Source organism: Alligator mississippiensis, chromosome 6 (genome assembly GCF_030867095.1).
Source record: "Alligator mississippiensis isolate rAllMis1 chromosome 6, rAllMis1, whole genome shotgun sequence".
Classification (NCBI taxonomy): Eukaryota; Metazoa; Chordata; order Crocodylia; family Alligatoridae; genus Alligator; species Alligator mississippiensis.
Genome location: NC_081829.1, coordinates 4218878 through 4289289, shown reverse-complemented (window position 1 = coordinate 4289289; position 70412 = coordinate 4218878). Strand labels below are relative to the sequence as shown.

At 51.9% G+C, this 70412-nt stretch overlaps 1 protein-coding gene across 1 annotated transcript; it reads left to right on the top strand.

Moving 5' to 3' along the window:
- The first annotated feature begins 36375 nt into the window (after positions 1-36375).
- On the top strand, positions 36376-69999 carry GRHL3 (grainyhead like transcription factor 3). Its single transcript, XM_006267980.4, has 16 exons — positions 36376-36614; positions 46334-46520; positions 47223-47284; positions 49250-49589; positions 50509-50588; positions 51480-51633; positions 52703-52814; positions 53736-53830; positions 55898-56056; positions 57503-57581; positions 58652-58785; positions 60043-60080; positions 60775-60860; positions 61022-61107; positions 62310-62374; positions 69064-69999. The coding sequence occupies exons 1-16, from the start codon at positions 36403-36405 to the stop codon at positions 69176-69178; spliced, it is 2004 nt and encodes a 667-aa protein (XP_006268042.4). The 5' UTR covers positions 36376-36402; the 3' UTR covers positions 69179-69999.
- The last annotated feature ends 413 nt before the right edge of the window (positions 70000-70412 follow it).

Sequence of the window (70412 nt, the reverse complement as noted above, 5' to 3'; positions counted from 1 at the left end):
TTTGTGGATGGAAAACACGTGACCCTGCGTAGAGGAGACAAGGTCTGTGCCTCTTGTCAGGCTTGAGCCAAGCATGCTAGACACACTTCCAGGCCCGCCGGGTGTGGTGTGGCGGGTAGCCCTCTTTGCTGACAGATGTGACATATTGATGGAGGGAACTCTGAAAAACCAGAGGCTGCCAGGCTGCAGGGCTGCTGCTGCAGCACACTCTCCTGCTCAGGATAGTCTAAAACAGATCTAACAGCAGTGAGACACGGTTCACATCAGCCAACCCTGGGCCCCCCCTAGCTAAGGGACTACTTTCTCCCTATGCCCCTTCTCCATCCCTAAGGTCAGCTGAGAGCTACCTTCTGCAAATAGCATCTGTGCACCAAGCCATTTGGCCAATACATGTGGGAGACCGCTCCCCATCATTGCTCCTCAACTCTCGACCTCCCTCCCCGTTGTGGCCTGCTACAGCCTGAACCTGGACATTTCCCAAGCTTTCTATTTGGGCAGGCCAAGTTTTGGCTCATTAGTTGGGGAGTCTGTCCTATTACAACTTATTTTATTGTAATATTTTTATCTGTTTTTATAATGCATCTTTCCTTTACTCTTAGCTGCCCTGAGCCTCTTGTGAGGACAGCAGCATATATATCTGTTAAAGAAATGAGTGGTTTTCATCCTTTTTTAGACTCAAGGTGCCCCTAGCTAAACTCAAGAACCCCCCGCCACCCCATTAGATTCAAGGCACCCGTCTGAAAATGTCAGCTCTTAGTTTCCCCTTGTTTCTTGACTCTGGAAAAAACCTAGAATGATTCTCCTCTTGCAAAGAACTCGGATCACAATGGTCTCCAAAATGTTTCTGAAACTCTGGATTCCTATTTGAAAGTCCTAAATTTATCTCTTGGATCGTGTGTAGGTGTTTGCACAGGGCTAACAGGGCAACACCCTTAAAAGGATCTCACAGCACCCTAGGGTATCACAGCACCCGGACTGAGAATCACTGAAATGAGCACATGCTGTCAGCGGTGTGGGCAGACGTATGGCCATTCACTTTAGTGGCTTCACCCTTGCACACGCCAAGGGTAGATCAGGTGGATAAGCAATCGGTGGGTGAAGACAAGAGTACAAGTGCTGAAGGGAAACTGTCTTCTCGGAGATGGCCAACAACCACCTGCAGCAGCTCTGTGGATTCTCGGGGGCTGGGTATCTCGGAAGGGCTCAGCTCCCAGCCAAGCGTCAGACTACAGGGCTGAGCATCCAACATTGTGTGCCTTGAACTGGGCATATCTGCAAATCCAGCACTGATCATGGGTGCTGAGGGCTTGAAAACACACCCCATCACCAGCCCTTCTGTGGAAGAAGAGGGGAGTCGGGAACCGCTGGTGAAGCACTACCTGTCTCCAGAACTCGCCAGCTGCCTTGGTCCAAGAGCGCCTGCGTGTTGAGGCTGGGGATGATGCAAGTCGTACACATTCCCCTGGGGCTTTGGAAAGGCTGGGTAGGGAGCGGGAAGTGTTATTAGCCTCTGGTTCGGTGATGTTATCACTTGGAGGCAGTGACACAGATTTACATCAGCTGAGGATCTGGCTCTTAGCCCTTACTCGGGGTGGAATGTGCTTCCCACCGCCACTACCACCACGCCTGTTCCTCGGATGACAAGAATTTAATTTAGAGGCCCAATCGCTTGCCTGAACAGCTCCCTCCCTCCCCCCTGATGGGAGAAATATCTCCAAGGAGGAGTCCAGGCAAGTGGGAAAGCTTTGGAGAGAATTGTCTCTTGCCCTGTAGCCATCCAGAGAGGAAGAGCTCAGCTAAATGATCTGAGGATTGGTTTGAAAGAAACATGGGAAAGCTAGAAAAAGAAGCCTCCAGTGATGTATATTCATAGGGGGAAAACCTCCCGCAGACATGCAGAAGCTTTGATGAACCCCTCCCAGCAGTGCTGAGCCTTTGAAGTGATACAGCGAATGAGCGCTTATTATTACCCAAAGAGATAGAAGCAGATAAGCCCCAATCGGCAAGAACCAGGGCATTCAGCACAGGCTTTAATACCTGATTTTTATGGCTGCTTCTAAATTTCACCTGAGTCATTCGCCTGCAGCTCCCTCCACCTTCTCCTTCCCTCACCATGAACTCCTACCAGACTCAGGCTGCCCTGGGACAAAGGCAGCTCCCTGCCCTATTACAGATGTGAGCAAGTCACAGCCAGAGCCCTGGTGCTAGCGAACTTTGAATGCAAAGGGCACAGGAATCACCATGGGGGCAGTGATGTTTGTCCTGGGGCCTTCATGGGTAGCTGACTCCAAGCAAAGTGTGGGAACATGCTGCCAGAGTGGCAGGCACAGAATATATCAGCTTAACCATTTTCAAATTCAACAGAAAGTTAACAAATTCACATGTGCAGCATCAACACATCCACTACTTGCAGTGGTCTCAAGAGTTTGATGCTCCAAAGGTGGCAGCCTAGGCAGGAGTGGGCACTGCATGTCCCAGAAGGAAGGGCAGGGCAGTCAGAGAGAGTTTCCTGGGGAGCCTGTGAAGTCCCTGCCTCCCCAGTGCAGTGTTTTGCAGCTGTACCTGGAGCGTCCCTTCTCCTCCAGCCACGGGAGCCACAATCCAGCTCTCACGCCCACGCAGAACGTGAAGGCCCCACGCTCCGGCTGTACGCAGGGAGGTTTGGAGGTGAATGCAAGTCATTTTGGCCGAGCCACAGACTTCATATTCACGGCCTGATTTCCTCAGGTGCTGAGCTGAAGCCAGAGGAAGTTAGGGAGCTGAGCTCCCTGCCGTACCAGCATCCCATGTGTGTGCACGCACGGTGCTGTGTGCTGGCGATGCTCTTCAGCTTTGCCTAGGTTAACAAACATTACAGTCATAACATAACCCACCAGTGGGAGAGCTCCACTCATGAAAATGCAGAGCAGCCAGGGCTCGGGCTCTTCTACCCTCCTCTCACCCCATGCCATGTTCAGCTCAAACATCCATTTGGGGGCTATACAGATCCAGGGGCTTGGCATTCGTACCTCGAGTTCACACGAGCATCCAGCCCAGGCAGGTTGCTTTGAAGCACCCCTGTCACTAGCTGAGATGTCCCCATTCAACAGCCCCAGTTAAAGCACAGACCATACAAGATGTTTTGGATGAAAAGCATTTTCACGGTGTGCGATGTAAACTCGATCTGTCCCTCACCTACATGAGAAAGCCCTGTGTTTGCATAAAATGTGCTAGAGAAACAGCAAGTATTAGTATCCTGAAACCCAGCTCATTTCTGCCTTGTACTTTCCCTTCTCAGCAGGGGCGTCTCCACAGCAGGTGCACAGGATGGAACAGACAGATGCAACCGGGCACATCGCATCTATTTTAATACGCTTCGCTTGAGTCGGCAATTCCAGCTGATCAAAGCCCCATTATGGCAGCCTGTGTGATGCAGCAGCACAGACACGGCGTTTTCTTTCAGCTCTATCAGATAAACGGAGAGAGAGAAGGGGAGGGAAGGGGAGTCTTGATAGTGGAAGAAGACAGTTTGGACTGACCAGTGACTTCAGGTAGCCAAGCACTGCCAGGGCACGGGCCAAGCGCACCCCTGCTTCCTTCCCTAGGAGCTGAGCTCTGACTGCTGGCTTCGCTTTCTCACCTGTTTGATGGCGTCCCTGCATGTGCACCTAACCTAAAGATTTAAAGTAATCCTGATTTGAAATGGGAGGATGTAATCCTTGGAAATCTCATCAACATCTGTTCAGAAAACTCAGGCTGTAATGAACCCCCAGCCAGGCAAAAGGGCAGAAACTTCCCAAGCTCTTGTTAAAGCTAACAAGATCTGTGCCCAGGCTTCCAGAGGAAAGGAGCTGTCCAAAGCAGGAACCTTTGCGCTGCTAGGGAAAGCTGTACAGCCCCCTTTACCTGGAAATGAGCTTGCCCCTGCTAGAGGGGAGCAGCGGAGTAGTTAAGGTGTCCAGCTATGGCTTCTGAGGGGTGAGTTCAAGCCTTTCCCTTAGGCTTGCCCTGAAGGTTGTCTCTACTTGACCTAGCTGTACCTGGTCATTCAGACTGGGATGGCAGAGGTGATGCTTGCCATCTTGCTCACCTGAGTGCTGTTAGCTAATACATTGCTGGGCCTTAAAGATGCTAGCCTGATGGGCCTGAGCTCAGGGAAATGATTCCTCCAGTAAAGGCACTGGGCTCCTGGAAGCCCAGAGTTAGAAAGGACCTCAGCTCGTGTTCATTGATCCATTTCCACTAGCCAGGCAGGGAGAGGGAGGCTGGCCCTAGGGCCCCAGCTCTGCCACTGACCTGCTGTGTGAGTTCAGGGCAAATTGCTTCTTCTTTCTGCGCCTCCGTCTCCTCTCCTGGCTCATCTATTAAGATTGCAAGCCATTAGGGAAAGGCTGTTATGATTCTTGTACTATGCCCAGTGCAGTGAGACCCTGGTCTCCATCCTCTCCTGTAATGCAAACCGATGTAATGCTAAATCTACCATGCAGCCAAAACCTGCAGAGCCCTATCTCTGAGGGTTCAAACTGCTCTTTGCCCTACCCCTTTCCTGAGGACCACAAATCCCCAGCATCTAGCTGGTTTACACTGCTGCAGACACCTTTCCCAGCATGCTCTCCTGGTAGCCGGCCCTTTCAATCGAGGGAGAGAATGCCCTGCAGCCCTACAGGGATCATTTTGGCTCTGATTCCTGCAGGCTCCCCTGCAGCACCTAGTGTGTAGCTCCCTTCTCTAAGGGCAGCCTGCAATCCCATGCCTCGTCTGACCTGTGGCACTGCGAGTTATTTGTGTGACAAATCCAGCTGGGCTCAGCTCCATGTCAGTGCCTAGCTTGACACCACAGTTGAGGGTTTGGCATTGTGTGGGTGAATGGTGCACCCCTTCTCTGCTAAGTATATGCCCTCATGGGGGCCAGAAGGGGGTCTGCAGCACAGAGAGGAATATCTGCACTGGTGTTAACCTCACTAGCAAAGCACACTGGCAGGCAAGACACAGTGGCATAAACTTCAGCACAGGGTAGGTAGGAAGCGCTGAGTGCTGCCCTCTGCCCTCACTGGGCTTGCACAGCCAGTGCGTGGATATGCATGTGTACAAACATCGTCTTGCTGTTTGTGGCGGGGCACAGACTAGGCTGAAATATGAGCTGTAGCTTTGGAATTTGCCTCCAGGTACGAAACAGGGCTGGAACGACAGCAACTGAGGATGCAGCGAGGCTGGGCTGCTTCTGGGAGTGCTCCTTGCACACACGTGGGAGTAGTTTAAAGAGCAGGAGCAGAGTATGGTGCCTGGACACAACACTGCAAGTCAGCGCTGGGCTCTTGCTCTGCTACTGCCTCCTTGAGCAGCCTTGGGCAAGTCACTCCCTCCCATTGGGCTTCAGTTTCCCCTTTAGCAAATGTAGATGAGCATTATTGACTACTAGTCATTCATAATGTGAAAACACCCCTGGAAGACCTGACAAACTCAGTTAGTGTATGGATTAGGCCTAGGAAGGTCTCTATCAGCAACACAAGGTATATGTTACCAGTCCTTCATTTGTTGTGGTACTACAACGATTGAAACGGAGCAAGCTCCTTCCATAGCGTCACAAGCCCATAATTGTACCTAATTGTACCTGACTTGGGTACACGTAGCTCTGTAGCATTCAGCTAACCCTGTCTGCCTCTCAAAACCCGAAGTACAGAAATACCAAAGTACCAGACACACAAATCATTATTACGAGTATCTGTCTGGCAGTCTTCAGAAATATAAAAGTGCAAAATGCAGAAATCCTCTATGGCTGAAACAAAAAGGAAACCCCTTACTAAAGCAGTTTTAGAAATGTGTTACCGAGCTAAAGGTTATGGAAAGTTTAGCTAATCTTGTGAACAGGAGTGTTTTGCATATCATGGGAGTGTGATGCACAGCATACCTTCACAGAAGGGGCCCTCATCCTTATAAACATATGACTTAAAATAGATGCCGAAATGCCTACAGCACTGATTAACACAGAACAATTATAAACATTCCTAGAATTAGCCAAGTCCTAATTGATGCACTAAACGAACTGTGTTGGGTTAGTCTGCTGGGTCTTTCTTTCCATCAGAAACATTACTAGTCACTCTAATAAGTCCCACCTCTCTCTTAGCAGTGTTGTGGAGCTGTGGGAAGTCGTATTTGCAGAGCCAGGGTGGATGCTTGTAAAGGAAGGTGAAGCACCATTTTCCCACAAGGCATGCTCCTGTTGGCAATGGTGGAAGCTCTTTGCGGGGATGGAGAGCAATGGAAACTCCTCAGCGTGCATGAGAGAGGAGAAATCAGTCCTCGGTGTTTTGCAATCAGGTGATGGAGGGAGCAGACCCCAGCGCAGGCAGGGAAGGAAGGAGCAGCCCCTGATTTCAGCGCAGCTTCATTGGACTAGTCTGAGGCTTGGGAAGCTACAGGTGCCAGCACAGGGCTCAGCTGCAGTGAAACACTCCAAAAAATTAATCTGAATTAGCTAATGGCATGAATTTAAAGTAGTTTAGTTAAACTGCATTAAAGCTCTGTGTGGACACATTTCTTCAGCATTAAAGGGGCCTTAATGCAATTTAGCTTAATTTATTTGAAAGTGATTTAAGATAAATCACTTAAGGCTCCTTTAATCCTGAATGAGCATATCCACGCAGATGTTCAATGCAGTTGAACTAATCCATTTTAAATTAAATTAACAGAGTTAGTTAAATCAGATTGATCATTCGGAGTGTTCCCATGTAGATAGATCTTTTCTGGGGCATAAACCTGCAGTATCTTCACTGAGGCCGTCAGGGTCATTGGGACCCATATGGGATCTGGCACATATTCTTTAAACACAAAAAGCAAGCCCTAGGGAAGAGCAAAGAGGAGAAGAAGAAGAAGCCCCGCCGGTGCCAGAGCTGTAGCGTGCCTCTCATTTGTGAACAACGAAGCATTTGCTTTTCATGAATGGAAGGAACTGGTTTCTCTGTTTCGTGTTTTATGGCTGGGAGTAATATCCAGTTCCCCAGGAAAGGCAGCTGTTAATGAGTTCAGTAGTTCAGTAATGTCCTCAGCTGACTGGAGCATCCTGTTCAGCATCTGAAACAGCAAAGCCAGGCCTTGGTACTGGTGCCAGTGCCCTGAGCTGATCCCCAAGTGGCATCATCTCTAATTAAACCATGTGCACCTCCCTGGCACTGCAAAGTGTGGAATGAAGGTGGTGAGTGATGCCAGCTGCTAAAGGGAAAAAGGAAAGGAGAAGGACTTGTTAAACAGTTACCGCTGTCTCCCAAATGGCTCCTGATCCTCGCACCCAGCAACTCTACAATGGCTCCAAGGTGACAGAAGATTGCTACCCCCTCCTGCATTGCCTTGCAAAGGGGCCCCTAGTGAATCACCAAAGCCCTTGCTTTTTCAGCAAGGATTGGTATCACTTTGCAACGGCATTTAATTTATAGAAAGCCCCAGCTTGTGCAGCATGTGCTCTCAGAGCAAGGGACCACACTGTCATTATTACAGACCCTCCCAGAAGGAGAGTTTGACACAGGGATTTTTTTTTTTAACCCTATAAACCAGTTTCCATGAACGGAGGTGGGCCACGGGCTAGTGAGACTAGTTCCATGATTGTCAAACTACCAGCATTAGTTACTATTACTTCAAGGGTCCCCCGTGTTGTGATCAGTGTAATTGTGCTAAGCGCCATACATGTATGCTGTCTGAAAGTCTTTGCTGTCCAAATACACAAGGTAGGTAGAAAAGGGGAGAAAGGAGGTACAGTATTCTAATTTTCGCCATGAGGAAATGGGACCCAGAGTGTCGAGATCATTGTGGAAGTCTGTGGCAGAATCAAGCACCGAACCCAGCTCTCCTGGGTGATAGTCCAGGGCTTTTTCCATGAGACCAACCTTCCTCCATAGAGCTGCCCTGAGTAGGGTGAAGGCAGCCTCTGCTCTGCAGTGTGTTCATGCATGCAAAGGTATCTAGACAGACATGTGACAGTTTCGCTTTACGTAAGGCAACAAAAATGTCATGTTTCTGCTGAATGAAATTAAATCTAGTGCATCAGCCGTTTACCTGGGTAGATAAACACTATCCTGAAAGCATCTTCCGCTGCGACCCGATTTTGCAAGGGGCTGATGAAGTTGTAGCCTTACCCAAGACAAGAATTCATACATCAGGTTTTTTTTGCAATGGCTTGAACAAACAAAAAACCAAAATTGGAACTCAGCCCTGAGTCCCGTTTGGATCAAATCCATAAATGTGGCAACTTAAACCCTCCAGCATTTGTTCATACTCTCCAGACTGTAAGTGATGTGACGTGGGTAAAATGACTGCTACAATCCAAGAGGTCCAGCCTGGGAGAGAAGCACTGCTTCAATCCAGGGGTGAGCTACAAGAGCTGTGTCCTTTGCTGACAGGTGCTGGGCGCATCTACACGAGACACTAAAGGTGCAGTAGACTAATTTTACTGCACACTAGCATGGCCGGCAAAAACTCTGCTAACATGCTAATGCACAGCAGATTAGCATCACGAAAAAATGTGCACCAGTGCTATTGCACAGTAACACCAATTACAGCGCATTCAGTATCTGTAATTACAAGTACTAAACTTTATGGCGGATTAATGAACATGTAGACGTGCCCACTCTCAAAGAAAAAGCTCTGGGGACTCGAATCCATACAAAATTGTGACTCAGGCCTAAGCAGGTTTCCATGAAGTGCGCAAAAGCTGCGGGGCCCAGTGCTCTGTCCCTTTGAACCAGTGCTGCACGAGTGCTCATCACTAGCACTGCTTACTGAGTGCGATACCCTCAGTACTATACAGTCAGTACTTGCCTTGGTGTATATTACTGGAAAAATGCAGCAGTGGAGATGCAGGCCCATCGTTGCCAGTGATAGCGAGCAACATGAGCACGTGTGAGGGAGGCACTTTTGGGTTTCAGACCTCCATGTTCTTCATCTCCCAAATGAACAGCAGGGTGACACCTTTATAGATTAAATTGTGAAGAGAGGCCGGAGTCATCTTAGGCTATAGCTTGCTTTGTGAGATGCTGTGAATGGACTTGCAGAGAATCCTTTAAAAAAAAATTAAAAATGGAGGGTTAATGCCTATTCTCTCCTAAGGATGATGGTGCCAGTAGTATGCTTGGTGCTATACAGTCCACACCAAGAGATCATCCCTTCGGAGGAGGCTGTCTAAGGCTTTGAACTTGGGAAAGCCTTGTTGTTTTTACTTGCTTCCAGCAGTCACTGCAAAACACAGCGAGGCACAGGCATTACACAATGACTAGCTAATCAACAAACAGCCACCAGCAATGTTTGACAAGGCAGTCCTTAGGAGCCCATTGCCACCTCCTAATTAATTCCCTCTTCATCACCCCCCCAGTTGCATGTCATGGAAGCGTGGGTGTAATTAATGGTAAAATTGCCACACTTTAATTGGGGATCCTGCTGCTGTTTGTTTGTTGCAATGGCCGGGACAGCAAACCAGCCCTGCCCACGGCCCACGCCTGCGTTCTGGGAGGAATGCATGCTAGGGAGAAAGCTCTTCCCTTTGTGTTTCCTTACAAAGGTTGGAATTTGCTTCACTTCCATAAACCCACTTATTCAGGCTTTTCATGGTCTGGGGGGGTGAGATCAGCTCCCAACCTGGGGCAAGGGAGCAGAGGTCATTTGCAGAGGGTGGCTGCTGCTACAGCCCGCGGTCCCCAATAGGGTCTGCAACCTTTTGGTACCAGAGAAACAGGAGGTCCGGATCAGCGCATCGGCATCCTGCATGGTGAAGGATCCCATTGCTCTACCTCGGCCCATACTGGATATTGCTCTGTGGATTCTTGTACCGCACCAGAAAGAGTCCGTAGGAAGAAGATGCACCTGCTAGTGTTTCTGCTGCCCTATTTGATGCTAGTGTGAAGCCGGCGGGAGTTTGACCCATTTAGTAGGGAGTGCAGGCTCACTGGATCACGGCTCTTGAGCGATGTTGATACCCACCAGTTGCAGGTTTTCAACATTTCAGCAAAAGACTGTGAATTAGGTAAAAGAACCAAGTGGCTCTTTGTGCTGCAGCTTCCTGCTCCAGGAAAGGAGGGCACCAAGGCAGCACCTTCTCATGCCAGTGACCTGCTCCACAGGACCATCAGAACCAGGTGTGATGATCTGGTTGACACAAATTGGTGCATCCTACTCTGTAGCCTTTGTGGCCCTGCAGTCTTCCCAGCAAAGACAGTAGGAGCCAGAGTCTTCCTTCTTGTGCACCATCAGCAGACCTGTATACTAGGTGCAAAGATATTGGCAGCTGCAGAGATATCACTCGGTACCACTGGAAGATGGCAGGGTGATAGAGGGAACGAAGCACAGAGCCTTTATGACAATGTTGATGCGGAAGATGGAGATCCAGATGTATGTCTGCAGGGCTGGCAGCTCAAACAGTCATCTTTATTCACTTGTCAGTGCAGCACATTTCATACAGAAATAGCTGAATTGATAATTATGTAGCTTAATGTGAATTGTTTGCTAGGCATGGCACTACTTGGGCATTTCTCAGAGAAGAGCCTCACTTGAATTCATGCCCATAACAGTGTTCTGCTGTGCAAGGGATCCAGACCAGAGCAAAGGCAGCAAGCTGGATGTCAGCAGTTGTTGGCTTGTACTGGGCTCTTTCCTTTCAGAGAGGCTTTTTAGCATGTAAACCTTTAGTTAAGAAATGGAATCTGCCTTAGACCCATAACCAAAAAGGTTTCATAAGAAGCAGTTACTATAATTACTGCTAATGATATTTAGTAGCTCAGTCCTTTAACTGTGCCTTATTTCCAAACTTCTTCAGCCTCTGGGCAAACAGTAAATAATTACTAACTAGTGAACAACTAATAAACAGAATAAATAATAACTAATCATCATTGCATGGATTTAAATACCAGTATCTTGCTTTCTGGCATACTTTTTCGTACAGTATGTAGCCCAACAGGATGCTGGGCTCCTGAGTGCTAGAGGCATACAAATACATAATAATAATTGTGGGTGAATTGCCTGAGATAAACAGAGAGGTTCCATGCTGAGCAAAATTGCCACCTTTTGGTGTTTCAACAGTCTTCTTAATGCTGATGCAATTTTGCAAGGGTTTATAGTCCCCTAAAGGGGAGGCCTGTTTCAGAGTAGCTTCCTTTGCTCACTGAAGCATGAAACACGTGTTTAAGTGTTTTGCTGAATTTAGGGTCAAGGATGGAGGGTTGAGAGATGCCGAGATATTTTTCACCAGGGCTAGCAAAACTTTGCTGAGAGCATTGGGTAATCCTTTCAGAACTACCTAAAGACCTTTGGAGTCCAGCTTCCGGTTGCACAAGTAGCTTAGATGTTCAGAAGCAGACATTTAATTGAAAGTCAATGGGTCTTAGGCTTCTAAGCACTTACATCTGTTTGGAAAATAGCATTTGGGCTCCTAAATCTCTTGGGTCCTCATTTTTGAACCCTCTCACATTTTGTTCATGCTCTCCAGCATATAAATACCCTTTGCAAAGGCATCTGTGGGGTAGTTTTTAATTTAGTACCTGTCCTTCTTGCATCAGAACTTTTACCCAATCCTTTATGTAGAGTAAAAACATTGTGGGCACATTTGCATATCATTTGGGTAAAAATGCTACTGGCCTCAACTTGCCAGATTCATAGAAGACACTCAGTCAGGCTCTACGGCCGCGTGAGACCGAATTCCCAGGATGCCTAGTGCCCAGATCAGATTCTTCAGCAGCTTTCAAAGGTGGGAAAGTAGTACTACCCACCTGTAACAAGTGGGGAAACTGAGGCACAGAAAGAAAGACTGGCTGGACCCAGGCAATTGGGTTTGAACCTGGGAATCCAGTACCTTGTCCGTACTTAACTACGTCATCTCTCTAATCGTACCCCTACATCTTGAATGTCTGCGCGTGAAAGCTCGCCATCTCAGCGGTTGGCTGCTATGAGTCGGCATCAGCGGCTGCTCATGAAAACCGTGTAGGGAATATTTCTCTCCACTCTCATTTCTGTTCCAGACCAAACTGTCCTCATTGCACAACACCATTCTCGCTTGCGTTGGGGTGAGGTAATGGTTAAAAACAGCCTTTCAGCTTAAATCCCCTTTCAGACCACTACAGCCCAGCCCTCTGTTTTTCTCTGTTGCATTACGGCTGACAGCAGTAATTTTTAATGACAGATACAGAATTCACCTTAGGCAAAAGACAACACTCATGGAAGTTTCCTGTGGGAAAAAAGCCTTTTTTTTCAAAAAAAAAAAAAAATCTTTCTCTCTCTCTCTTTTTTTTTTAAGATACTTTAACCTTTTGTGGTTTCTGTCTTTAGGGCCTGATTCTTTGGAGATGTCGAAATCCTTTGATTTCCATTCATTTCACTAGGAACGGACGGAGGTTACACAGCACCCCGCGGGGAACGCTTAGCGTCTTGTAGGATCGGGGCTGTAAGGTCCGCACAGTCAGATGCGGTTTCTAATTCTATCCGTTCTGAGCAAGAAGGCGAATCGCGGTGTGTAGTTGTTGCAATCGCCCCAAAGGCCGCACCTCTGCATGAAACGCAGTCTTTTCCATAGCGACTGATACTGTGACTTAGGCTGGGGGGTTACACAACAGCCGACTTTAATCTTGGCTGCGAGATACCATCAGTTCTGACTCAGAGCCAGGTTTTTCCATATCTCTGTGGCAGATTCTCTTATGCAAGGGAAAAAGGCAAAATCTGTGTACATCTGTATGAATATTTATAAGTGAGACTCCCACCGTTCCAGCTGAGTCCTGACTCGGCAAGAAACCCATTCTATTAAAAATGCCTGCTTTTCTGTGCCTTTGTGAAGGAAGGATGGGCCCTGCCCTTGGGCTCCTACCAGCCCCCTGCGAGGTGACACCACGAGGAAGGGCGATCAACGGAGGGGAGGGGACAGGTGCAGAAAGGGGAAGGTTGTTTCAACAGGATGGTGAGCTTGGCTTCTTCTTCCACATGCAGTTTGTTGGGCCATGTTCCCAAACCCAAAGTCTGCATTAAACCAAACCAGCTAAGTTTGCCAAGTGACAACACTGTACCTGTTTGCATGTTTTACAAATCCCCATGTGCCTCAAAGCAAAGAAATGACTAGTTAAGGGCCCCCCGACCCGCCTGCATCTTAGCTCTGAGGCCGACGGGAGTTTTACACTGGACTTCAGTGAGGCCACGGTCGCCTTCATGTTTTAGCAGCATGAAGATACCATTCTTAACTCTGACCTGCTCGTGGGCCTTTTAGCCATTCTTCTGGCTCTCTGGATTTCAGGATCTAATTTTGTTTCGTTTCTTGGATGCTGCTGAGTGGGCAACATGCAGAATGACTGCGCGTTTCCCACCTTGCATTTGAATCTCCCAGTGGGTTATTTATAACTATTGTTTCTTGAAAATAATGCACGTGGAGTTTGGTAGGAAACGCATGTAAGGTTTTATGAGTGACGATGACGAAATGACATAGGAAAGGCATGTGGATTTGCTTTCGAGATGGGAATGGTTCCGGTTAGGAGTCCTATTCCTATGTATGATTGCACATTCATGAGGGTGGAAGACCCCGTCGTGGTTCAGGACACCCTTGTGTGAGGTCAGGGGTGCGCAAAATGTGGCCCGGGGGCCGGATGCGGCCTGCCGGGACATTGCATCCGGCCCGTGGGACCCCTAAAAAATTTAGAAAATATTTATCTGCCCATGGGCTGCCTGTCGTGCAGCCCTTGATGGCTTGCCAAAACTCAGTAAGTGGCCCTCCGCCCAAAATAATTGCCCGCCCCTGTGCTAGGTGCTGTACAAACACAAGGCAAAAAGACAGCGCTTGCCCAGAGCCTGAGGGCCTGAGTGCCACTGGGTCATCTGCCCAGGCTTGCGTGCACAGACCAGAAGTGAATGGGTGGCATTTGCTTCTCAGCAGTGGTCCCGCGCTTGGCAAAGGGGTGGCATTAATACCCTGTGTAATGTGTGTCAGTGAGGCAGATACGTGTCATTACCGTGTAGACGGATGATGGATGCGTTTCTTATTCATACGGGTTTCACCATTACTGCCAAAAGAAAAGGAATTCTGTTTGCCGGCAGCATGACTAAGGTTGTTGTGCAGCGATAAATAGGTATTTCTTTATAGCTGATAATAGTAGGCTTGTGATGGGAACCGTGTCATGTTGATGGTGTGTGTAGCAATTTGTTTCCTTGAGTGGGCTGTGCGTGTTTTTTTTAATGTGATGACAAACACTCACACCTTTGTCACCATGAAAATCTGGGCTAGGTCCTGGACTGGAGCAAATGGGCTGGGCTCTGTCTGAAGTCAGTGCCGTGCTGCTGGTCCGCGTCTGCGGGGAACACGGAGCCTTGTATGGTTTTAACAACGTTTTGTAACTGGGATGCGTTAACTCCAGGGGCTTTCTCATCCCGGGGGAAGTTGATTTAGTGCAGCAAAAGGAGGCTTAGTCTTTTATATTTTAACAAAGGTAATGGGAAGGAACAGGTCACCAGTTTAAAATACAAGAATGGCGCAGCTCTCAAAATAGTCCAAGAAACCTTCTGGAGCCGCACATTGTACCTTCCCCTGAAAACAGGAAGGTACAGCACGGTTCGACTTTTATTTTTTATTTACAAGGCAAATAAAAATAAGCTTTTCAATGCTACTGGTGCTTACTGTTAAGATTTCTAGGCTGTCAGCATGGGCTAGATCAGGGGTCCCCAAGCTGTGGTACACGTACCCCTGGGGGTACTTGACGTCTCTGGAGGGAACGCGGGAGAAATTGTGGAACGGTGGATTTAATTTGCATTTTACTAATAATTAAGGGGTTAAAATATAAAACATGCTCTTAGGGATACGTGGGCAGCTGGTAAATCTGGAGTGGGGTACGCAATAAGAAAAAGTTTGGGAACCTCTTGTCTAGATTAAGGGGAAAAGCAAAAGAAAATCGTCATGGGAGAGCCTGGCGCTGCACTGAGTGCGACACGGCCTCTGCCTTCACAAGATGCCAGACTCCTCGACACCGGGGCTGGCAGGGGATAGTTCGCACCACCCTAGGAGTTATGCAGGTGCCTGTCTTGCCCCTGGGATCCTGGTGGTCTGTCGTAGCACCTGTTCTTGCATTATTTGAGCATCTCAGTCCTTCTAAAGTGCTTGCCTTTACAGTGTTTTTACAGCAGGAAGTTACGGATAGAGAACTTGCCCAAGGTCACAAAGGAACTCTGTGGCAGAGGAAGAAATCAAACCTGCTTCTTCTGAGTCCCAGGCTTGTTCCTTATCCCCTGGCATCCTTCTTGCCCAAGTGTGGCGTGCCTTTGCATCACACAGAGGGCCGCGTAGGCAGTGCCCAGCCCTGGCAAGTCCTGGGGAACGCCACTGGTTCTTTAATGGCGGCTGCCAAGGGGCAGTGGGATTTTGACACCCTCCTTGTTAGAGATTGATGGTTAACAACTGATTGCCGTTAATTAGCTGAAAGTACAACAGCATCCAGGCTGACCGGTGCGTACGAATGGCGGCGAGGGACTGGCTTTGTGTCTGTCTCTTCTCTTCTCCTTAGATTGTTTTCCTTGGAGGGAAGGAGCTTTCCAGTTAACTCCCGCAGTGACAGTTTAATGTGTTTATCTGATGTAATTCGTTCCCTTTCGCAGGCCCTTCTCACAGCAACAAAGCAGAAGAAAAAAAGCCCTCAGCCGCCCCATAATCCACTAAGAGCAAAAGCAGAGACAGTTTGAACTAGCCTGACAGGAATGGTGACCAACAGAGCAAAAGGCAGGGGGCCCCAGGGAAATCCACCCTGCTCTGCTCCGGTAAGGCCCCTAATCCCTTTGTATCTGAGCGCCTTCCAAGCCGCTGACAGTGTTACAGGAGAGGGGATCCTGTCATGCCCATTTGTGAGGGCTTGAGTCCGGCTGTCTGCGTTTTAAGCTAATTTTTGCAGAGGTGCTGGCAGGGAGATTACAGCCTGGCCTGTAGCCAGCTCGGCTCCGGAAAGGGGAGAATCTCCACGGGCTCGGGGTTTGCAGCCCCGCAGGGCTGGCTCGGGTGTTCATCCTTCGGCTGCAGAGATAGCCGGCATGTGGGGGATTGACTTGCCAACGTCCCATGTCCGCGGGTGCGGGAGGGATTCTTGCAGCTCTCCCGGATGTGCATCTTCTGAGGCTGGGAAACACGGAGTTTCTGCCTGGACTTGCTCATTCTCACGAGGCAGGTGGGAAAACCTTTATAACTGAGGATCCCACTGTCACTTCAAGACATGAGTGCAGTCTGCCTCTTCTTGAGTCCATGCTAGGGTCCCTATTAAATCACTCGGCGGCTGATACTACCATTGAATCATCACCCTCTCGGTGTGCCACTGACACCTCACCTAGTGGCTATGGCACTGGACTAGGGCTCAGGAGGTGGCAGAGGCTATCCCTAGCTCTGCCACTGATCTGCTAAGTGACCCATGTCAAGTCACTCCCCCCTTTCATTCCTCCTTTTCTCCGTGTGTAGAATAGCGACAACAATACTGACTTCCCTGGAAGGTGCCTTGAGGCCTGCCTCTGGAGTGTCAGCTAAAAGGTGCTTATTGGGATTACTATAATACGAATCCCCACCTTCAACATATTAGCAAATAGGAGACCATGAAAATAAGCAGCCCCCTAGGCTGAGTAAAGTCACTCTGAGTCTCCCTGTTACTTTTAAAGCCTCTTCGGTTGGCGCTAGCCAAACTCAGGTCGGCCTCAGCTGATCAGTCCGGGGTAATGAGCAGCCAGAGAGGATGCAATTTGTTGGCTCTTGCCTTGAACTTATTTCTAGCCCATCAGATTCGTTCTCTGAGCAGGTGGGATTGAAACCTGGGATTTTTCAAAGGAGCCTAAGGAGAGCTAGGGAATGAACTGGCTTCGGGACCTCCCTTCAGCAACGTGCAGAGGCCGGGGTGGCTTCTCTGGCCATGCTCGGTGACGTGCAGTTACAGTACCTCCATTGACACATCCATTGGCAGGGTAGATTCCTGCTTCTTGGGGAACCAGGGCAGCACCTCGTTAGACACGGGGCCGGATCCTGCTGTCAGCCATTGCGCCTTGGGTGGGGTTTGGACTCTAAACCCCGACGCAGCCCCAGACCTGAACTGCTCAGCTGGCCCCTCTCTGCTGCCGGTGAACACTGCTGCAGCCCATGGGCACTGTGCTGTGGTTTGGCCTGTCTGTTTTGTTCCCTGCTTCTGACCTGATCCTCTTACTGGTCTCGAACCCCTGCAGACCTCGGTGCACGTGCTGTAAAAACCCAGGGCGCGATTCTCCTCTCACACCCCTTTCCCCCAGAACGAGGCGGCTGACCACAACGGAGCTCCCCTCGGTTTACCTGCCCAGGAAATTTACTCCACCTGGCAGATGGGTGGCTTATCTGGTACGCTATCTTTCTCCCATGAATGGCCCAATGCCTGGCATTTCTGTGGGAGGTGAAACCCCGCCGGAATGTGCCCAGCAATTGAGCAACGCTGTGCATGGGTGAAAAATTCCTTCTCCGTCTCCAGAGGCCTCCAGCTCATGGCCTGAAGCTGGATGTTTCATGACCCCTATTTTTTTCAGCTGAGAGGACTGCCAGTGCTCTTCGCAGTCATAAAATTTTCCAACCCGTTTTGAGAACCTGGCCCCGTTGTTTGTCTTACTCACATTCCCGCGGCTATGAATTCCTCGGCACGGTTACACACTGGCCGCGCCGGTGTTTTCTTCCACGAGTTCGGCATGCTGGGCCTTTCATTTCACTCCATGGCTCCCTGTTCCCATGAGACCTGGCTCCTTCGTGCCTTGAACTCAGACCAAAGGGTGCTCAACATCTTGCTGTATCGAGCTGGTGGCCCACAGCTGGTTGTAGAAGTTGCAGAGGATCCAAGCCAGAGTAATATGGTCACTGCACGCAGGGAAAGGGGGAATGGGGAGAGCATGAGCCTAGGGCCATGCTGTGTGGTAGGTGAGGGAGTGAGACTTGGCACCGACCTACTTCATCCTGTACCAGTAATGGTCCTTCCTTGAGTGCAGCATTGGATTTCATGGCCTACAAGAGGCCTCTTCTAGCCCTACTTTTCTGTGGTCTCATGTCACAGGGGTGCCTGGGTCACTGTTGTGTCCTGGTACCAAACACTTCTGACGAGGGCACGTGACACCTGCATCCAAGGGAAGGTGGTCTCATGATACATAATTAAACAAGAAGGTTTCCAGCAATCTGGCTCCCACCTGCCTGCTGATCTCCTGGTTTTCCTGTGTCTGGAGGTGGGAACTGAAAGGAAGAAGCAGAGCTACCTGCATTGCCCACTACTTATTGCTCCGTCCAAGTCCAAGTCACGGTACCCTTGGCTCCCAACAGAGGCAGGTCCCACTGCAACCCCAGCATGCCAAGTCTGCACAGCAGTGGAGGGATGGGGAGGGAGAGGTTCACCATTTACTCTAAGGAAGATGCTGGGCTGCTCAGGTTACCGAGGCAGAAGCTAAATTTAGCTCCCTTGGAAATCCTGCTGCAGTCACAGATCTAAAAGTAGCTACCGAATGGGAACCGGTAGGGCTCAGCCTGGCAGCCCCATCCTTGCTGCATCTGCTGGTAATGGCTCGAGGGGCTGACTCAGGGTTTGGCATATTTGATGCCTGTTCGTTTCTTGGCTAGGATGGCTGGCCGGGGCGGAGGACAGCTACCTCACGCACATCCAACCAGCCGCACAAGAAAAATAGAAACCTGGGACGAGGGAAAAGGAAGGTGCTGGGGATGGGATGAACCTGGCTGCTGCATCTCTGCTCTGAGGTTTCATTATGTCCAGAAGAGGGGCTTTCAGAGTGGGCTGCCAGCTCACAGGGCATGGAGACCCCCCGGGCCACTCCTCTGGGACCCTAGGGCAGATAGACCCTTCTCCCCCACACAGCCCCCTGGGGAGGGTGGGGGTGCCGTCTAAGAGGGACTGTAGTGTTGGTTCCTATGGAGCGAAAAAGCTCCTGCACACTGCTTCTTCCCCACATTGCAGGCGTGGGGCAGCTCGTGCCTTGGGTGTCTGTGCTTTGCTCCCTCTCTGCCTGCAGATACAGGAGCATGGGCACATTGTAGTCCTGCGGCCCAAGGAATGGAGAAGTAGATATGGGCAAGCCCCGCTCTTGGCTCTCAATGGGATGAGAGGGTTAACTGTGCTGATTCCTGCTGCCCGGTGCTGGGCTTCTGGATGGGCAGGTAGCAGGTGGAGAAGTCCTGTCCCCAAGGCTGTGTTGGCAGAGACACCGGGAGGGCTTCACCTTTGCTCAGGCCACAGGGGAAGGTCCATCTAGTAGGCAAGTTCATTGCCCTTCTCTGGTTCCTTGCGATAGCAGGGAATGGGGGAGCTGCTGTGGTCCACACTTCCCTGTTAGGCAGGGCTGCCTTCCAGCTAGGGCTGGAGCTTGAGGAAGACGGGGGCCGGCAGAGAGTGGGACTGGAGGGTCAGACCGACCCAGAGCCAAATGTTTTCTGCAGCTCCCATGAAAGCTAGAGTGGTTTGAAAAATAAATGGGCTCATTTCCAGGGTTGTTGTGGGTTTGACTGCAACCACAAAGCACGTGAGAGGGCCAGATCCTGCTTGGGCCCAAACCAGGCAGAGAATCTGGGCCTCTGCTGAATGCCGCAAGCCCAAGTAAAAATGCACTTGTACCGTGGTAAGGGCCTGCCAGCTCATCTGGGGGGATAACCCGGGACACAGGGATAAATCTGTGGCATCCTCCTGCTCTTCCTAGTTTCCCCTTTTCTTCTTTGCATCCATTGGTTCACAAGAAGTTCAAACTCCCTTTCCTCTCGCCAGTGCTCTCCGCTGCTCCGGCCCTGCCATCTCCTGCTGCTCCCAGTCACCCACCCTCCCCTCCGCTTTCCTCCTCCTCCCCCTCTTTTCTCCCCTGCAGATTCATGCCTTTCTCCACTCCATCTCCCAGCTAGTTTAATTTCCCTTGCGATAGCTAGAACTTCAGGGGATTTTGGAGAGTCAAGCTTGGAGAAGCCCCTAAGTGTTTGTGTGAAAAAGTAGCTGGAGATCTTGCAAGTTGGGACTCTCTCATAAGCTTCCCAGCATTCCCTGTCTCAGGCAGGGGCAGGAATACAGAAGAAGAGCCCTTGGTAATTTTTTTCACGATCCCAGCAAGAGCCTGCAAGGGCAGAATGCCCCCCAGCTCTTCCCACTGCCCTTCCAGGTACCTGCAAGGGCACAAAAATAGCATGCTTCTCTAAGAGCTGGGTGAGCTGGACAAACAAGCCCCAGCACAGAAATCAGGAGGGCCCAAGGTCTAATCTTGGCTCTGCCACTGACTCACCGTGTGCCCTTGGGCACATCACTTCACCTTTCCCCATCCATCCTCCAGTGGAGAGGCTCAGACATGTTCACATACCTACCCAGGATTCTGCAAGGATTAATGACCGTATCCATACACGGCATGCTGAGTGTGTGCAGTGTTACAGCAACGCCGGGTGTTATTACCTGAAACAAAAATAGGTTGGCCTGAAACTAGGTAAAAGTTTGTGACATGCTCAGAGGCTTGGCTGAGGGGGGAGCAATAAAAGTCTCTTGGGGGATAGTCCTGGGCCAAGGCTGCAAACAAAAATATCCCGCACAGTCTCGTTCCAACGCTTGTGTGAATTCCCTTTGAATTCAACTCCCCGGGGGGTTCCTGGGACCCAGGAATTTTAAAGAGTTCATATTTTAGTCCCTGTATTTCAGCAGCTGTGGCTTACATCAAAAGGCACCTTCACATTGGGAAAACCTCTGAAGGTTTTCCTGGGCTCTGGGAAGCGCAGCTCGTTCACACTCACTGAAATGTTCTTGTATTAATCGATTTAATAAGTTAGACACGAAGGACAGATTCCCTTTGGGTTTCTGGTAGCAAGACTAGATTTCTTTCCAGACCACTGTAGCTTTTAGCGGCTACTCGGCAAAGCAGCATCCGCGTTGCCCAGGAAGCTGCTTTTACCCTGGCACTTCGGGTGTTGCAGTCTCCTACTTTCCTTGTCAGCCTGTGCCCCACAAGTCACTGTTTCTCCCTGTGTATCTTTTCATTGCATTTAGGGCTGCTGTTGTAGCCACAGTGGGGAGATCACCTGATTTCCCAAAGATTTCCCCAGGCACATTCTCAGAAAGCATTTCCTGTCTTTATGCCTGGAAAACCCTACAGCTATGCTCACAAATTGGGCAAATGTGGATGACTGTCGGATGTTAGATGCCCCATTACCTGAGTTGTAGGCATAGATATTTGCATGTGGAAATACGGGTTCTTAGAGAGGGAGCTGGCTGGGCATATTTTTTTAACTGCCTTTGAAAATGCTGGGTCTAATTCTCCGGCCACTTTCACCTGCTGTCCATGAGGAGTCACTCCTCGTACCGGCATGAAAGCACAGCGCGCAAAAGGAGAATCGGGTTTACTGCCTGGGCAGTGGCTCTCACTAGAAAGAAGTCAACACATGAAGCGCTGCAGTTCACACCACGGCATATTTGTAATATTTCCTGCTCATAGGAAACGCTCGAGTAAAGTTAACAGCAGCAGAGCAGGTATGAATTTCTCTTTAGCGGCCACTACTGTAGGTGTCTGATGCGCTGACGGAGCGAATTCCAATTTGAGCTTAGAGAAGGGATGATTAATTGCCAGCAGTTTCAGGAGGAAATTACGCTTGTTAAATCAATCTAGGCAAATTTCAGTTCTTGCATAAAGACACCCTAATTGCATTGGTGAGTTCGGAGTGAACTGCTTTGCAGCATGCAGGAAGTTCACACACCCCTCATACCATCATTAACGATTGCAAAAGAAGCCCAGATGTTTACTCATGGGGCCAATAACATGTTTGTGTTCCTTCCTTCTTTCTTTTTTTTGTTGCTGACCTTATTAAATTGCCAAGGGAAGGGGACAGGTGTATAATTAAATACAAGCCATCCTGAGCCTTCAGCTTCTCACGAAATGGACCCATCAGCCGGGGCTGAGCTCCATCCAAGACACTGGAATAGAGACGCAGCGGGGCGTAAGCTTGCCTAGCACCATTGACTAGATTTATTTATGCCAGCTGAAGATCTGGCCCCGCTTGTCCAGTTCTGTATCCGGAAACATTAACGCTGGTTCTCACTTGGAGTCTGCCCTACTTTGTGCTGTCATTAATCGTGGAGAGGGAGGTGGGACGCGATGCACCTTGGGATGTTTTGTGAACGCAGTCACGAAGCGTGATCAGATCATAATTCCCCAGAGCCCAGCAGTGGAGCAGTTTTCCCTGTGTGCCGTGACTCTCTCCTGAGCAGGATCAGCAAGGTGCTTCATTTATTAGCTGTGCAGGGTGATTTATTAGCAGAATCATTTATTGCCCCCAGCTTAACAGGAGAGAGATTCACCCTAGCACAAGGCCTCCCATAACAATTAGCCTCCAAGGTGAGGCTGCGGAGAAGGAAAGCAGCCAAGAAAAAGGAAGCTGGTGACGACAGGGATTCATGACTGGCGGTTCAGTGACCCAAATACCCAACTAGAGGGAAACTCCAATCCCCAACTGCACCCGCACTGGCGTAATTCAGGGGTGTTCAGCAACGTTGGCCCGGGGTCTCAGCATGCACCCGAGAGCACAATCCAGCCCGTTGCATGTGGGACCATAGCCCCCTGCATATTTCCCATCAACTTATTTTGGGGGCTTGGCCAAATGGAAACTATAGTGGACCCTTCCCCATTAGAGCAGAGCAGCAGTGCTTCATTTGCCTGCCTGTGGCTCTGTTCTCTGTGCCACTAGTTAATGCAGAGGCTGATTCACATCATTAGGCCTGGAGTCACGCCTGTCCTTTGTGTGGGGTTTGCAAATGCATAATACATAGGGCAGGGAGAGGCAGGCGAGCCCTGTCGGACCAGCATAGATGGGGCCTCAGGAGGTTATCTCTGCCACTGATCTACCTACCTTGGCACTTTGGACAGGTGCTGTCTTCCTGCCCGGGAAGCAGGTCCACCAAGGGCAAAGAGATACGGGTCCTTCTGTGCTCGGAGCTGCGTGTGCTCAGGCTGGTTGCCTGGCCAGCTTCGGTGGCTGGGCCACAGACAGGGCCCGCTGCAGACATGAGAAGAGGCCCTCACCCATGCTGCTTTCTCCCATCCACGGCCAACCTGTGCTCCCAGAGGATTAGCCATGGGGGCAGAGGGTTGAGAGCTCACAATTAGTCCCAACGCAGTGCAATGGCAGGGCAGCCCTGAGACAAACACCCAGCCCTCTCCCTCACAGCAGCCCCATTAGCAGAGCCGGTGCTGGGGTAGGTTCATGCCTGGCTAGCTCAGACGGTCCTCCCTGCCCCAGCACAGGGATCTGCTTATGGCCTGTGGATGAGGATGCTGAGGACTTAGCCCGGTGGGGTCTTGGTCTCCGCTGTTCGTCTAAGTGTCGCTGCAACGTGAATTGAAGGGTCACACACCTTCTGCTGGTGCAGGTCCAGCACACTGCATGCACTGGGGACCCCTCGACTCCCTCCTTCCCCCACGAGCTCCCTGTGTAGCACCAGGCCACCCCCTGTACATCGGGGACTCTCTGTAGCCCCACATCTTTCCTCCCATGTCAGGTGCTCTGGGTGCCCCCCACTCTTCCTCTGCCCTGTGCCCATGGATCTAGTGCCCTCACCCCCACCATGCCAGGGATTGTGTGTGCCTCCTTCACCCAGCTGAGATGCTTAGCATGGCCTCACCACACCACTGCCATCCTGTCCTATCATCTGCCCTAGCTCCAGGTCTCACTTCACTCAGCTGCCCTGCAGCCTGCCGAGGGACCTGCTGCCCACCTAGGGCACAGAGACTTGGGCCCAGCTGGAGCCCTTCACCCAGCCCCAGAGCAGAGCCCGTCAGCGTGGTGTCCCCAGGAGCTGCCACACTCTCTCAGGCTGCTACATGCCCACAGCAAACCACACACAGTTACTTTCAATGGCAATTAAAGAACAGATCTAGTTTCAAGGGCTGGACAAAGAAGCTGCAGGAGGAACCGCCCAGATCCTGCAACAATTACACCCGGGAATGCGCTGGCTGGCTGGATGCTGCAGTATGTGTCTTGGCTCCAGGTTACCTTTAATTCTCTCTGTCTGAAACCCAGCGGGAATAATAAGGGCAGTTTCTGGCCGTAGCAAGGGGATTTGGGAACAGCACCTGTTTCGGCAATAATCAGCCCAGCAGCGGGATGCTTGCTGCCAGCTGTGCGCAGAATACTTAGATGTCTGACCCCTGCCTGAGCGTGATAATAGCGCACTCTTGGCGTTGGACAAAACCTCGGTGGGTCCCGTGACTGCCTCGTCCTGACTCCCACATGCTGCTATTATGATTTCCTCAAAAGACCTCCCATAATGGTTAAATGACCTCACATTAGAGCTAATTTGGGGCTAGCATTCCTATTCAGCATGCAACAAAGCAGTCGGTGTTTACGCAAGTCCCACAGAGTGACAGGGACCACACGCAACCTAACCGCACTCAAGCCAGGCATCTGCAGGAATGCCTCCCCACTTTCTGTTGCCTTTACAGGTAGCTGCAAGGGGAAAGCAGATCACGGCTGTGTCCTTGTTTGCTGGTTCCTTGCAGGTTCAGTTTGACAGCTTTTTTTGTTTTCCTGTTTTTTGCTATATATTTATACCTAGCAGGTCTGATCTCCCCAGGGTCACTGTAGGTCTCCTGAGAGGACACTGAACTGGAGTGAGGGACTTCTTCGCAAGAAGGGGATGTGTTGAATCTTTAGCAGAGAGATCTTTATCCCTGGCAGGTGTTGGAGTTAAATGCATGTTAACAAACAAATTGTCTTGGCTAATAGTCCCTTCCCTTCCCAACTTCTCAGGCTTCCTTTCCTTGATAGTGGCATTATTCTACCGGTTCTTCAATCATCTCCAGAGCTTTCTTGGAAAGCTGGACAGAGAAGACCTGGACTTGTGATGTGAGAAACCCCGGCTCCCCTTTGCTCCAGCCTCCACGTGTCTTAATAAAAAGCACGGAGACTGCAAGGCCACCTCTTTGTCTTGTGCAAGTCCCCTGCAAGGCAGCTGAGCAACGATTTCACTGTGTAGCATCCAGCACTCCCCTGCTCAGGCTGCTTCACTCAGGGACGGTTCCTCGTTTCAAACTCAGGCTTCTCTCTGGCGTATGCAGAGGGGATGCTCTTCCCTTTCCATGCTGGTCAAGGATTGACCTAAAAAATGTGGACTCGTGAAGCCAAGGTTGGAGAACGTAGGGATGCTGGTGGAGTGAAGCACGTGGCAGTTCAAACTTCTTGCCCCAGTAGTTTCTGTGTGACCCTGATCATGGATCTTTCTCTCATCTGGGCTTTGGCAGGTGGAGGCATGTGCTAGTGAATACAGCCCCTTCTCCCCCCCAGAGCAAAGACCCTCCGTGGTTCTCCTGGACAGAGGCAGGCTTGTCCAGCGCTTGGGTCCTAGCACAGGACTCCGGAGATCTGCATTCAATTCCTCGTGTGACCCTGAGCAAGTTATTAAGTCTCTTGTGCCTCCATTTCCCCTCCTGTCCATGGGGGATAATAAAACCTCCCTACTTTACAGGGGCATTAGAAGGATAAAGCCATTCAAGACAGGGGAGGTGTTTGGGTATTGTGGTAATAGAGACTGCAGGGAAGTAGCCCCTTTATTCTGCTACTGGATATTTTGCTGTATTGGGTCAGTAGAAGCTGGAAGGGCAGAGGTCTAAGCATGGCGAGGGATGACTTTTTACATGACTAAGAAGGTGACAAGTCTCCATGCTGCCTGTGGACCTCTGCTGGGATCACAGCAGCAGCCCAAGACTTGGAGGAAAGTATTACTCACTCGCTGCTTCTTGATACAGAGCTGAATTTCACTGCATGTAAATGAGTCCTGCCTCTGTATGGGCTTCCTGATATGATTCCTCAGGCTGCAGTTGAGAAATCTCACCCTGCCGTCTCATTAGAGGGCCAAGCAGCTCCAGAAGCCTTCCCAGCAGGGCAGGCAATCAGAGAAACGCCAAGCCCAGGCGATTAAGTGGCAGCCCTAGTGCCAGTCTCATTACACATCCCGGTTCTGAGCCTGACAGGGAGTCATCAAATAAGTGATTTGCTTCTCAACATCCGCAGAATCACCGCACGGATCTTACGCAGAGCCGCTCTGTGCACATCCGCCCTTCCGATCTATTGGAGATCCCTGATTGTGTGGCCTGACCTTGGGAGGGCACATGATTACCGGGGCTCAGGTTAGGGATGTGTTGGCCCGGGAGCTTGGGGGTCACCTGGACACAGGTGAGCTTGTGAAGCAGTATCTGAGGCTTTGGTGATGGCCCCGTAGAGACGCCTCCTGATCCTGTGTCAGCGGGTCAGCGTGGGCAGCCTTCCAGGAGCTGGACCAGCACATCCCACCTGTGTTTAGCAGATCCCTGCCATGAATCCTCCCCTCCAACCTCGAAGGCTCGGAGCAAGCTCTCTGTGCATGGAACTACTCAGAGCTACCTCTGCAGCCGCAGTCTGGAGGCAACCGCTCCTCCGGTCTCCCTACACATTGGGCGTCTAGGCTAGTGGGGGTGTAGAGACATATCTGCTAGCCTGGGCTCTAACCCTACCCCCGGCCTGGGCTCCCTAACTTGTTTTCCATGCAGTGGGACCCAAAAGTTTGGGCTGCAGGCAGGGGGCCTTGTGAAGAGCCCCCCCTGCATTGCTTTCCTTCGGTGGTGCTCTCCTACTCCCCCCATCACTCGGAGAAGGGGGTGCAGAGGAGAGACTGACTGCTCAGAGTTAATCTCATCTGTATCAGCTAAAGCAAAATGCCCGGGCAGCCCCTAAGGCGAGAGCCTGCCCCTCCCTCAGCCCCCGCCTGTGAGCCGAGCCATTGCAAGTGAAAGAACCTGAGCTAGGAGCTAGCAGTGCAGGAGTCGCAAGTCTTGCTAGTCTCTGCCTTTTATTCAAAGCTACGGAAAATAAATTAAACTCTCTCACCATGGCTGTCTTTGATCTGAACCCGCTCTCCCAGCCTTCCAGCTCCACTCGGGGACTGGTCCCTCCTAGCGCTGTACCAGATCTGACCAGTGCTTTCTCCTGGGGTAGCTTCAGGGCAGGGCCTTTCCGCTCCCAAGGCTCTGTCAGGGAGCAGGTGCTTCTGTGGCCCTGTACACATTGTGGTAGTCATCCGCTCTCGAGCTGTGATAGGGATGCACAGAAAAATGGCATCTTGCTGGTGAGGGTTACATGCCCTTCAAGGGAAACTGGGGTTTAGATTCATTAAGCCTCCTAGGTACTGGAATTGTAGCCGCCAGCGTGGGCTTAGCCCTCTAGACCGGGGTAGGCAACCCCCGGCATGCGTGCCAAAGTGTGGCACACAAAGGCATGCTGCTTGGCGCACATGCCTCAGGGCGGACAGCGGGGAAGGGGCCAGGGCTGTGCTGCCGCAACAAGGATCAGGCCCCTCAGTTCCCCCGCCGCCCCCCCCAGCACACCAACATCTTACAAGTCAAGGTTGTGGGTGTTTTTGGGACTCTGCCCAAAAACACTGCTGACCCCTGCTCTAGACACTGTTTACATTGGGGCGGTACTGGTTGTCCTGCTGCAGTTTGATCTGGTTTCAAACCAGGGCTATAGGTCACAGCTGCGTGAGCAGTCTGCATTAGTGTCCAGAAGCGAAGGGTGGCAAAGCTCTTACTCAGCTTTTATAAAATCATTCACATCCCAGAGAGCGAGGCTTGATTGATCCAGCATCTGGATGAGCACACTGGGGGAGACGGTCCCTCCCGCAGAGCGCTTCCAAGGCAGGGAGGGAAGGGGGAAACTGAGGCACAGACAGGGAAGTGGCTTGAAAGTGGGTCGCACAATTGCTGTGTATGCACCGACAGCATTAGTCTGTATTGTAGGGCTGCGTGCTGTGATAATATTCATAAGTAAATAGGTCCTGCTCGTACACTGCAGCTTAGGCTTGCAGGTGGATTGAATTCATCTTTCCCAAGGGAAACCAGAGGTGCCAGCCGTCACTGAGAGCGGGGCACCTCGCACGTTCGTGGGAGATATCGGAGCGTGGGTCAAGATAGGGCATGATTCTCACGAGAAACAATCGCACTTCAGATCTTGATGCAAAGCAAGAATTTTGCAGAGCTAAAGCAAGAACCTGTTTTGTAATCAGGAATGTGTTGTCTTGTATCAGGCGTTTTCCAGGGGGAGGGAAAACCCCCAGACCCCCCAGGGGCCAGCAGGTAACTGCCACCTGAGATGTTTTTAGTGCATCTCTCTAAAGGTTGCAAAACACTTGATGCTTTTCATTCCATGGGATAACAGGTGTCTCGCATTGAACCTTGTATTATTTCCTCTGCATCAATCTGTGCTGAGAACAAAGAGTTTGGCCCAGCCCCTGCAGGAGTAGGTCATAAACCAAACTAAACTATCGGGATTGCTGGAGGCAACTGAGACCTGCACACTTAATATAAGAACTGGGCACTTCTGAAGGGATCCAGGGTGTACGGGAAGTGTTTATGAAGCATTCTCTGGTTCCGTAAATGAGATGATGCACTGACATGGCTTGCAGTTCAGGGGTAGGTTTAAAATAGAGAGGCTTCTCCGCTCAGAGGGACACTGGATTATAGAATAGCCCGGCAAAAGAAAAACTGGAAGCAAGAAAGGTGGAAGAGGCCAGAGCACAGATGTGCATTTACTTGGCATCTAATGTGATAGAGGGAAACCAGGTCGGGAGCAGAGTCAATTTTCCCATTTGTAGAGGGAGAGGCAGAGTGACGGTGTAGCCGTGATGGTCCATGAGAGGCCAAGGTTTTTGGGGAGTGATATCTTTCATTGGACCAGCTGCATGGTTGGAATTAAGTTAGACAAGCTTTCAAATGCCTGACATTCTTCACTGAGTCTGAATATCATCCAAAAAATCAGAGAATTATAGAAAATAAGGGTTGAAGAGACCCCAAGAGGTCACAACTAGTCCAACCCCCCGCTCAAAGCAGGACCAGCCTCAGCTAGATCTTCCCAGCCAGGGCTTTGTCTATCTGGGTCTTAAACACCTCCAAGGATGGAGAGTCCACCACCTCTCTGGGTAGCCTGTTCCAGTGCTTCACCACCCTCCCAGTGAGAGATTATTTCCTGATATCTGACCTCAACTTTCCTTGCTGCAGCTTGAACCCATTGCTCCTTGTTCTGTCATCTGCCCCCACTGAGAACAGCCCAGCTCCATCGTCTTTGCAGCCCCCCGGCAGGGAGTTGGAGTCTGCTGTTCAATCCCCCTCGGTCTTCTCTTCTCCAGACTAAATCAGCCCAGTTTCCCCAGCCTCTCTTCACAAATCATGTGCCCCAGCCCCCGAACCATTTCTATTGCCCTCCACTCTCTCCAGTGCAGAGACTCTCCAATTTGTCCACATCCTTTCTGTAGCGGGGGCCCAAAGCTGGACACAGGACTCCAGATGTGGCCTCCCCAGTGCTAATAGAGGAGAAGAATCACTGCCCTCGACCTCCTGGCAACACTCCTAGCAATGCAGCCCAGGATGCCATTAGCCGTCTTGGCTACAAGGGCACACCTCTGGCTCATATTCAGCTTATTGCCCACCGTCTGTCTCCCCCGGGTCCTTTTCTGCAGAGCTGCTGCCCAGCCAGTCATCCCCAGCCTGACCCGGTGCAGGGGATTGCTCCGTCCCAAGGGCAGGACTTTGCACTTGTCCTTGTTCAACCTCATGAAATCCTTGCTCTTACATTTTTAGAGTAAATATATTTACTCTCAGGGCTCCCCTCTTTCCACTCAAGAGGTCTGACCCACTAGGACAGCTCGGCGGTCCAGTGGTATTTCAGCATCCTTCAAAACGACCTCGTACCTCCTGGCGCGCAGCATCCTGGGCCAGGAGAAACACGGGTTCAGTCTTCTCGATTTCTCTACGGGTCCTGCCAAGGAGATGGTTCTGCACCTCCCGGATGGTGTTTCTCTGTAATGTGGGCACCTGTTCGCTAAGAATGAACTCTGTTTTCTGGTCCTTGATCACAGTACAAAATCTTTGGGGTAAGGAGCGTGCGATCTTTGCTGTTGGCGGAGTGCCATGCACACCCAGAGCGCTCCATAACGACAGGTCCGGTGCTAGCCTTCAAGGGAAACTGAATCTCGATCGCTGGAAGTTTTTTAGCACAGTTTATCTTATAGGGAAGATTGAGTCGCAGGCTGGACTTCCTGAGGTCCCTTCCAGCCCCATTTGAGTGTGATTCTAATTCGCTTCACCTTCACCCAGGCCCTTAAACCATCACATGGAGAAGATAAGCTGGAAAACACCCAGGCCTATTTACCCAGCCCTGAGCCATCATGCTGTTGGGGGTGAACATGAAAGCTTTAGTGTTGCCAACGCTGCTGTGGTTTCGATGCAGGATCCCAGACATTCCCTTTGACCTGCGCATTAGCATTAGCATGACAACAGCAGGGTGATGGTAGGGGGAGGAGATGCCATGCTGTGCATGGTTGAAAGGGGTTTTCAAAGGGCAATCCCAACCTTGCCTGTGTACAAGAGCTCCAAGGACTTGTTGCTTCTCCCAGAAGCGTTTCAGCAGCTTGCACCCTATTCCCCGCTCAGTTCAGTATCCCCCAGTGAGATGAGAGCGTTTGGGATGCTGCAGGGCCAGCAGCAGGGATTCCCACTTTTCTCACTGGAAACGAGACTCGGTTCCCACAAGGATTGCACGCATCCCTTGCCCATCCCTTGCTCATTCTCACCCTCTCCGTTTCCATCCAGCTTCATCCGCTAAAGGAGGATTCAAACCAGAACCCGGGTTTAAACACCGGAGATGTTTGCAACCCCAGCTCCAATGCGAACTTTACATGGACTGATCCTGGCCTCCGGATCCAGAAAGCTGTCAAGGTCTTGCCAGGCAGGGTTTGCTCTCAAGCAGGCGGGTGCTCTATGGGCAACATAATGGCTTTGTTGAGGCTTGTCTTTTTGTGCACGTGTTAGAGTAACTCTGGTTCTGCGCAGACAGCCAGAGAGCAATAGGCTTGGATTCACAGCCCGTGCCAGGTCTTCAAGGCTTCCAAGAAAGCATTTCATGAGGATAAGGGAGTTTTTGCTACCTTTTCAGTGCACGCTCAGAAACCCAGCCTAGCGAAAGCTCTTGCGCCGTCTGAAACGCACTGTCTGGTCTCGTTGCAGGAACACTGGACTTCATCTGCCGTTGGGCTATAAATCTCAGCCAATTTTCCTGTCCTCTCTGTACCTGCACATCTTCGTTGGTTAAACACAGGAATTACAGTGACAGCACAGGGATGATGGATGTGAAGATTATGTAAGGTTTGTACCGTGCTTGGAGGATGCCGGTATGACCAGCCCGGAGCACTGAAACCATCCTGAGTCAGGCCCCTAAAACGTGAGGGTAGCTTCAAAAGGCGTTGTTTAATGATGTTCTTGGTACTTACCTCCCAGTTTCGGAGCCTTTAGAGTTTATGTTTTACGGCTTTTCTTTACCACTGAGAAGATGAGAGGTTTACTTTTAAAAAGAAAAGGAAATCTGAGTTTCTCTTATAATCACATGACTCCAGGACCTGGGGAGCCCTAAAAAACCCATTATCCTCACAAACAGCACTGCTGAGTCACACAGGCCTTGCAATGACATCTTGGAAGTTGGCAGCCTTGCAATTCTAAGTGCAAAGAGCCATATTCATGCTGCTGGTCTAAGCTCATGTCTCAGTAGCTGAGGAGCCTGGTTGCCCCATGAGGACACTGGGCAGCGTTCTCAGAGCAGGTTTATTAGCATTGCCCAGCGTCACCTGGTGATGGCAGAGGGCGAAAACCTTGTGGAGTGGCTGCTGCAGGATTCTGTGCCTCATCCGTGATATTCCCTTTTGAGTTGTTCATTAGGACCAGGCCTGACCCAAGTCCCGGCTCTGAAAAGCCCCTGCAGCGACCCAGATCCAAATCCGAACTTTGCATCTGGTTGCACTCAGCCCCTGAATCCAGCTGCCTCCCAGGGTCTGGGGAGGTTTGGCCTGAGCCCAGACTCCAGTGCCGAGGCCCATTTCAGTTGCTGTTCAGAGTCATTTTAGCCTGAGCGGCTGCAAGGCCACTAAGCCCATGTCATTTCCAAATTCAAGAAACAGATGGATGCAAGCCGGCCCGAGCCACTGAAGACCAAATCCACCACTGGGGTAACTCCATCGACTTCAAAGGGGTCGCACAAGGGATGAGGCAGCTCCTGTGAACCTCTGGCTGGGGCGAGCTGCTGGGGAGGATGGTCTGGGCTTTTTCCATTCTTTTAAGTTTTAGACATCAGCCTCCCTAGATGAGAAAGCAGATTACCAAACTGTGCTGCTGTCACCAGGTATTGGCAGCAGGTCCTTGTGGTACTGCAGCGGCTGGGAGGAAACGCAGTCCCACTGTGGTTTGGAGGAGGCATTTTTCTCTCCCCCAAGAGTACTCTCGCAGCGATTCAGTCAAGTCGGTGGTACCCGGGACTTCTCTTGGGCCGGTGTGGGCAACAGGGCCTTCTCCCCGGCTGCTGACCTGTTACCTTTGCCCTGCACTGAGATCCCTTTCCCAGAGCTAGTGACTGGGGCTGCTGTCCCAAAGGAAAGCTGCTGGGAGGGGGTGTTGTTAGTGGCTGGCCCCAAGACAGTCAGTTGGGTCAGTTGTTTGCAACCCAAATCTATTAAGGTGTCAAACTGGTAGAACTGGCTGCAAACAACAGGACTTTTCCTACAGCCCCCCAGGGCTACAACAGGTAATAATCAATCAGGCCCTCTCTATTAAGAAGCCACTGGAACAGAGGGGCACCTTGTTTAGCTGTGCTGGGGTCTCGCAGACCCCAGGCACCTCCTGGGTCTCTTCCTCCTCACAAGCCACATTTATGCTGGGATGACAGCTGAAGAAACCACACCTCAGCTTGGCATAGAACAGCTCGCCCTAACCTCCTTTAAGCTGCTTCCTCTTATGCTTTATTAATTGCTGGCGTGTTTAAATAACCTTTGGTCAGGTGCAGCTGAAGATTTTGGCGCATCACAGAGCTACTGGACTGGGTATGTGACAGGTCTCAGTAGGGGATGCCAGATGCCCCGAAGGTGGAAAGCCAATATATAAATACAGCTCACCCACGCCAGCTCCTTGCTCAGTCACCGGAGGGTCTGTTTGCACCGTGCCCCCATGCAGACAGCACCGTGGAGCCGTTCTGGACCCATCCCCGACCCCGTCAGTGAAGCAAAGGAGAAGGCAGGGGGAAGGGTGGTAAGAAAAGAGCAACCTGTTCAGACTCAGTTGGTCTCCAAAAGCTTTACTAAGGAGGCCAGACTGTCAGTGGGGCAATTCTTACAAACTCAGGGCATTCAGCAATCCACGAACAGGAATCCCAGAGGTGCCGATAGGAGCAATGGGCAAAACTGAAAAAAGTGCCCCTAACTTCATGGGTCTGCTCAGCTCTCACAACACCGCACCCATGAACCGTAAAAAGCCACAGGCTGGAAGGGGGAGATGAACTTGGGACTTTCCTCTCTACCGTTTGCTCTTACCAACTGTGGCGCTGGGTCCTGTACGCACACATCAGAGACCATCTGCGCTGGAAGCACCTATACGCTACATGGACAAGAAACAGGAGAGGAAACGGAGAAGCAGAGAGAGGCGAGTGACTTGTCCCATGGAAGAGCAGGAGTGGACGAAGAAACGCACTCTCGCCATGCTGGAGCGTCCGGCAGAGCAGGGCACGGACCTCCAGGATGCAACCGGCCACGCGCCTGCCTTTCATCAGGAACCAGGGCGACCAGCATCGGTCCCTGGGGGTTTAAAGGGAACATGATGAACCACATGCAATGCAAGCCCGTACACAGGGAGTAACTATAAACACGTGGCCTCCTCCTCAAAGCTCACTGAAGTCCGTGTCCGGAGAGCTCTGCAGGTTATCTTAGCAGCTGCATGTTTTATTTCTTTTTTTTTGAGGATCATAAAGGGCTTTTGTTCCAAGGTATATTTAACAGGGGAGTGGAAGGGAAGTGGGAGGGCTCTGTGTGTAGGGAATGTGTCTCTTGGGCTCTTTCTGCTCACCCACCCCCTCACCAGATACTCCTGGAGGGTGGAGTGTGAATGAAAAAAGGGAGAAAATAATAATTAAAAATACTGAAATTGCAGTCAAAGGGAATGTCTGGGCGTCCAGGCCTGGAGGCCCCTGGGTGCCTTGAAATACACGGCAGCACAAACAGGGCAAGGTGCCCAAAACGAGGGAGAAGGTGGGGCGGGGGTGGTCTCACGTCTGTCAGCAGCTGGAGAGCGCAGGGGAAGCGTTGCACAACGCCGCCCTCCCCCTCCCGGGGCGGCCCGGTAAGGAGGCCAAGGCGTCTGGGCTCCGTTCCCAGCTCCGGCTTGCTGGGCGACGAGGAGCAGGTCCCCTCCTCGCTCCGCCACAGGGTCCCTGTTGGCAAAGTTGGGGTGGCAACATTTTCTTGGCCACGGGAAGGTTGTGAGCATCAGCCACGCGAGAGGGACGGAGAGCAGCGCGGCATTACTATAAGGGCAATCTGACACGAGGCAAGAGGGGTCACGTGCTTGGATTTTTAGCAGACCCCAGGGGAGCAGGGCTAGAAACCCCAGCGGCCCTGGCCTTGTGCGCTCTGCACGCCAGCTGTGCCGGCCACGCTGCAGGAGTCCCCCGCCCTGGCCACCTCTGCGCTCTGCCTCCTGGTTTTGCACCAAGCTCTTCAGATGCTGCCATGTCCCTGCCAGCGGCCTGCTCCCTCCCACGGCTCCCCCAGCTCTAGCACCGAGCGGGGCCTTCTCCCAAAACCCTCAGAAGGGTGGGGATGGGGAACAAATGGATGGACACATAACCGGGTTTAGGATGAAAAGGGCACCATTGCTGGATAAGAGCCTCATGCCTAAGGAAGCAGCCCTGGCTCTTACGCTCACTCAGCCGGGCAAGGCTTTCTTTGGGGTCCCCATCAGAAACCCTACATCAGCTTATGCCTCCTAGCCAGTGGTGTAGCACCGCTGCAATACTCAGGTCAGTTATTTCCCCCTTCCCTTGCCCCTCCTGGTCTAAATGGAGAAGGGTGTGAGTGCATCAGAGCAGAGATGGGCTTGCGTGACCCTGTCCTGGCAACAGCTCCTCTCACTTCAAATGGACCTCATTGCTGCTACTGCAGGGGTGGGCAATTATTTCAGGCAGAGGGCCACTTACTGAGTTTTGGCAAGCCATCGAGGGCCACATGACAGGCAGCCCCGGGCAGATTAATATTAATTTTCTAAATTTTTTAGGGGCCCTGCGGGCCGGATAGAATGGCCTGAGGGCCTGCATCCAGCCCCGGGGCCACATTTTGCCCACCCCTGTGCTACTGGCTACCACGGCTGCGCTTTCCTGGGTCCTGGCCCCTCTGTGTGCCCCAGGGGGCTTGTACAGGCAGCACCCAGCACTGGTGCAGCATCAAGCCTCAGTCTTCTAATCTGGGCTCCTTCCCCACCGGTTTCGAAGGTAGGTTTTTGGTCTTACAGCAGGGGAGGGGGTCATATTGTCGCTCCCTGCCTGAATCCCATGCTGACGCGGACAGATAGGCTGAACAGATTATACAGGCAGTGGGAGGGAGGCAGAGAGGGAGAGACAGAGAGAAAGAGAGGTGAAAGGTTTTAATCTTTTTTTGAGGCTTGCACCGACATGCCTCCTAGATCCTCTCCTGCCTTCCATACCCAGGCAGCGTGAGTCACCCGCTAAGCCTATGCTTTGCCTGTTCAGTGCGGCACAGACACAGAAACCAGCCAGCAGGAGCACTCCGAGCCTCGGTGCATTTTGTCCTGTTGCATAAACCTTTTCCTCACTCAGAGCTGAGTCACCAGGGCAGACCTGCGCTGAAGTCTTGCAGACTGCAGGAAAAAAGCCATGTGTCTGGGCTGCTCCTTGCCTGCCCGTGGGCTGGAGTAACGCTCATCCTGTTGGCTGGTAGACAGCCATACGTGAGAAGGATGGAAAAAAAAAGCCCCCGAACCCTTTCCCCCCATATGCGTGGTGCGGCCCGTGGAAGGAGTCCATGACCCGCGTGCTCTGAGGCTGGAAGCAACCTGCTACAGGTGCTGACATCTAATAAAGTTACATTTTTTAAAAGAGGATCTTAAAAGAGAAAAACGGCCCCAGAGACCTGACGAGAGAAGGTGAGGAAAGGGAAGCCAAGGGCTGTTATCCATAAAGAACTTTTTTTTTTTTAAATGATAGGAAACTGTGAGACTTAACTGATTTTCTTAAATCACCACCTTGATACAAGAGAGGGTCAGAGAGAGATGCAGCAAAGAGCAAATTGGCCCCCTGGCTCTAGAGAATGACAGACGCTACGGTTTGGCATTACAGCGTATAAAACACTAAACGTGAGCTTGAAACCAATTATCACAGAGATGAATCAATGGTTCCCTCCTTGTTTTGTCATATCTCTTCCCTTCAGGGTTTTTCCTCCTTGCTTTGCTTCCCCACCCTTCTCCCTCTCTTCCCCTTACTTATAGGCAGGTAGATTCCTCCTCGCAGCGCGGCTGCGTTGCCACTCCAGCTGGCGCACTAAGGGTTAACAACTGCACCTGTTTAGGTGTACCTGTCCCATGGCACCTGTCTCATCAACCAATCAGTGGCTGAACTCTGGGGAACCTACCTGTCAGCAAAATACCTGTACACAAAAACCTCAACATAAATCAAACACTTCATTTCACAGGCAATGTCTGTATTTAGCAGGTACTAGAGGAGAGAAGTCATCCGAACTTACTGTCTGCGAAAATCCGGAGAAATCTTGGGGAAACATGTCTAATGAACTTGAGTAAGTAGACTGCTTTATTTAACTAATCCCCTATGCATATAGGCTGAGCATTTCATCTGAGAAAGGTTTACGGGTTGCTAGTCTGAATGAATTAGATTCCACAGGTTTAATCTGCCTGTCTGGCCATTTAGCAATTAAAGTCAAGGATTGGGAGAGGGATAGGTCTCAGTTTTTCTGTTCTGCATGAGCTTATTGTTACTCCTATTAGGAATCATTTCTCAATATCACAAAAATTCCTCTCCTTAAATCTCTGATTAGACAGTTTCCCTCTAGACTAAAATTTGACATACCAATATGAGACAAAATTTTCCTGTCTCCCTTTGACAAAAATCCAGTATATGGTATCTTACTAACTTGGACTGCATCACTTTTAATGAAAAGAGAGCCCATTGAACAGTTTGGGATGAGATTCTGGGTTCTTCAAACTACATAGCTACACATTTAGACTTCATAAAGGAACTAGAAATTGATGTGGATCAATTTATTTGGACCTTTTGAACAAGTATATTGCTGAGCAGCTTTTCACGGGTAAAAAGGTGTTACTCCTACATTTGGGAACTCCTAAATGCTTATTCTTCAAATATTATTGCTTATGTACTTTGCTAGCACGCTGGCCCAACTGCCAAAGGATCCTTGCAGCATAAACTGGGGATGGATTGTACAATTAAGGGTCCCATGGGTAGGAAATGATATGGCAGAGATCGGGCTGACGCTGGAGGATGGCATCAGCAGAGGACTGGCTTCTGCCCTTTTAATCAGAGGAGCAGCACAAATGGTGTCAAAGAGGCTATCTGAAGAGAGAGCTCCATAGGAAATATCTGTGCGTATCGTGTGATGAGACAGGCAGAGCTATATGGATATATTGGAACAGGGCATTTGAAAACGTGTGTGTGTGATTATACACACATCTATTTACCAGCTGACAGAGGTGCTGTGATAGTCAACGGCTGGAAAGGACCTTGAAGATGTGAAGCACCAATGATAGTTTTATGCAAACCCTGGGCATTTAATACATTGAGACAGGGCTGAGTAAAGCAGAGAAGTGTCTTAATTTTTCCTCTTGAATTTTTTGGGTGGGTGAGCTGGCTAGTTGTTTGTTTAGTGTGTGCGTGTGTAAAATCCAGCTAAGAATGAGATTTATTAGATTGTTTCTACCCACCGTGAATCAGTGGCATTATGTTACCTAATAAATTGCATGGTTGCTTGATCCCTTTCCCACTAATGGATTGTTAACCCCCGTGTCCTTCAGATGAAACAGAGGGAATTTGATGAGAGTAGCATCTCCTTTGTGATTCAGATCTTGATTGCACTGATTGATAGAAATGCAGAGGTAGTTATCTGGCCTCATCTTTAGGAGAGATCTGGTTTGTTGCTTTGTCTGATTGCCTGCAGAGCAGGGAAAGGGCCCCTTGCAGCTACCTGAAGTGATCTGAACTGAAAACTTTTCCCTGTGAATTAGGCTTATGGATGCTTTCCCAGACCTGGAAAGCCTTAGCTTCCCACCACAAAGCTTGGACTGAGAGCAGGGGCAGCTGGAGGCTATGAGCTCCAGCTTGCAAACACTGATGCGCTGCATGGGGGCAGGAGGAGCCAAGCAGTCTCTTTTAGAAAGGAACCGTTTAAGAGGACAATGGCCCTAGAGCCCCTCAAGCTGAAAAGCTGCCTGGGGTCAAATAAGGGAGCAATGCTGGGAGATAAGGGAGGTGGAAACAGCAGGATGCCAAAGCCCTCCTTGAAATGTTCTCAGCTGGCTTTGCCAGGGCACCAGGAGAAACCTGGGTCAGGGGAAGAGGGGGCCTGAGGAAGGCTTGCGGCGAGCGCAAAGGTTTTAGCAGTGGGTCTGTTCCAGGAGCCTTCCCTCTTGGGTGGGACCCTCCTGGGCCAAACTCGCCCAGGGTGCAGCTCCTCTGACGTCAGTGGGAGAGGATGGCTCTCAGCACCTCATAGGACCATGCGTTTAAAGGGCAGTACCGGGGATCTGGAGCAAGGGAGCTCAGCGAGTGCAGCCCTAGCGCTTCCACATGCTCCTTTTCCAGCCTGCAGCTTTCCCTGAACCAGGCATCTCCAACAACCTGATGGGAGACATGGAGGGAAGGGCTGACTCTTGAGCAGGTGCAAATCCACCTGGCTTGAGCACCTTCCACACCAGCTGATTATCTGACCTAAAAGGACATTCCCTCTCCCCCCAGGCAATCTTCCTGGGGAGGACGAGGCCGCCTGGATGGCAGTGGAATAGCCTTTCCCCACACAAGGCTTTGTTCCTATTAGCAGTTTACGCAGCCCTTTATAAGAGTGAGCAGATGCGTAATGCTGCAGCTTGCAGGCTTGAAAGAGTTAACCAAGAGCTACTCCCAGTTGTGGTTTTGTGGTCGAAACCATGATCGCCAGGAGCAAATTTTTGTCATGCATAAGGTGTGTTATTAAAACTTGAGTTATGCTCCTGGTGAATGAAAAGTTAAAGCCCTTTATTAGGTCCCAGCTGGAAAGCCCACAAAGGCTCCCCATCCCGGCAGCAAGGTATATTTTCACATGAGCAGGGGGATTTGTTTGTATAAAGCTATGTACGGAGAGATTTGCACATTAAAAACCCAGTAACTGCAGCCCCCCATCGAGCAAAGCAATCAAGTCACCCGGAGCAAACCCTAGACTAAAAGCCCCCGTAACTCTACCTCTGTGCAGCACCTCTGCCCAGACACGGCTGGGTGGCATGCACTGGGATAGAGAGGTGAAGCCAGCAACGTGACAGCAGCGTTCACCAACTGAGGCTCTCGCCCCGCATTGTGTTTGCTGTCTGGATCATTACAAAATGCTCACCTAAAAAAGTAGTTGCATGGCATGCATATTCCACACACTTCCGTTCTGCTGGCTTTCATGGAGCTCGTTGTAGGACGAGAGCCTGGTCAAAGGCAGTTATATGCCAAGTAAACAATTAAAAAAAAAAACCCATTACCCAATTGGATTCAAGAAGGCGGCGATTGCATTCAAGTTGAAACTCCATCTCTAGTGCATGGGTTGCAATGGGCAGAGGTTGTTAAGAAACCATGGACCCCCTTGTTCATGATGAGGATTCATTTTATGGGACGGGCTCCCATGCCCGTGGGACCCCATTTCGGAAGGGGCTGTACAAAAAGGAACTTACCGTCCGGCTAGACGGCAAAAGACAACAGGTGGATCTGGGCGGGCAGGCAGGGCGAGAAGACAAGAGGATGATACAAATCAAGAGAGTATGTCCTCGGTGGTCTTAGCGTATCACCCGCTGGGTGCGTCTCAGGCTCCTGCTCATCACCGTTGTTCTCTCTGGTGACCACGCCGTGATGACCTACCTGCTTCCTGGAAATGGGTTACTTACCTGTGCTCCACCTGGGATCGAAGGAGGCAGACTCACTTGAGATAGAAACCGTTTGAAAAAACCCGTGGGATTGATAGGTGAAATGAGAAGATGGAGCTCTGAGGTGAGGCCCTAGCACTCCAGCACTGAAGAGCCCCTTTGAGGGAGCGTTGCAAGGTAGGACGTGGTCTTCCTTGGCTGGCCCTTGCTGTGTGTATGTACGGCGGGTAGCACAACTGGCTCATCAGAAAGGTGCCAGGCAGGCAAAGATGACCTGGTAGTTGGGGTGACAGGCGGGGACTCCTAAGACCTGTTTTACCGCAGACTTCCCGTGCAGTCCCTTGGTGTCTCTGCTGTCCTTGCTCCCTTTCTTTAGGAAAGTTGAGATTCTCTCGCATCCTCCTGCCTCTAGGAGCAGCTCCCATCACTCGGTGCACCGTTGGTAGGATGCTGGGGTGATGACAAGCATATAAGAACTTGAATACAGTGGTATGAGACCCTATCTAGGCACTACCACAGTACAAATGAAGAACAATAATTAATATGGGATTAAAACCAGGCCACCTGAAGAGCTGACAAAAGCACTCACTTTCTCTTGAAAGATTGTGAATCCGTGTGACCAGCTGTGGGACCTGCTCTTGCACATCTTGCCATATCTGGTGCAGATTTTTTTTTCTTAAAGCCCCAGCTCCTGGCATCAAGTGAGTATGTCCGATCCTCTTAGCTTCATTTGAAAGAAGAAGCCTGTGCCAACCTCTCTCAAGCTGGGGATAAGCTTGAAAGTGTGACCCTGCCATGCTGCAAAGCTGGAAGGCAACTAAAAACAGCCCAAGCTCACAAATCACCTCACTTATTAAAGCCAGGCTCAGGCTTTGGGACTGCTTTCCTCAGCGCGTTTAAATGCCTGGTGTTGACAACACATCATGTGTGTGCACACATGCAGGTGCACGGGAGGATCTTTGTTTTAAACACAGATGCACGAGTATCCAAATGTATATGTACGCTGGTTTATTTCTCGTTATAAGGAAGATGAGTAAGCTAGAGAGAAGAGAGTTTTAGTTCAAGCTTTTCCAAAGTGCCTAATGATTTTGAGCGCTCCAGCTGTGCGCGTGCAGAGGCTGCAGGCCAGCCGGATGCCGTGAGCAGCCCTTGCTCCTGCACATGCTACCGCCTAGGAGGTTTCTGTTCAGGAGGGGAGGGAACAGGACCCCAGCCGGGAGCGAGGAAGCAGCAGGTCACACTGGTAAAACACTGAGCATAGAAGAGGGACACAGACATGGTTTCATCCAGCTCCTGGAAAAACTCCCCTGGCCTTCATGTGCCGGAGGTGGGACTGGTTGGTCCCAGTGGATGCTCTGGCTTTGGAAGCTGCGTGTGAATCGGTGCTAAGTATGTACTTGGCACTGGGGCAAATAGAAACCAGAAGGAGTCTTCTGAGCCATGCAGATCAGTCCCCTGCATTTGCAGACTATTGTTAACTAAAGGAAATGCCAACATGGCCACTTCAAACACTTACCCGCAGTCACAGGGTGCAGTATCTGTAACCCCCAAAACATCCTATGAGATGCCACAGGTGAAGCCAGGGCCCTGGCGCTGCGAGGCTGCAGAGCTAGCTTGCACCCGCTGGCCTGCCAGTCTGTTACCAATGTCCATCTGTGCTTTGTGCCCAGGTCCGTGCCCGCGTCTGTGGGTATTGATGTATCTGCTCATATCTGCGTGCTTGCCAAACAGTTCTGCTCTGGCTCTGCCTGTCACTTGACTTACTCCTTACTCCCTCTCAAGCAGGGATGAAGCCCGGAGGGTTGGGCCCAGCCTCTGAGCTCGCATCACATCGCGGGGTTTTGTACTGTTTGGTGGGGTCGGGGAGCTCCCTTGGGAAGCAGACATGTTTCCTGTTCCCCTTCTCTGATCGTGCCCTGGTCTCACTGGAGGATGTGGGAGCGTGGGGTCTTTGAGCAAGGGGAGTCTAGCTGGAAGCCAGTTGTGCGGCAGTCGGTGAACAGGGTCAGACCGGATCAGCTGGCAGCCCTGGCACGAATAGTGTGTCCTAGAGGCCAGCGTCTCTGGATCCCTGCTGTCGGTTGCTAAGGTCAGCCCTTTGGATGATGCGATGCTGCGGTAAAGCCACCAGCATCTGGCGTGGCTGATTATATATGCTCTGTCACAGGGAGGCCAAGAAAGGCAGGCTGTGGGGAGGACAAGCACACAGAAACCCAGCCTGTGGCCCAACAAAAGGGAAAATTGTTTCATCCCACTCACCTGCTCTTTCCATCTGACCCCAGCGGGCAGCCTCTCCTGTTTCAGCTTCCCCCTTAGGGTGGAATTGGAGCCGAGAGGCCGGTATCGCATGGGACTGGCAAAGAGAGGGGAAAGGGAGCTGTCGCTGGGTGTGGGTCACCCTTGGCCAGACCCCGCGCTGTTTGGAAACAAACAGGCTGCGCCCTTCCCAGCACCGCGCGCCGCTTTGCACAAGCCCCGGAGGCTCAGCCGCACGGAGGGAGGCCAGGATCGTGTGCTTGTTTCCTGAGCTGATCCGCTGCACAAAGGCGGCTGCTTGGAAAAGGAAAGTTTGTTTTGCCAACCAGAAAGCAGCCGTTTGTGATGGGTTCAGACTGGCTTGACAAATGCACCAGGGAGGGACCAGGCACGACGCCGGGGGAGCGCCGACCTGTCTGGAGCCGGGATTGAGCTCCTCTCTTTCCTCCCTTGCCCCTCAGTTACAGTTGGCAGAAGGCTGAGCTGGAATGGGCAGCCGGGTGACACCCGCACGTTGCACCCACACAGACCAAGGGGCCAGCGTGCTCGGAGAGCACCTCACAGCCTGGCATCCGCTCCCTGGGTGATGTGCCCGCTTCTCTCCTGAACCCACCTTCCTCGTGCATTCATTAACCTTCAGCCCCACGCAGTTCAAACCAGGTCCTGTTCTCCTGGCGCCTCGACCACAGAATTGTCAGTTAAGTGCCAGCTACAAACCCGTCTTTGTTTCCCTGAACAGAGGTGTGAGGCAGGAAAATCTCAGCAGCTCCAGACCCAAAGCCAAAGTCATCTCCAGGGCTTTTTGAAAAATCAGCATTGGATCATCGTACAAAACCTCTGGTCTTTGCACCAGAGGTTTTGCTTCATATCCCAAAAAACACAGCTTTGTCCGCGCAGCATAACGTGAAGCAAACCCCGACCCAGCCAGCGCGGCGTTAGCTTACAACTGGAAGTTGTGCAGCTACACTGGCGTGGCAGCCTGCATAGGCTAACGAGGCACTTAGCTCACATTAGCGTGTGCCTTGCAGATGTCCGTCTAACGAGAGTGAGGAAACGGGAGATGCAAAATTGTCACTTTTAACTCCCTCTTTAACTGGAATGAATCCAGCGCAACTCTGCTGGCCTCCAGCCCAGTTGCCCAAAGCCGTGCTGGTGTTCAGCTACACGGAGAGTCTTAGCAGCTCAGCCACTTCTGAACATGGGACTGAGGCTCCTAACACGCTTTGGAAACCTTCATGTGTCATAAACCAGAGACAGGGACAGGCTGTTTGGATTTGGGGACAAGGGTGCCATCCTGATCCTCCTTCTGCTTTGTACCTTGGAGGGCAAATCGGGTGTTGAAATGCACTGCTATTCTGTCAGGTGTCCAGGTTGTAGCCATGTCGGTCTAGAGGAAAAAGCAATCAGGACTCACGGTAGAGGTGATATCTTTTATTAGACCAACAAGATTTTTGCAAAAAAAATTCTCGAATTGCAAGCTTTTGGGCACAAACACCCTGCTATTCTGCGGTACTTTACACCCGCTCTCCCATCCCTTTGGACAGAGTAAATGGTGACATAAGAAAGATACAGCTGGGAACTTTTTCCCTGTTTGGAGACTCGGCGCCAAGCCATTTCTGACTTGAACAGTCTGTTTTCTGCCCTGTGTTGCTCCATCGCGGCGCGGTGTTATCTCTTCTGATTACAAGTGATAGGAGCCGGGTCTCACCCCAGATGCAGGCTGTGCTGCTGACGGCTCTTCCTTGAGAAGTTTGCATTGAGAACGGGTGAGGATTCCTGCCCAGACAGGACTGAACAGCCCCATCGCGGAGTCGACGGCCGTGAAATCTGAGTCATCCCGATCCGCGCTCCTTGGAGACATGCGAGCAGCACTGAAGGGGAGGGAGGGCTGCGTGAGAAACGCCAGAGACAACGAAACTCCCGAAACACCTGCTTCCAGTTTCACGCGCTGAGTGAAACCAAAGTCAGTGCATCATCCCAGGCAGCAAGGGAGAGGTGGGTGAGGGAAGGAAGCCCGAACTCAGCATCTCTGGTACAGCAAGGTGGTGGGCAGTCTGGGCACTGGGGAAACAGGGGAGCATGCCATGGATAACCCCTCGTCATCACGATGGCACCTGGGGCCTCTACCTCTGCAGCACAGACTGCTACTGCTTGGCATTGAAATCAATGGGAGTCTGCACCTCTGCTGGGGGAATGGCAGTGCACTTAACCGTGGATGAAAAAGGTACGGCCACATCTGTGGGAGATCGGGGCCGGCACAGCCTCTTAAAACCTTCATGTTCCCCCTACACTCCAAGAGCTGGGCTGTCAGAAAGGACAAAGCAAAATGCGTCGGCGCTCGTCAAGTAAACTACTGCCTGCAGAGGCATCCAGGGAGGTCCGGCTTCCCCTCCTGGAGCATCCCTTGACCAACAGCCCCGGACGTGTTCACCTGGGCCACGTCCTGCAGCTCCGCACCAAGCTAAAAGTGCCTGTTGTTAATGGGCTCTTCTCTAAGGGTTTGTCTGGCTGCATCAGGTTCACTTCTGGGGCTGTGCTTTCCTGCTGCTCACAGGAAGCCAGCATTTGTGGGAGAAGAGCCTTTCGACCAAGCAGAAGTGGGTCAATATGGGACAAAGCTGGAAACTCTTCTGAGATGGGAATCCTCGGCTGGGACTTTTATCGGTCCCCAATAGGCCAAGGAGTAACTGAAACAGTGGTGAATGCCATGGTGACTCAGGCTGGCTGGGAAATGTCCTTTTTCCCATGAATATTTCACTGAAACCAAAGATTCTTCATCTCATTGTTCTCTTGCTCAAAAACATTGCAGTTCTTGACAACCCAAATCTTCAAAAAATTGGAGCATATCTGGGGATTTCCTACCAACAGATGAATGGGCATTTCCTCTGTAATGTGGGGTGGACAGTGGGCAGACCAAAGGCATGGCGATGCACTCCCCAAGGTAAAACGCTGCCCTGGGGACAGCAGACACGTAGGCACAGCTGTAGTGGGTGCCGCAGGCTGTGCCCATGCTTAGTCCATCCCTTCAGAGTGGTTATAACCCAGCAGAGGGGAACACACTGTAAAAGCTAGCCCCTCTTCGCTCCGATCTACTGCATGCTAGCATGGTTTGCTGAAGGAAAATAAAAGGAGCCACTGCTTAGCTTCCAGCAACGCAAGGTTCTTTGCGTAAATCTGATATCTTTTATTAGATCGACTCAAATAGTTGGAAAAATTCTTCCTTGCAAGCTTTCGGGTATAAATAATACCCTTCATCAGGCGGACGAAGCATCTGCAGTTGGTGTGCGCTCTTCCTGGATGCTCTTCCTGGCTTCCAGCAAGGCGGCCGTGCATCTGAGGATCCATTAATGCAGAATTTAGAGAGCTGGAGAAATTCTAAGAATAGAGACCAAGCCAGACATGGCTGTGATATGCTTGTACCAGATCGAAGTGGTCCCGTTGCCTTCTGCTCTGTAAAGCAGTATTCAGTGTAAGCGATGGTATTGTGACCTGCCCACCACCCCCACCCCGGCACTTTGTAGGTGAAAACTGGAAATCGGTAAATCGTGTCAAAAGAACTTCTTAGAGCTGAATTACAGTTTTAAAAGAGAATGAGGAAAAGACAATGGACTGAATCCCACGAGCCCCAAGCACCCCCCGCCCCCAGCCTTGTGCATCCTCTAAAGCAGTGCGCTTGCAAAGTTGTGCTCCTTGCTGCCCTGAGAGTACAGAGTATGAACTGGTCCAGGTCCAGCTCCCTGCAGACGTGTTGTCCCAGCCGGGGGGGATGTCCAGCCAGGGCATGTCCTTGCTGAGGGGTGCACCAGTCCTGCCCAGCAGAGAGGGTAAGGATGCTCCACTGCACTCCTCTGCCTCTCCCTGCCTGGCTCTGAGGAAGCCTCTTGTGAGCAGGAGGATCCCTGGAGCAGGGGGTGTCTACAACCCCCTTGGCTCCTGTCGGAGCCCCTGCCAGGGTATGATCTGGCCTCGAGACTCCTACAAAGGGCAGAGCTGGGATTTTCACTGGCCCTGAGGGGGAAGGAAAGCAGCCCCCGGTGAAAGCCAGGGTTCCTTTGAGCTCCCATCCGGGCTGCCTTTAAGCGCAAGGCAAGGTTGAAGACCCGGTGCTGACGCTTTGCCTTAACCCCTGCCTCAGTTTCAGGTCCGTGTGCCTGATGAAGAACGACAGCGTGAACTTCCAGAAGTTCTCCTACACCAGTGAAGACGAGGCCTGGAAAACCTACCTGGAGAACCCCCTGACCGCAGCCACCAAGGCGATGATGAGGATTAACGGAGACGACGACAGCGTGGCTGCCCTCAGCCTCCTCTACGATTACTACATGGTATGTTCCTGTCCGGGAGTCCCGAACGAGACTGTCGAACCATCCCGGGCGCGTGCTGTTTGATCTGTGTGAAGTACTTTCATGGACCCTCACAGTCTCTAATGTATTTGGCCTTATAATACCCATGGGAGGTCGGGTGCTATTATCAGAGGGGAAAGTGAGGCACAGAGCAGCCCGAGATCACATAGGGACTCCATGTCAAGGTGGGGAACTGAGCCCAGGGCTCCCAAATCCCACACTCGAACTTTTCCCACGTCACCACTCTCCCCCTTGGCATTAAGGGGGTCAGGAAGGTTTCGAGATCCAAGATCCACCTGAGGGCAGTCGTCCTCCCTCAGCAGGAAGCACTGAGCACCTAGCAAAGGCCTGCTCCCCCGGCATCCCGGCGAGGTGGGCAGTGTGGCTCTAACAGGAGGGGGGACTGGGGTTTTCTGAAACAGCTCAGCTCAGGGACTGAGTCCTGGTGGAAACCAACAGGACTGATGCTCCTGAATCCCTTGGGCACCTGTGAAACCTCCCTGTTTCCCCCCCCCCCCCGGCGAGATGCCACACAGGGGGTCTGTGGAAGACAGCCTGCCTCCCCCAGGCCAAGCCAGTCTCTTCACCCCTAGATTTGTTCGGTATAACCAGGCCTGACATTGCTGCTGCTTTCCATAACCAAGTCTCTGGCACTTAACCAGGCTCTGTTCCATCCTGTCGCAGGTCCCAAAGGAGAAGAGGGTCCTTCCACCGGGCACGACGGGACGCACTGAACTAGGAAAGAGGTTAGACAGATGCCTCTTCTCTGGCGCTGCCTGTTTCCCCCCCAGCCGCCTGCATGCATGATGGATCTCCGCATAAATCAGACATCAAAGCACTGTGTTATTCTCATCATTTGTGCAGGCAATTAACTGAGAGACCTGTATTAAAATGCTTTAGGCCAGATCCCCAGCTGCTGTGAAGTAGCTACACCCACTTGCACCGCCTGGGACCTGCCCAGCTGAACTCAGGGGAGTCCAGCTGACTTCCATCCCTAGCTGTAGTTGGAGTTCACCAGCTGGAGCCCTCAAGCCCTCCCCGATTCAAGAAGCTGATAAGAGTTTTCCATGTCAGTGGCTTCTACCTTGCCCAGTGTCCTCTGGCTGATGACTCCTTTGTGTCCCTCTGAGGCTTTTTAGATAATTGATTGGGAAATGAATGGCCCATTAGCCCCTATGAATCCAGTTCCCCTTCCTGAACTCTGTGTGCTTTGGCAATCTGTTCTGCATTTCACTTCGTGAGCTGCTTGCACTGAAATGGGCCCATTGAATGGGACTTTGTTCCTCCTGGGTCTAAGCCTAGCCCCTCTCGGAGGCTGTGAATGGGCTCGCACACTATTTTCGTTGGCGGTCCCCATTCGGAGAGGTTGGGGCTGTTGGATTGCTAAAGGCTGCCTGGATTAAAAGAAGAGCAGTGCTATTTATCTGCTGTCTGGCAGGGGTTCCAGTTTCCTGCTGCGGGGTTGTTCGAGGGTTTCACTCCCCTCCCCTCACTAGCAGAGGATGGAGGAAAAGTGTTCATTTTTGGGGAGCCTGTGTTGGTCCTCTGAGCACTGACATGCTCCTGGCAGGTGTGGGAGCCAAGAGCTTTTGGGCTGGTCCCCGAAACCGAAGCTTGCCTGAAGCAGGGCGGCTGGGAGCTGTGGCTTCCCTGAGGGGAGGTGCCACTGTCAAGAGGGCGAGTGTGTTGCCAGTGCGGAGGTTGGCTTGTTTTCTGTGCACGGTAACAGGCGCTATACACGGCTTTTCTCCGGCTGAGCAAGGGATCTTGGGCTGGTGCGTGCCAGCCTGGTGAAGCGACTGGCCCTGGATCACGTGGTTTTCACTGCGTGGCGGGGTTTCTTTCTTCTTTTGCTCCCCAGCCTGGAACATTATTAGCTGTTTTCTCCCCTATGCTCAGTCCCTCGTGCCCTGTCTTGAGGCTGCACCAGCTCTCCTGATTTCTGTGGTTAGTCTTGTGCTCTTTGTGGGTTTTCTCAACCCCCATCTCCTGGAGTCATGCAAATACATAGAAGAATCTCAGCTTCCCCCTCACCCCCCTTTCTAAAGTAAGTGTCTAGGCCTCGTGAGTGCAGAGAAGCCCAGCCTTACAGCCAAATCTTCTGGTTTTGTGAGGCTTGACTTGGGACTCTTGAATGTGCAGGGCCGGGGTTGATGTTAAGTGTATTCTACACAGAGATGAGCTAGACTCAACCCCCAAATCTCCAGTCCACTGACCTTTAAGAACAAGTTATTTCTGCAAACAGTTTCTCCTCTGCCTGCCTTCCTACAAGCACCCTGATCCTGTGCAGTGCTGAGCACCCTCCACTCACTCCCTTTGGTGTCCTTTGGACTCGGTGAGGCCAGCTCTGTGCTCCACTGAATTGGGTCCAGATTTCCCTAGAGTGAGGGCTATGCTGGAACTTGCTCAGTGTGTTAGGGCTGCACCTAATTTGCCTAAATGCCTATTTACTAATGCAAATGAGTGCAGCGACGCTTGTGCGGCATCTTCTTTTGGGGGGCAGGTGAGCATGCCTCAGTGACTAGGATGTCGAGGTGCGTAACCCTGGAAGCCAGTGATGGTCTCAGGTGGTAACTGCAGGGGAAGGATGTGGGGAGCCCCACGTCGGGGCCCAAAAGAGTCCAGGGTAGGCAGCTTCTCACGTCCTCTTCCAGTGGATAGGCCCTTGCTCTCTTCCTGTGCTGGTGTGAGACTGGATCCTTTTCCCCTAGGCATTGCCATGGCATGGAGTACGACCCTGAGATCCCGGCCTTCGACAGCTCCGCCCATCTCATGAAGCTCTTGGCCGAAAACGTTTCCGTGACCCAAGAATATCCCGACCTGCAGAAGAAAAATGGCTTGAGCCTTGAAGGCATCCCCCAGACTCCCCACAAGCCCACCGTCCTCCCACCGGGCACCAGCAAGCTGGACGCCAACCCTGAGCACTACATGATCTCCTCGGGGGATGTGTATGACAGCGGCTCGCTGAACTCCCTCTTCGAGACGATACACGTGGTGCCTCCGCAGCAGAGGTGGCAGCCGGACAGCACGTTCAAAGAGGATCCCCAGGAGGTCAGGACCTTTGCGGGGCTGCATCTCTGGGTGGGCTGGACTCGAGGCTCTTGGGGGTATCCCGCACCTGCTGTGCGCCCCAGATTCCTCCTCTCTAAAACCAGGGTGCTTCCCTTCTGTGTGATGTAAAGAGAGAGGAGCATGGAAAAGCATGGTGCTTTGTCATCAGCCCAGGCTGCCAGCAATGCACGAGAGACCAGCTCCTGCTGCAATGCGTCCCCAGGGGCTGGGTCCCAAGTGCTGTAAGGGGATGCGGTTCTAGCAACAAAGCCTCCGGGGCAGATGCCGTGGTGATTTTTAAACAGCAGAGCAGAGGGCGTGTGCAGCGCAGCATCTGAAGGAGTGTGTTTGGCATCGCTCTGGTCTGTAGTGGGTGGAATCAAAGGCGGTTGACACACCGAGGGGTGGGTGCAGCAGGAAAAGCGATAGCCAGGTGGGCGGATTAGCACGGATGTGGGAAGGGGCTTCCTCACCATCCCTCTTCCTGTTGGCCCGCTCCACCCTTCTGCCCCAGGGTGTACGAGTTATTCAAGTGCGTAGTGAAGGCCAGGTCCATGCGAGCTGCATTGCCTAAGCCAGTGATTCTCAACCAGGGTGCTCCAGCATCCTCAAGTGCCCTTTAAGGATGCTGACAATGTGAACAGACACCTACATGAGGTTTATAAGATAAATCCAGAGATCCCGAAGGGCATCCAAAGTGTCAAAAGAATCCTGTCCTGTTGTGGGCTTTCTGAGTTTCTTTGCAACTCAGTGCAGTGCTAGTGAACAGGGGCTTTGCACTGACACCGATTGATATAAGACCAGGGCTCAGGACCACAGGCTTGGGCCCTATTCTATGGGGCTGCTATTATTAAACACAGCTGGTGGGAGAGAAGCAAAAGATTTCACTCTCATGCATTCTGGTTTTGCTTCCCTACAGTCGCTGCTCTTCAGTGACATCCTCAAAACGCAGCCAGACCCGCCATGCTCCGAGAGTTACCCTGCTGACAGCATTAAGAGGTACCCTGCAGTCCTCCTCCCCGCCTTGTCTCCTGCTTTCCGGTTCACATGGCCTTGTTTCACTTGCCCAGCTGCCAGTTGGAGCTGGCACTGAGCTTGGCAGCCAGACAGAATTAATATTTTCCCAAGGATAAACCGCTCTGAAATAATGCCCTCACTCACTATAGCAGGGACAAACCTTCTGTTGTGTGAGGTTTTGTTTTCAAGTGTCAGGGTGAATTTTTGTGAGCGTGGAAGCCAAGGGCTCTGAGCAGCGCCTGGGTCCGGCATGTGATTTGTACGAAAGGGCCGAGAGCAAAGCCGTGGACGCCAGCTCCTTGGGATGCTCTGATCTGGTGCACAGCTCCACAGCACGGCCCCACTGCTGCTCCTCTGAGACTGGGGCCGTTCCTCCTGGAATCGGGCATGCCAGCAAATGCAGGGAAGCACAGGGGTGCTGAGCAAGCGTCCCCGCACAGTTCGGCTCTCCCCGGTGCAGCATGCACGTCAGTCACCCTACTGAAAAACTTCTCTGGCCGGCCATGCCAGCAGGCTGGAAAATGAGGATAATTGGAGATTAAGAGTGCTGGAGTGGGCCTCAGGCTGTCACCCCATCCAACCTCTGCTCGGGGCAGCTGGACTAGATGTCCCTTTGGGGCTGGAAGACCCCTACAAACATCCTCATCTTACAGGTGGGGGGCAGAGAGCCAAAAAGAGAAGGGGTGTTGCACAGCGCTGTTAGCATCTGCGCTTGTGGAGACGACATATAAGAGAGGGAGAGCGGCGCAGTGATAGTGCGGGCCTGGCTGTATCCTTCCAGCTCTGTAGCTGGCTAACACGCCCCTGTACGCAGCTCTTAGCCTGAAATGGCATTGGCTGGTTATTCATCATTCTTTCTTTGTTCCACAAAAGTGACTTTGAATACACGCTGGGATCTCCCAAAGCCATTCACGTCAAATCTGGGGACTCGCCAATGGCCTACCTCAACAAAGGGCAGTTCTACCCCATCACCCTGCGGACAGCTGGAGACGGCAAATGTTTACACTTGTCCTCAAATAAAGTCAAGGTAAGAGACAAGCTGACGGTTTCGCTGACACACGCTATAAACAGACGTCCAGCACTTGCGCTGGCCTGGGGAGAGAGCTGAGTGTGAAGAGTAAAGGCTTTGTTGCTCATGTTGGCTTAAACCAGCGTCTGGGATGGAGACTGGCTGAGAGCAGCTAATCCTTTGCTGCACAGCAACAGACTTGGCCTTGCACTGAAATCTCAGGCGTGCAGCTCGCAGCCTGATCCGTCGAGTTGCCGGTGCCCAAAAGGGGCTTCTGCTTGAGGGCTTGCAGCCTGGGGCCCATGTGAGACGGACTGAGCTGGCACCCAGAAGTCCTGCTCTCCTGCCCTACTCCTCGTGCTGGTACAAGAGCACGAGGTAGAGCAACCGGCCAAGTGCTCTGATCTGTGCCAGGCCGGTGGTGACTCCCTGCAGCCCCTAAACAGGGGAGGGGGCACAAGCTGCCTGGACCTGCCCCGTGCTGACACGGGGATCAGTCTGGTTCTTACAATGAAACTGGCCTTAACCCTCATTAATTGGTGCAACGATCCACTTGAATGGGCTGGAGGCTGATTTGTCATAGGGGGATGGAGGGGAGACGTGGTGTTCTCCAGGCTCCAAAGCCTTCTTGCTTCTAAGCCGGTAAACTGAGTTGCCTTCCAGACCTGACGCGCCTCGGTACGGGTGTAAAGGGCTGAAACGTCTCAGATGAAAGATTCTGTGTAACTGCGGGGCATTTGTAATGATTAATGGCACTGTAAGGCTTTACCCCTAAGGCCCTCCCAGGCCACGCCATTTGAGGTCCATGACACTATCAATGGGGCATTAGGAGCCAGCGTTATGGCCTTGAGCAGACGGTCTTGCTAGAGCAGGTGACTGGAGGCAGGAGTCCTGGTTTCTGTTGCTAACTCTGCCACTGATTCCCCATGTGACCTTGTTCCAGTTACTTCTCCATGCTGCGGGCTTCATTTTTCCCAGCAATAAGAGAAGTGAGGGATGTTAATTCTCCTTTGTCCAGCACACGGATGTCTAGGCCCACATTGCCCCTCAGCCCGTACTGAAAGGAGCTCTCCCGCTTGCTTTGTAGAGTGTTGTTATGATCGTCTTTGACAACGAAAAGATCCCGCTAGAGCAGCTGAAGTTCTGGAAGCACTGGCACTCGCGCCAGCCCACGGCCAAGCAGAGGGTCATCGATGTTGGTAAGGAGTGGGACTCCTCGCTCGGGGGGGGTCTCTTGGCCCTTCTTAGTGCAAGCAACTTCGTGATTAATATGCGAACTACATTTCCGGGAGAGACGCGGCTTTGGGGTTTGAAGGCAAAGGATGAACGCAGAAGTCCGAGAAGAAAGGGTCTCTGCTCCCTTGCTCCCGCAATGTGTTCAGTTTGACCTGACCAGTGTTTTGTCCCTCCAGCACAATGCTTCAAATGTGGCCTAATGCATAGGGCTGGAGACCAGAGGCCGGATCCTCTGCTGCGTGTAAGTCAGAGGGGCCAGTAGAGCGGTTTCCCGGATACTCTGCTCTGGCACTGGCCTCGCTGCCAGTGGAGCAGCCTTCTCGGCTGCTCTGAATTGTCAGCTGGCTCATCTCTACGTGATCAACCAATAGCTGGGCTCAGGTGGAGCACGCTGCACTCCCACCAGAGCTCCCTCCTACCCCTAAACTGCCCTTATAGCCCCAACACCCTGCCTCCTTTCAGGGAGAGCTGCGTGAACATGAACTGCAGGGTCTGTGCCTCCTTGGGGGTCCCGCAGGCTGGCAGTATCCCTAGCAGGGTATTTACAGGCAGGCTCCACTCCCTTGGCTCTGATTCTTGTGCCCTCAGGTTCTGAACATGGTTTCTTTGGTTTAGCAAAGTCCCCACATCTCTTTGCACAGGTGTAGCTATGCCAGAGGGCAGGCAGTAACCCATCAGGACCGGAGGGACACTTCTGGCCTATGCCTTAACCTGCAGTGTTGTAGCTGCATAGGGGATGAAACATGCCTTGTGCGTGGCCGGAGGCAGGGCTGGCGCTCGGGGATCTGGGGCTGAGAGTTCCTTTAGATGTGCGAAGCATATTGAGCATAAGCCAGACTCTCACTTTGCAATCAAAAGTCAATCGCTCGTTAAATGCATTTCAGCTGACTGCAAAGAAAACTTCAACACGGTGCAGAACATCGAGGAGGTGGCTTACAACGCTTTGTCCTTCATGTGGAACATTAATGAAGAAGCCAAGGTAGGGCCTGGTCCCCTGGGGGGACCCGGGGGTTGGTGCTGTGGCACTGCTCTAGTCCAGCTGCCTATGAGCTGAACATGGCTTTTTCCCCCTCTCAGCAGAAAGACAGACCAAGTTGCAAATCCAAACAAATTCATCCCCCTGACCATAGGGAGTGTCTATTTGCCAGGACGCCAGGGGAGACTGCCGTGCTTCTCTGTGTGTTTAAGCATCACCAAGAGCTAATAAGCATTCAGGCTACACCTGAGACAGGCTTGCATCTGTTTTTCTAGTGCTGATGGATTTTTTTAAATCTGGGAAAAGCTTTGTGCTGTGTGCAGCACAGACCAGGGCCCTGGGGATGTAGGTGAAGCCTATTTAAAAAACCAAACAGAGCTTAAGGAACAAAAACTCTGCTCCAGAGGCCTGGACTTGGTGCAGACACGGTGTGTGTGGGGCGGGGTGGGGTGGGGGTATTCTCCGGGCTGTATTATGCAGCAAGTCAGACAGGTTGTTCCCAGTGATCCCATCTGGCCTTAATACTCTATGATAATTCTTACCTTCTTAGCTAAACACTGAAAAGCTCTCATCTCTCATCCCCCAGCCAGGCATTTGCTCAAACCCAGTGCTGCTTCTTACTCTGGGTTATTGGTTTCCATCTGAAGGTGAAATATGTACACACAAAAACAGGAGGGGAAGACATACAAAAAAAGGCAGGGGCTGAAACTGGGAGCTTAGTGGGAAAACTCAGCCTTGCTCCGAGATCTCAGCGAAGCCTCTCTTCAGGCGACCGTAGTCTTTTACAACCCGAGAGGTTAACAAGTGTCTCCAAGGCAAAGTTGTCAAGCATGGAAATATGCCAGGCATGCAGCAAGCCCTCTGGGCACCGCAGCAAATGCTGTTCAGCTCTTACCAGAAACTGTGTCCATGAACTAGCCTGGGGTTGGTTGAAGGTGAGACGGGAGAGATGAAATGGCTGGGAGCTGCTACAGGAGAAGCCAGGCATTTGGGACTGTCTGTAGCACCTGCTACTACTTCAGGCAGCTCCGCCTTAAGCAACAGATAAGCAGCTGCTTTTCTGTATGTAATGGCAGACCTCGCTAACAGCTGCTAATATCGAATGCAAGGCTGAGACCTCCAGGGAATGCCCCATGGAGGGCACGGGGGTTGTGCCAACTTGCATCAGCTGGCGACTGGGCCCTAGAGTCTGGTCCCCGAAACAGCAGGGAGGAGACAAGGGCACAGAGCTCAGCTTTCCCCCAGACAGTTAGAGGTCAGTGATGGAAGAGACAGGACTCAAAGGAAATTACTTATTTAACAACAAGGAATAACTTAAAATGTGAGCCTGATGGCAATGGTGCTGTGATCCAGCCTGCCTTGGACCCTAACAGTTGGTCCCAGTCCATGTATAACCAAGCAGGAAGAAATGTCCCTGCTGAACGGAAATCTCATCCGTCACAGCACGAACACACTTGAGGCCTGCTCCAAGAGCTCAGTGAAGCGAGGGGAGTGTTTCCACTTGATTCAACAGGCTTTGAGTTAGGAGAGAGCTAGAGAGCGTTGGAACTGCATAAAAGGTTGCAACATCATTTGAGCATCAGTCGTCAAAGCATGCCTCTGGAGGGGAGACCTCCTACCTGGTGGGTGGGAGAGGACGTGGTAGCGGGGGTCTCTGTAGTGCAGCCGTGGGTGCTGGGCATGTGCACGTGGGGAGCACGAGAGGGGTGATTCCCCATTGCTGGATTTCACGTCGTCCTGCAGTTTGTGCACCGGGGCTTTACTTTAGTGTCTTCCCTGCTCAGTCCGAATAGTGACACCGCACTGTCTCCACTGTAAAATGGACACACATGGGGCAGAGCAGCACAGAATCTGGCCTGGGCGTACCGAGGTAGCTACAGGAGGTGCCTGGGAGAAGGGGGCATGGGCATGCTGCGGCCAGGCTGGGGAGCCAGGAAGGATGGGCATCTGAAGCCCTATGGAGTGGGTTGCTCTCTGCCTCTTGTCATGCTCGCTGCCATTTAAGATCTCACTAATTCCAGGCAGGTTCGCATCCCCCAAAGCTGTGACCTCCTCCCTTCCCATCCACAGGTCTTCATTGGGGTGAACTGCCTGAGCACAGACTTCTCCTCCCAGAAGGGAGTGAAGGGCGTCCCCTTGAACCTCCAGATTGACACTTATGACTGCAGCAGCGGGACAAGCCGGCTGGTGCACCGAGCTGTCTGCCAGATCAAGATATTCTGCGATAAGGTACGGCGTCTCTCTCCTGTCGGGGCGCTCCCTGCAGGGAACGCTATGCTGATGGCAAATGGGCCCAAAGAGCCTGGAGCGAGGGGAGGAGAGATGAAAGGCAATGAGGAGCCCAAGTGACACGAGGGACAGTGTTCCTGAGTGGACAGGATCCATACCCCGACTTAATCCACATGTATCTGTATTGCCAAACTGCTAGAAGGTGGAGATGGAAGTTATCAGAGCATCTCCCCACCCCTGGACTACGTAGGATCCTGCCCTGTAACTCACTCTCTAGTCTTGTCAAGTTTTATCTGACTCCAGGAACGGGATGTCCTGGTCCTGGCGGAGGCTTTTGTCCCTGCTCTTCATCCTATGTGTGTTTATTTTTCAAAAAGGACGGACAGTTGCATGCTTGGAAACACCAAGTAGGTTCAGCTTATCCTTGTCTTGTCTCCCAGGGTGGCCCCTGCGAAGCCTCTGGGACATCTGTGAGTTTTAGCACCTAAGGAAGTTGGAATCCTTTTAGCAAGGGGCTCCCATTTATCCTAGATATTAATTATCCAGTGAAATTAAATAGGGACTAATGAAGACTATTTATTAAGCATCCAGCATGGAATTCCCTCCCCTTTCAACTGATTGGCTTTACAATCTTAGCTCTTGCCGTGTCCTTGTTCACTGGTTTTCCAGTCATCATGGCGTTTTCCAATCCACGATCAGTCCAGTGCACAGTCAGATGTTCAGAGCCGCTGTGCTGGGGAGATAAATGTCTCGTTTCAGTCGAGGAAGGCAGGGGAGACTAGTGAACAGAGCACAGAGCCAGGACTCGGGGAACGTGGTCTCTGTTCCCAGCCTCTCAGGTGACCTCAGGCGGGTCACTTCCTCTGTGGGCCTCAGTTTTCCCATATGTAACACGGGGATAATGATTCTGACCTCCTGTGAAAACAATTCATAGATCTGCTAATGAGCAGGGCTACATGAGCTAACCAGCCTTACTTTTCACTGGGCTTTTTGGCTAAGTCTTTTCAAATCTTGCAGAGCCCTGATAGACAGAGCATGGTCTCTGCGTGAGCAGAACAGAGATGAGCTGTGCTGGCAGGCTTCTCTGCCCTGGTCTGTTAGAGGCCCGTATGAGGGCTCCAGTGACAAAGGGCAAGGGTGTTTACCCTGCTTTTATTGCCCCCTGGTTTAGGAAGTACATGCCCAGTAAAAAAAACAATGGACCCAGTTCTTTGCTGGGTCATGATTTTATTGAATCCAGTGGAGGAGTTATTGCAGCAGCCAATTTAACCTAATCATAGTATATTGAAAGCAAAGACAAGACATGTGGCCTGTGCAGACACAGGGGAGCTGTGCAGCTCTGGCACAGATTCAGCCTGGGCTCCCGGATAAGTGATCTGCCCTCTTGCTTTCCCAGCTGAGGCTGATCTGATGGTGACGCTAATGTTCCCCTAACCTTTCCTGCAGGGAGCAGAGAGGAAGATGCGAGATGATGAGCGCAAGCAGTTCAGAAGGAAAGGGAAATGCCTGGACTCCAACAACAACGGTCAGTACGAGTCGTTGTGACCAGCAGGTAGCAAGAGGCCTGACCTAAAGGTCATGGAAACCATGGGCATCTCCCTCCTTGTAGGCAGAGTTGTTGTAGGGCCTGTGCCAGAGAGGCGATGTGCAGCGGGGATAACAAAAGACAGAGGAATCCTTCGTACACGAGCACGTCCCAAAGGGGGAGGGCAGGGCAAGGCTGGGCGGCTCAGGTGCTGTTCCCTGCCACTGCCATCTCATCCAGGGTGTCAGTTCGAATCCAGCTAAGGGAAATAGTTCTACCCATTGGCTGGAAGTCTACATGGGCTGGGCTGGTAGCCTCAGGCCTGGTGAAAGGCCAGCTCCAACTGGTTCCTTCAAGCCAGGAGCGAGACGCATTAGCTTGTATGGCTCTGCACCGTATGCAGCTAAAAGGGCTTCTCCTGTTGGCGTGGGGCAGTACCCTCCTCCTGGAACTGGCCCAGATGGCCATCTACCTGCCCTGGCAGAGCTGGGATCTTTCCATGGCTCCTGACCTCCGTGTCCGTATAGGCAGGGGTGCTCAGGGTGGCATCCACTGTCATCCCTGAGCTGTGGGCACTGCCTCGAGTTCTTGCTTGCTGCCCACTCTCAGCTCCTTTCTTCATTCTGACCCTGAGACATCGACCTCCATAGCTGTTTGGGTGTCGTACCCCGTATACCCATTCGGTTCACGTCTAGGCTCTGTGTCATGTTCTGCGGCTCCTCCTTCAACAGAGGAAACGACACCATGACACCTTTCCAGCGCTATCCTTCCAATAAGGTGAGGAAACATGAAGAGTAAACGCCAAGAGCTGTCCCAGCTTAGCTCGGTGTGACCCCATTCATCAGGAGTTATTCTGTGTGCCCCGGCGTGCTGTCAGCCATGAAGTCATATGTTGACACACGGCACGCTGCATGGAACGTGCTTGTCTTGTATATCGGAGGCTTTCTGCTCTCAGTGCACACGCATGAATCTCTGTCATGCTGAGTGGGGAACGGGTCCCATTAGAGTGACAACACTGTTGATGGGAGAAAGGCAGAATGGCCTGAAATGAGATGTCTCTGTATTCCTAGGTTTGAAAGGCTGTTTGCTGTCTGGCTTCAGAGGGAATGAAATCACGTTCCTCCGGCCAGAGACAGACTTGGAAACCCAGCCAGTCTTGTTTATTCCTAATGTCCATTTTTCAAATCTCCACCGAGGTGGCACGGTAAGTCCTTTGAAAGACAAACACCCCACCCCAGCCCGCTCAGAGCCCGGGCACTGGAATCAGTCCCAGAGGCACTAATTGCCTTGGGTGCAGCAAAAGAACAGGAGGGTCCCTGCTATTAACAGGCCGTGTCATGATCAAGGGAGATTTAATTTGGGGACATGTTGTGAACTTGAGACAGATTTCCCTGAGGAGGGAGGTAGATCAGTATTGCCTGAAGTTTTTTTGAAAGTTGGGAGGAATAAAAACAATTTTAACGAATGACCCATAAGTGCAGTAGGGAAACCACCTCCATGTATGGGACGTCCCACACATTGCCTTTGCCTCTCTTTTTCCAAAGAGCTTCTCTCCAGCTGAGCAGAGCTACACCCAGCCCCCTGCACAACCAGTCGGTATTGCCACTGCTTAAGGAGCTGGGTGGTCACTTGTCCGCATTCGCCCAAAAGGGGACAGATTCACCTGAGACGCCCTTGTAGCGGGAAGAGGTTCTGGTGCAGCAATGGCAAAAGCTGGGGAACAGAAGAGCTTGGTTTGCAATACAGGCACCCGCTGAGAGATTGTGGGCTCTGGATTCAGGCTGGGTGTGAAGTCTGACCTCCTCCCAGTTCGAGCAAGATGTGTAGCCTGGAGTGCTCTGGACAGGACTTGCTGGAGACTTTTCTCTGGGTCAGGAATTCACTGAATCCCAAAGACGTGCATGTGTGCGTGTACGTATTTAGATCGATCATCTCAGGGATGATTTAAAAACTCCAGACGACAAATAAAACTCCAAACTTGATGGACTCATCAACATCCTTCAGATCAATAGGGTCGTCCCACTGAAAACAGGACCATGTTGGCAAAACTAAATATGGGCATTTAAATGCCAAGTCCCTGCCCAAAGGCAGTGAGTTAAAACATCCCTGTGTGAAAATCATGTGAAGTCAGTGGCTCAACTCCACCTGTGGCAGGGGTTGGACTAGATGACCTCTGGAGGTCCCTTCCAGCCCTTCTTCTTTATGACTCTGTGACTTCAGTGGGGCCAGGACTTCACCCCACGCACCGTCTCCCTCCCATGCCCCATGCTGGCAGGGACAGACTCCACCATGCCCCAGTCTGCCTTCAGTTGCATAGCTGGTTGCCAAGAGCAGGACCTGTCCTGTGATCTCTAACAGCGCAATCACCACGGCTGTGAAGTGGGGAATAAGCTTGGTATGGAGCATTTAAAAAAAGTTCAACTAAAAATATCTATCTTCTTTTTTTTTTTTCCATGTCAAGGCGCTTCCTACTCCTGTGGGCTGTATCGATGCAAACAGGTAGGACAGGGCACATTGCTATGACTTTGGCACCTTCCAGCCCTTTTCACCTCTTCTGGTCCATGATTATTCTCTAGTATCTCCTGGTCTTAATATGTACCAAGAGACTGGCACCAGGGACAGCATCTTGTAGCAAACAAAGAATAGCAGATCCAAGTGTGGGTTGGATTCAAATGAGCCCCATTTGAAAAAGAGGGATGGATATTTTTATTATCGCTAGAAATCCACTGGTTTGGCATTAGCAATTTGCAACCGTTGTGCTAATGGGCATAAGACCATGTTTTAGAAAATAAGAGTGACCCGTGCTCTGGGTGTGAAGAGCAAATGTTCCTATAAAGGAACCGAAGGCAGGTGTTGCCACAAAGGACGCTGGAACCGACTACAACCGAAGCTGCTGGGGGCGAGGGGAAGGCTGGGGCACGCTCATGTCCAGTGAAAGCCTTCCTTGGATGTCAGTGACCTTTGGATTGTAGGCCGCATCTCCACGCTTTTGCCTGAGATGTAAAACCGAAATCCACACTGCGTGTGATCAATAAAGATCCCATTGCATTCAGACCTTAACCCTGGGGTCCTGGCTGGACTCCAGCACTAGTAATCATTTTGCCATCACCATCCCGGAACTTCTGCTCGAACGGTTGAAACCTTGGCTTCTGTTGTGCCGCCTTTCTGACAGTCTCCTCTCCGGTTTACTCAGGTTGCCGTTAAAACGGAGCTGCCCTTCATTCTCCGATGAGTTTGATCCTTTGCCTTCCAAACAGGCCAAAGAAGATCCCCAAAGAGGTGAGTCATCTCCTTGGTGTGGATTCCTTTCCCCTTGGAAGTATTTCTTTGCTGGAGCCAACTAAGATGGGATTTTTATTTAACCAGGGACACAGAAGCTTTGAAAAAGTGATTCTCGTGCCACAACTGCTGGTTTAAATGCTGCGCATTGTTTGTTTCAGTCTTGCTGTATGTGCGGAGAGAATCAGAAGAAGTGTTCGATGCCCTCATGCTGAAGACGCCAGATCTCCAGGGACTTAGGAGTGCTGTGAGTTTTGTCCAGTGACCTTGCTGCATAAATGGACCACAAGTAACCAGGCCCTGGCAGCACGGTTTTGGGGAACTGGGGTACTGGAGTGAAGGATTTACCCAACATAAGGACTATGCACCACCCAAAATCCCAGATCCAGAAAGATCCACTAGCTTCATGCTGTGAATTCCACCCCAGCAAACAGGTGGGCGATGTGTTTAGAGCCATAGGCAGAGAGCACAGGCCTTATCAACACAATCTGTTGTTCGAATCATAATGTAAAGCCTTGGGATGCTCCTTTTATTACAGTGTTATCATATTTTTCCACTGTAAAGCATTCCCCCCACATTCCCTAGCTCTATCTCTGCACTATCTGAAGCCCGGGCCGTTCAAGCCCTGCATTGCAATTCTGTCACCCTGTTTGAGGAGCGCACAGGGCGTATTTGTGTGATGATTATCAGCAGAATCCCTGATAACCGTGGCTCCTCTCTGGGAGCCGGTGGGAATAAAACAAACACTGAATGTAAAGCATCCAGTGGTGGCTGCACAACCCCACCTCAACTTTTGTTAGTTTTGCAAACTTTTAAAAACCCAGCAGAGACAGTTTGAGCCAAGTCAGTTTATAGGGCTGGCAACGCATCTGAGCAGACACAAACCTTCACAGAAATGCATGTAAAGCCCCCTTCTGCACTTCCAAACCTGATCAGAACAGCATCACTGTGCACTGAGGATGCGTCCGTGAGAAACGGGTGCAGCTCAAGCAAGAACTCAGCAAACGCCCTGAGGAGGACAGGCAGGAGGCTGTCTGGTCCAAATGCCCACTGTCTATTGCTCTGAGGCCCAGAGGCTCAGCACGGGTGCATCTGTCTCCACACATAAGAAACTGCAGCATAAAGGCCAAGATAAATCAGACAGAAAGAGACACAGAGGTGACTTGCTCAAGGGCGCAGAGCCAGCCAGCGGCAGAATCTGGAAGAGAACTGGGGTCTGGTGCCCTTTCCAATGATCCATGGTGCCTCGGTCCAAGACCCAGGGGGCTGTGATCACCCTAGCCTAAGATGCACTGCTCTAGATTATTACCATAGATATATTTTAAATAAAGAAGAGGGGAAACCCTCCATTGAAAGACTGAAACTCCACGATGCCTTTGATTTTTTTTTTTATCTGTTGGAATTTCATTTTGCAAAAAAAGAAAAAAAAATCATGTTTTTCTCCTCCAGATTTCAGAAAAATACGGGCTGCCCGAAGAAAGCATTTACAAGGTCTACAAAAAGTGCAGACGAGGGTAAGTTGTACGCCTTTCCTCTGTACAGTGAAAACCTTGCCCCATGGGTCCTCTGCCCTGGGATGAAATAGCATGTTAACAAGATAATAAAAGCCAAGGCATGCAAGGGCCGTGCCATTTGGAGCCTATAAAGTGGAGAAACATCTGAGCGTTAAACACTTTGGGTCGATGGTTGTGTGTCTTGTTTGAAATGGTAAAATCCCCGGAGGAGAGGTAGGCGAGTGAGGGGAGAAATGTCCAGGTAGGTGAACTGATGATCTCTCGTCTGTCACGTGAAAAGTGGAGGGGATAGTGAACTGATCTACTTGCAGTCGCTAGGATTCAGACCAGCCTCATCAGCCGAAGAAGAAGATGCAGAGGTTTGCTTCTCCTGACCAGCGTGCGTTGCTCTGAGACAGGAGGGCTGAGTAAACTTTGGGAGAGCACCAAAGCAGGGCAGCACTGGTGACTGAATCCCTCACTGCACACGTGAGGTGTACACGGAGCACCTCTGTGCCACTGTACATGAATGGTCTTATCCACACCCCAGCAAAAGCTCTGGAAGGCTTTTCATTGCTTCTGTGAACCAGACCCCAGGTCTGAGCTGGCACCACGAGTGCAAAGCAAAGATGCACACAGCACGTTGGGGCACAGGCAGCTCCCATGGTCGTCAATGGGAGCTTTGCGCCAGGCAGTGAAGAGAAACCTGTGGTTCTTTGGTGTCACTGGAGACGAAGCCGTCCTGGTCTAGAGCATGCCAAACCAGAGTGCAGACCGCAAGGACTGGACGTTGTGACTGTGTGGGTGGCTCGCGCGATGGGACGGAGGTGCCGAGTGAATCTCACTTCACTTCTGACAAGGGTCTTTGGGTGAATCTGATATCTTTTATTAAACCAACTTAAAAGCTGGAAAACAATTTTTAAGCAAGTTTCAGGTTCAAAAACCCTTCGTCAGGCTGAGGACGTGCACCCACACCTGTGGGTCCTAACACACTCCTGCTGGTATTCCTGCTTGCGAAGCCAAACTCCTCTCCCTCTCCCTTAGAGTCGGGCACTTCCGAGCAGGGCCAGGCCCCTCGCTGGTACAAACTGGTCCAGGTCCATTCCCATGTTAGCTTGTACCAGATGAACTCCTGTCCCATTTCCCCTCTTGTTCTGGGGATCGCCAAAGGACTTTGGTCCCCAGGGCTGCCAATCCATCCCCTTTCACCGGCGCTGAATAGCTCAGCCTTGACTACCAAAATGCCCGAGAGGTCTTCAAAACAGGTAGCACTGGCCTGAATGAGGTGGAGAGAGACCTCTTGGAGTCTGTCTCCGCAGCCAAGGGGAGTTTGCAAAGGCCGTTTTGCGAAGGCAGAATTTGCAAAGGCAGTTTTAGTACGTGTTCACTTCTGTAGTGTTTTACACTGTCTTTTGCTGATGGAGGTGGTTGCCTACAGAAGAGCTCACGGCTCTCTGAACCAGGCAGTCTCTAACGTGCCACCCTGCCCTATCTGCTGTCTGACTTCAGACTAAAGTAGTGAACTGCTCTGTCTTTCGCTGGGCACCTACTGCAGAGCCAGAGTGGGCTTCCTGAGCTGGCTGTCCTTGAGCCCCAGCTGAGCATTCGATACGGCCATGCAGCGCACGGGAGAGGCTTTCCTGGGCACGCCGGCTGTCACTAATCTACCAAAGAGCTCGTGTTGCTGTATAACGAGTGCGTCGAGTGCACTCCCATCGTCGTCCACCTCCGTAATCCATGGGTTGCGTCTGGAAAACAGTGGCCCCTGGCCACGAAACCGCGGCTTGACGTTGTTGTGCAGCGCCTGGGGATTTCGCAAGTATAATAACGTGGGAGTAATGAGCAGCAAGTCAACTCGGAGGAGGCCGCTGGCACGGAGAGAAGGGCTTTGCTGTTAATCTGCAGTTGCCTGAGATGGAGGCCTCTCTTATTGTTCAAATCAAAGGATCCCTCGCAGCCGCCCAGGGCTCTGTTGCCAGGAAAGCACCCGAGAACGACACCTGAAGTGATCCTGCTTGCGGTTTCCTTTCTTTGCTAAGTTGCCCCAGATAAAATGTCTGGGAGCTTGGACCGGGCGCAGCAGGTGGGGGCTGGGTTATATTTTAACCAAACCACATATACCTCGTGATTTTTGGAGGAGTAATTTTACCTGCCGGGGAAGCCACAAGCCCCCGTGGCAGACAGCCCTCAGCTCAGGGGAAGAGCAAAGAGGGCTCTTGGGCTGAGCTCGATGTGCTGGTGGGAAAGACCCACGGGAACTGACTTGCTCTTCGGTTAGACGGGAAGCCCTTTTTTTGGACCTGCTGCAAGTGAAGCCCAGCCAGGAAGCTGCCCAGGCATGCCTTGCTCTGCTGTCCTTTCAGCGCCTCATTCAAGCCCGAGGATGCTGCTTCTGAATTCATCGCTTTAAAGTAACTTGAGGAATACGTAATGCTGAAGGAGGGTTTTGCTTTGTGTTAGACCTTGCTGAGCCTCAGAAGCTGCTCTGGGGAGCTCGTAGCTCCGGTGCGTTACTCCAAATGCTGTTTTGACATTAAGATCTGTGCAAGTAAAGCCAGCTCCTGCCCTACGGTCTGTATTTCACTCGCAGTGAGGAACCAAGTGATAGCTGGTGACTTTTGCTGTCTCCATCGAGGAAGTGCCATGCACATCTGGAAAACCCAGAAGGTGTACAATGGCCCGGCTCCACTGGAGACCATGGCTGGTATTCCCAGCTGGTGGGAAAGGCCAGACCCCAGCTGGCTTGAACAGAGTGAGAGGGACTCGCTCCCCCCAGGAGCTGGCCCAAAGACTTCTGCGGATGGGTGGTTTGTTTCCAAACGAGCTAATTACCACTTGCAGAAGCGGCTTCTGAAAGAACTCCTTCTGCTTCCCCAGCCCCTGCAAGCAAGTGTTCCCATCGTTCAGAGGCCAGAAAAAGACTCAAACTGCCAGGCTTATTTTCAGAAAACGAGACCGAGCCCTACATGCAGAGAGCAGGAGAGATACGATCAGGCTTTGCAAGAACCAGTGCCTGCCTGGAAGATGAACTCATTATTTTTATTGGCCCAGGTCCAGGTGTTGAGCTTGGAGGAAGACCGGCAGAAGACGTATGGCACGCAACACGCAGCCCGGCTCTTGGCTGGGCACAGGGTGCTTCTGTCTAACCGGGCGGAGGAACCTCTGAGCACAAAGCCTCTTGGAGGCCAGGGGCATAGGGCTAGTCCGACGCTACGCCTGCTGTATTCCCCTTTTTCTTGGCAGTGGCGTGGGAGAGTCTGGGTTTGTAAGTGCCCTGGGCTTTCCAGCATGCTCAGCGTTGCCCTGGGGCTGCTCCAGCAGGATTTTTGAGCTCCCTGTGGGGCAGGGCTGGGAACAACACCAAGTGCTTCTGAAAACCCTGCTCCAGCCCAAGTCAGGAAGGTGCTTAAACATGTGCCTGACAAAGCTTCTGGATCTCCCCAGGGGCTTCGATGGGACTAGCTGCATGCCTCTGCTTCGGAAGAGACCCAGGCATGTGCCCTGAGCAGGGTCCTCGGTGCTGTCGGGTGATGCTGGCATTGCAGCCCTGGAGGCTGTGCCAGCCTCCCAAACACTGCCCCTACCAACAGACCTGGCCTGCTCCTAAAGCCCCGATGAGCTCAGTCTCCTTCTAGCTGAGGCTGACTTCGAAGATGCCACTTGCAGTGGTGAAAGGACCAGCCCTTTTCACACTCGCAAAGCAGCCGTTCCACGACAACTGCATCCCAGTCCTGCTAACATGGGATGGGGGGATTGAGCTTCCCACCCCTCCGGAGCATGAGGATCCCCCATGCAGACCAGATGCTGGAGGCAGACCTGGTCTGGATGAAGGGCCCGTCAATCAGCTGAGGGTTTTGCTACTGTGCTGATAGGAAGGCAATGTGTATAAACCAGTGACTGCTGGAGAGAGCGCTGCGGTGTGCTGCCTCAGCCCTTCACAGTGGAAGACCAAGGAGGCACCTCGTGCAATTAAAAAACAGATCTGACGACCTCTCTTTTGCATCCAGCTGCTTAACCATGGACCTCCCTGTGGCAGATCGTTCTCGTGGCCAATACTGAACTCAGTGAGGAGCTCCTTTTCACTCTGCCACGTCTATCATGTCAAGACATCGTCTTCCCTTGCACTATTTCATCCCATTGTTCCTCCCACATCCATTCTCTCGTCTTGTCTTTAACCGCAGCAGGCCAGACCCTCCACCAGCTGTTAAGTGCTGTAGCTCAGTGTTGTCCCCTGGACTTGCCCCATCCGGAGTGGCTCTTGTTCAGGTGATGGGACTGGACCAATTCAGGTGGCAGCCAGCTGAAGCCGCGGCCAGGGTGACGCAGTAGGAGTCATGGCAGAGCTCCCTGTTGGTGTGAGGCGGGTCTGGATTCCTGTTCAGCCCTTCCCTGAACTTGTTTGATTAGGAAATCACCTGGGGTTATGGTAACCAGAGACTCATGGCACTTCCAGCGCTTCCTGCTCTGGGTGTATTGCAGGTAACCGACTGCAAGGATTCTCCTCCCCTCTTGCTGAGGCCATGACACTTGGAGCCCGGGGCAGACCGTTGCTACCAGAGCCTTGATCTCAGAAAGCTGGTGTCCGATGTGCATGTTGGGTGTAGGCTGGATTCAATTCCTACCTTTTTTAATATTGCTCTACATCTGTATCGGGCCTTTGCACAACTTGGCGGGGAGCACTTGGCACAGATGAGCAGCACCGCTGCTCACCAGGAGGGAAACTGAGGCACCGAATGGGGACGTGGCTTGGCTAGGGTCACACAGATGCAGCTGGAGCAGGCAGCCAGGCAGATTTACTCCCTAGGTTCATCTGAATTGCCTGCTCATGGGAAACCTTTTTGGGGTTGGAAGGAGGCTGGGTGGGACTCGGATGCCATTCCCTCCTGGAGATGGATGCCACATGAAAGGCTCCTTGCAGCAGCCTCAGCTGTTGTTTAAAGGCCTGGTGGGTTGTGTAACAGCACCTGGGACACACCTGTGTGACACCGCCCCGGCCTTCTGCTCTGCAGTTAAGGTGGCACATCCTGCCTCAAGGAGGAAGGCAGGTGTCCAAGCCGCCCTGCCAGGCCGAGCTGCCAGCTCAGAGGTGGGCAGGAGCCAGGGCTTTGGCAGCTGAGTGGAATGCCCTCCTACCCCACAAGTACTTTGCTTTTGCCCCCTTCACTTGCCTTTCAACCTGCGCCCACCAACGCTGGCGTCCTCTCGTGTCCGCTGCCAGCAAGCTTGGGAGGGCGATGTGTTTAGTGCCAGGGAGACCCTGGACAGGGCAGCGCCTTGGGCCTCATGTTCCCCACGTGCAGGATTGATGGCCCACCTTTGCAGGGCTCTAGGGAGATGGAAGGAACCTGCTTGTTCAGCATTTTGAGGTGTTTGGAGAGGTTGGAGAGGAGCAAAGCGTTGGCCAGGAATTGCAGTAACACTCCTCCGCTCCCCAGGAAGGGTAGTGTTGGCTGCGCAAAGCGGGTCTGATCTCCCTGGCACACCGCCTCTGAGAGGGAAGGCCAAATCCTTCCTCGCTGCCCGTCGGTGCCACCCCACAGACTTCCAAGGGGCTCTGCTCATTCGGACAGGCCTGGCCCCTGGCCTGGCATCTGTACCTGGCGGTCGACTCCACGTACACCCATTCCAAGCATTACCCAGTTGCCCCATTAACGACCTGCAGGTCACCGAAACCTCCTCTGTTCCCTTCTGAATGGTGACAGATTCCTTGTAGGGCTACAGGGATGGAGCTGAGATACCAAGTTGCTCTGTGGCATCAATGACATTTGCACGAGGGACGCAGGTGTGATCGCTGGCAAGCTCTTCTTTCGCCTTTGTGTTCCCTAGTCCCAAGCAGTTGGTTTTACGATGGTCGTGGTGGTCAGTGCGAGTCTGTCCTGGCAACATGTGGCCATTTGAAAGGAGCAAGAGCCTGGAGCTCCTTCATAGAAAATTAGGGTTGGAAGGGACCTCAGGAGGTCATGTAGGCCAGCACCCCGCTCCCCAGCTGATGGGCATTCAGGCTGTGGCAGCTCTTCCCCGGAGAGCGAGCAGCCAGCGCACAAGATCTGTCCACCCAGGGAGCGATTCCTGACTTGGCCCCTTTCTTCCGGAAAGAGGGGGGAATCGCTTACTCCAAACGAGTTTCATCCACATCCAAAGCAGATTCTGCTCGTTTGGAAGAAGTCTCCTTTCTTCTGTTTCAGAACGAGAGTCCGCGCAGGGTCAACCAGGCATCTCCATCTCACTTGAACTTTGCACCTTCCTTTACTCCCGCTCCGTTTGCCTGGGCGGGCTGCACGTGGGGGTCACAGAGACCCTCCAGGTTATTTCTCTGTGCTGTCCTAGGGGTCGATTAAAGAGTGTGGGTCACTGAGCAGTCTGGGCGCCTCCTCAAGCTCTAAGGAGCCACCCAGCACTTGCTGGAGTCCAGCAAACTTGTCACGATACAAAGCCCTCAGAAACAGCACGGGGCACGTTCACAGCAGCCTGTGAGGGACCATCTGGTCGTACAACGCGCCAGAGCAGGGTTTGTATTCCCCTGCGCTGACGGGGAAACCGAGGCACGCCGAAGTGCCGTGAGCTGACCAGCGCAGCCAGTTAGTGGGAAAAGGAGGGTCTGAACTCGGGACTGCCCAAGTCGTGGCCCCAGAACGGGCCGTGCTCAGTGCAGACAGCTGCGGTAACTTAGCTCATCTGGTCTTTCTCTCTCCTTCGCTCTCCTCTTCCAGGATCTTGGTGAACATGGACAACAACATCATACAGCACTACAGCAACCACGTGGCCTTTCTGCTGGACGTGGTGGAAGCGGAGGACAAAATCCAGATCGTCCTCAAAGAGCTCTAAGGAGCAGATGGCTGCACTTACGCTGGGACTTCTCCCCCAAAGCCAGCGAGTTTGACCTGGACAGAGCCCACCCTGATGCCACACCATCTTGCCTTTACTTGAAGGCTCCCCCGCTGGGGTGCCACGCTCAGCCTTGTGCCGCTGGCTCCAAGAACTATGGGCAGATCCATTACCAATGTGAACACGGAGCTTCTCTCTGAGTGTATCGTTATTATTATTATTTTATTTTGTATTTTATTATGGTATTTTTTTGTCCTGACCTGGTCCTGGCCTGACCTTCGGTTCCACCGCTGGGAAAGTGGAGACTCGAGCCTGGCAGTCATGTGGCAGCGTGGGCAGAGACAGATGACTGGCTTCGTTCCCAGTTGTCTTGCCCCTTTGCTGACTCAACCGTAGGCCGCGGCTTTCTACCGAGCCATCAGTCATGCAGAACCTCCACGCCATGTCCGGCTGCGGCTCATCCAAGCTTATAAGCTTCCCTCTGCAAAGAGACTTTGACAGATTCGTTTAAAGCTGACAGCTAAGCAGACACTGCCAGCGCCGCCCCTTGCCACCTCCCCGAAACTCTGGATGTAAATAACACTGGCACCTCGATAGCCACTATTTTATACATTTCTGACGTCTGCTCCCTTTTATATTTTATATGTGCATAGACCTGCCTTGTTTTATACTGGACCCCACGCAGGGACAGAGAGCATTTCAAAAACAGCTGCTTCACGTTTCCAAGTGAACTCGTCGTGTGTAGCTGTTGCGGGGTTTTGTTTCGTTTTGTTTTTTTGCTTTTTATATATCCCATCATAATAAAGGTTCAGAGCTGGAAAGCGGAAGTGGTTTGCCAAACCTGTGGGATCGGGGTTGAGATCGATGAGGAGAAGGACGTTGTGCCTTGGGGAAGGGTGGGCAGGACCCGGTGGGAAAGAGGGAAGGAGACGGTGTCGGGTTTGGTGGGTGTTTCTTGTCCCTCCACACCTGTAAAAGGGCAGCGTTGGCAAGGGGGATGCAGTCTCTGTGCCTCTTTTTCCTGCAATCTGCTTGTCCGTGTAGAGAAGAAACAGGCAGCACCTGGAGAGAGCTGTGGGTGTGGGCAGAACCAGTCTGGCGCCTCTCCACGCCCCTGCGTCTCTCCACTTTATGAATAGCAAAACTGCCAGGGCCCTGCCGCGGCCCTCCACACCCTTGCCTGGCCTGCAGCTTCCCCGCGCCTCCTGGCCCGGTCCCCACCCAGCCTGGCTTG

Bases quoted from the DNA above. Each gene is read 5' to 3' on its own strand.
- GRHL3 (XM_006267980.4), top strand. From the start codon at position 36,403: ATGGCACCTGTCTCATCAACCAATCAGTGGCTGAACTCTGGGGAACCT. The intron at 52,815-53,735 runs GTAAGGAGTGGG...AATGCATTTCAG, and splicing joins GCAGAGGGTCATCGATGTTG to CTGACTGCAAAGAAAACTTC. The intron at 60,081-60,774 runs GTAGGACAGGGC...CGGTTTACTCAG, and splicing joins GGCTGTATCGATGCAAACAG to GTTGCCGTTAAAACGGAGCT.